The sequence below is a fragment of the Oculina patagonica genome, chromosome 8 (assembly GCF_052425735.1).
Source record: "Oculina patagonica isolate OP01 chromosome 8, crgOcupat, whole genome shotgun sequence".
In the NCBI taxonomy this organism is placed as follows: Eukaryota; Metazoa; Cnidaria; class Anthozoa; order Scleractinia; family Oculinidae; genus Oculina; species Oculina patagonica.
Window position 1 is genome coordinate 13,395,878 of NC_135765.1, and position 71,623 is coordinate 13,467,500.

Below are 71,623 nucleotides of genomic sequence, written 5' to 3' on the forward strand. Positions count from 1 at the left end.
TGTTTGCTCACTTTCCGAATTGGCACAGCTGATTACTGGGACCTGTTGGGAAGCTGTAGTGGGCAACTGAGCAGTTTTGGTATTTCCTGAAAACAGATTTAAAATAGAAGTGCTAATGTATGGCAACATTTAACAAAATAAAATAAAAAAAGCCTTGACTGTGCTTTGTTCATGTTATAAAGCACACAAAGAAGTATACTAATTTTATATACAGTTGAACCTCTCTGTGACGGACACCTCTTTAATAAGGCCACCTCTCTATTACGGACAATCTCTGATGTCCCAACAAAATTTTCGTAAATTTTCTTTAGATAAAACCTCTTTAATACGGACCCTCTCTTATATGGACAACGTACACTAAATCTTAGCCCCACGGAACAAATTCATATTTGCGAGACTCCTGTGATCAGGCAAAGATATTTTGTGTTTGTAATGCAATTTCCTGTTTGTGGTTACAAAAACAACAATGCACACTTTATTCATCATACCGTAATGATTCGATTTAGCGCCCTCCTTCCAATAAGCGCCCCTTCCGAATAAGCGCCCCCCTTCGAATGTGTTTTTGTAAATAAGCGCCCCTATTCCAATAAGCGCCCCCATTTTAATTAGCGCCCCCATTCTTATAAGGACCCCTATTCTAATAAGTGCCCCTATTGTGGATAACTGGCCCTACTGAAGTCATTGACGTCAACGTTTAACTAGATAAACTCCTGACCGTTCACCGTACAGTTCATGTATATATTTACTGCTAAAATGAACAATTATTTTAAAAGTAACTGAACTTTTAACAGTTTCTAACTGTTACAGTTTCTGTTATTGTTAGATACATTTGTTTTTTTTCTCAAAAAATTAAATAAGCGCCCTGTCCCGAATAAGCGCCCTCCCTCGAGGTGCCAAAAGTAAATAAGCGCCCGGGCGCTAAATCGAATCATTATGGTAGTTGTATTTGGATTTGTGCTTACAATAATTTATAATAGTGTTATTTTTTACCTGTGCAAAGCATTGCGTGCATTGCGCAGAACATGTTGAGTACCTAAGTACTTTAATCTGTCAATGAAGTCAATTAAAGTGACATCATAGTGGTGACCTCTTTAATACAGACGTACACCACTCTAATACGGACACTTTGCTCTGTCCCTTTGTTGTCTGTGTTAGAGCTCCAGGTTCAACAAAATTTAGCAAATTAGGTACCTTTTCCTGAGGCAGATCCTGATGATCTTCTTCGTTTCTTTGGAGGTTCCTCAGCAGCCACTGGAGGAAACACAGCTTGAATTTCAACACTGTTCATTTTTACCTCAGGTTCCACAACTGGAAGAGGGAGCATGTCAACTGCAAGGTGAGAGATCAATATGAACACTAAAATCATTTTACATTATAATAAGATTTAACAATATAATTGTGTACGAACAGCTACATGTACTGTAACAGCTACAGTGTACACATGTACATGTAGATTGCCTTTATGTAATGCATATATTAATTGTCATGCATTTTACATAAAATTAATAGCCTCTGGCTTGTGGGATGAGGGCAGCCTCACCCCTCGTCATGACCTCAATAAATTGACTGACTACATGTAACTGACTGACTGACCAGCCTTGGCTAGGCCTACAACCTGGATGCTTGTTCAGAGTCTTATGCAAACCAATAAACCACCCACCTCTCTAACCTGAGTTTAGCCATAGTTATGATAATTTTTCCATAAAGTACCAACCTTCAGAAGCAGTTTGAACACTGGTGATTTCTATTCTGAGATTCTCCTCTGAGAAAAGAATCAAATAGACGAGGTGAATAAACATAAAAATTAATTGTAAAATTATGTTCAAGACAAACAAAATAGATTATTTACTATGTAAACTGTATTTACCAATACATTATTATACCTTAACACATGAAAATTTTCGCGACACGTTAGTTTCGCGATTCCAAAAAATTCGCAAAATTAAAGTGATCAATGCGAACAATAAGTGTCGCTAACATAACATGAAACAAAAATTAAGTGACTCACATGATGCCAATAATCAAGAAAGAATAAGTTAAGTACCACTGAACGAAGGAATTTAAATGTAAATGGATGTTGTCGTCAATTGACTCAAGGACTTTAACTCAATCAGGAACAAGCATGACCTTCTTCTAGGCTTGAGAGACCTGCTCTATTGTTGCTATTGGCGAGATTTAGTCCAACCCTTACGTTTTTGTTAATTTTGATGTTACTGTTCCTTTAATGAACCCGTTTGTTTAAGTCAAGGGCATGTTACTACGCACCTCAAAATCGGGAAATTAACTTGTCGCGAAAATTTCATGTTATAAGGTAGTTTGAGCCGATAGTTTAAGCTGATCAACAGTCCAGCAATGTTTTTTGCCAGATTCTTAATTTACAATCTAAAGACTAATGATTTATTAATAATAAAACCCATGTACATTTATTTAACATCAATGGTCTATTTACAAAGGAGGTCATCAGCCCTTTTTTTTTTCATTAATGTTCAGTCCAGTTCCATCATTTTTCTTTGCAACTTCAAACAGTAATATCTGGTACAGTAACATGGATATCAGAAGGCGTGACTGCACAAATTAAAACTCAAAACAGAAGCCCCCCTTAAAAAACAGTCCTAGTGTAAAGCACCCTTCAAAAGTAAGTTGCTACCCTACAGATAGTGAGACTGTCAAAATGCTGGTCTCTAAATATGAGAGTCTTGTCTCAAGAGATGAGACATTTGACAAGACAAGATGCTTATAAAACTGCAAGTACACGTACATGTAATTGGCTGTACAATGTATATTCTCTTGAAATTTAAATAGCGGTACTGTACATTGTACAGTTAGGTTTTGGCAAGTTTTTTTTAGGTTTTTGAGTAACCACTGGAAGTCAGTTTTAACTCATAATTGATTTATACACATAACTCACCATTTAAAACTACAAGCACAGAAAGCATCTGGTCTAACTCTCCATTACCAAGACCTTGATCTTTTAGAATGCTTTGAAAAGTAGTCAACTATAAACAAAACCAGAAAAAATTAAATGTAACCTGACTAAGATCATGTATCTAATTGTCCACAACAGCCTACTGCTATGACAGGTTCAGGGGCGGACCAAGGGGGAAGGTGCCGGGTGTGCGCACCTCTCCCTGAGATGTCCTGCAGCTTTGTATTCGCTTTGAAAATTTGTTTACATCACCAGTTAGTTATGCCAATGTTGCTTAGTGGTCAACCCCCAGGGGGGTACTCGAGTATAAATGTCGGAGGGGTCCGACGGAACTTCAATTGCAAACCCCCAAAAAATACACAAGCCTAAAATTTTAGACCCAAAAAAATACCTGGCATCAAAATTTCCAAACCAAAAAATTCAAGACTTAAATACCTCAATACTGATTTATTCAATAAGCAGAACTTTCTAATGCACGCGCTGAAAAAAGTTCAAATGAATTTCGATCGAGCAAGACCGAACGAAAAGGCCGGAGAAAGACCCAAAAAAATACACGTAAGACCTAAAAAGTACGTGACAGATCCGACCCAAAAAAATACGAGCGTATAAATCCCAAAAAAAGGGACGCCCCCGTCAGACTTCGAGTACCCCCCTGGGGGTCAACCCCTCCTAAGAAAAATCCTGGATCCACCCCTGGGGTTATTCCTGCCACAGTGACTTTTCATTTTGTGGTAGTGGCGTTTTTCTTTTTATTGTATAAAGCTGTCATTTCACTTCAGTGATCTCAGTTCTACGAAAAGGCACATTCCACAGTTTTCAGGAACAAGTGTATTTTAAAAAATACACTTGGCACACATACTCTGGCAAGCAATATTATTTGATAATGATAATCATAAAAATTGAGCTCTTATTTTGGATCCTTCCCAAATTTAATCATTAGTTAAATTAATGAATTTACTGTGACAGTCTTGATTAATTCTGTCTATGTTTTATTAGACACACTTGACGATGCACTTGACACCTAAAAGTATTATAATGAGCTGTAAGTTACTTAGTGAATAATCTGATTATTTACCTCAGTACCATTGAAGACAACCACATAACCAGAAAGTTCCCTCTCTAGTTTTTCTTCTAATAGCTTTTTAATGTCTTCTGCAGAACTTGAAGCGCTGCACTGCAATTGCAGAGTGACATTCCCCTGGGTACCACCCTCAGGCGCCATATCATCACCAGGTGCTGCCATTATAAGACTTAACCTTGACAAAATAAATGAAAAGAAACATGTACCTTTAAGTTAGTTTATAGAAAACAAGTTTATGCCAACTTTTAGCATTAAACACATGTCTCTCGATTCACTGAATGCCCTCATAAATCTACGTCAATGAAATCACAGAGTTAAAAAATCACATAAACCAATCAACTTAGATTTGTTCCAGCCACTGCAGTTATGCTGGGTTTATTACGTACTAGGTTTTTTCCTATAAATTTACTGGTAATAAAGCACGTTGTGGAAATAAGTACCGGTAAATAAGCCTCTTTCTTGCTTGCTGGTACACTGTATATTGAAGGATAATGCCATTGGCTGAAAGATTGCCCTCAAAATTTCTAACTGTTCATTTGTCGACAATCTTTCAGTCTCGGAGCAGGTAGCTGTATGTGAATTTCATGGATTATGAGAAAGCGTTTGACAGCATTCACAGGGACAGTCTTTGGCAGATATTGAGAGCGTATGGCATTCCTCAACGCATTGTTAATATCAATATTATTACACACATATTATACGCATTATTACAACCCACCCATTTATTTTTGCGCGCGTTTGGGTGTTAGTTTTTTTTTTTTTTATTATTATCATCAAATGCTTCTATTCGAACTTCACATGCTGTGTTGATCGGGGAGATGTACCGGAAAACCGGTGTACGCCAGGGATGTGTCATGCCATCTGTGCTATTCAACATTGCTATTGACTGGGTTCTTCGTCGCACTGTGGAAGATCAGCGTAGAGGCATACGATGGACCCCTTTCTCTACACTCGAGGACCTTGACTTTGCGGACGATATAGCCTTGTTGTCACACACTCGTCAGCACATTCAGGAAAAGACCGACCGGCTCAGCATGTTCAGTGCCCAGGTTGGCCTGAAGAAGACCAAAGCTATGTGTGTGAATGCCTCCTCCCCGTCAAAGATCAGGGTAGTAGGTCAGGATATTTCTTATACCGTTCGACAAGTTCACATACCTTGGAAGTATGCTTTGCCAGGACGGCGGTACTGGTGTGGACTTACAAAACAGGCTAAACAAAGCAAGGGGCACCTTTATGAGCTTACGACCAGTGTGGAGATTGGCAAGTTATAGCACAAAGACAAAGCTTAGGATCTACCAGAGCTGTGTGTTGTCAACCCTTCTTTACGGTCGCGAATGCTGGCGAATGACTGAACATGACTTGTCAAAACTAGCGTCCTTCCACACAACTAGCCTCAGGAAGATCCTGAGAATTTTCTGGCCACAGAAAATCTCCAACAACCAGCTCCTGAAGCAAACCAAGCAGGAGGATATTTGCACGATTGACACCCGGAGAAGATGGAGCTACAGCTGTAAGACTGCAATGCACTGGACACCTGAAGGCAAACGCAGAAGAGGGTGCCCAAAAACAACATGGTGCAGAATAGTAAAAAACGGAGTTAAGGGAGCTCAATTACAGCTGGAGCACCATTGAAAAACTGACTAGAGATAGGCAGGGTTGGAGAAACTTCGTTGCTGCCCTATGTGCCACACAGGCATGATGGGCAGTAAGTATTTTTAAGTAAGTTTCAGTCTCGGGCATTATCCTCCAATATACCAGCTGCCTAAAGGAGTTTATTTACTAAATACCAGTTCAATGCTAGTCTTCCAATTTTGGACCAAGTGAAGCAAATCCCAGTAAAACAACTTTTGGTTGGAGTTATTGTGAGGTTCCATAAATTAAAGGTCTAATAAATCAGGGCTGTAGCTAGCAAGAGGCAGGACGAGGCACTTGCCTCGTCTAGATTTTAACCCAAAATTAAAAACAAAACACGAATACTTGGGAAAATAATCCCCAGTTGAACGAGACTAATTTTTCTGAAGAAATATCTTATAAAAAAATGCTGAAAATAGCGCTTTCAAGCTTCTAGATTTCAAAAAAATTCTGGGACTGTGCCCGCAGACCCCTCTACCAGCGATGCACCTTTGGTGATCATAAATCTTGCCTCTCTAGATGACAAAACTCTGGCTACCGCCCTGGAAATTGAAAGTCGGAGTTCTAAATCAGTACTCCACTGTATTGTTCAACACTGAACTGGGAGGGAAAAAAATTACATTCAAAAAGCATTGTTACAAAGAATAGAAAAATTGGTCCAAATTTTAAATATTGGCCAGGACTGCAAATTGAATTTTGACATCAATTGCTCCTAATATATGTGTTTTTTTTTGGGGGGGTTTGACAAAATATGTGGGAGTCTACTGATAAAAATCTGACAGTAATTAGTAAGCAGGGCAGGATTATGTCTAATTTATTATAAAAAGAATATTGTTTTGATTTTATATTGTTTCCTACAGCGTTTGCTTATGAAAGGTACATGTAAGACTTACATGTAATTACTCTTTTGAGTAATTATAAAATAAATACAATATTTTTAATAATATTATTATGAAAAACGGGGGCATCACTCACTGGCTAAAATACATGTACAGCCTTCATATAAAGTAATTAAAAAGTACCTTGAAAATTCCCTCATTCGGATTTATATTTTTAATAGAAGATTCTGCCAAATTGTGTCAGGTCTTGTGTCAACAAGTCAAATTAACTTCAAAGATTTATAGTTAAAAATATAAAAACTACGATTGATTTTATGCCAGCATTACTAGGCAATTCTGTTGTAACGAGGAAGTAGCTACATTGATTCAAAGCAACTCTAAAATATAAACTTATGTTTAATAATTTTTCGACAACCAAAATCGTGCATAAACCCACGAGCCAAAGAAACTCGATCGAAAATCGAAGTTGTATACATACATGCATATGTGTATGTTGTTGAATCCTCTCTTTTACTGCAACACATTGCTAAAGTCATCCATTAAAATAACACGACTGAATGCTACTTTTACTGCACGAAAAAAAGGACAATGCAATGACGAATGTGAAAGCAGATTTCCCGCCAATAACATGGTTCGAACTTCAAATTTTCCGAAACCGAACCGTCTGTTGACTTCCTCTGTATAATTGCCTTAGTAAATAATAGTGGCAGCTAAATGAAACGACTGTATTTATAAACGAAAAAGAAATTCGAACATGCTGAACACATAAACCTTGGCTTGTTACAGTAATCAGTATAAAATAATACCTGCAACTTTATCAATCAACTGGTCGCCCCGGCAAGACGCCTACCGCCTTTCCTGTTTATTTCGCGAACCCGAAGGATCGATCACTTCCTTTGTTGCTAGGAGTCGCTTCAAAAACGCTGCAAAAGCACAACAGATCGTTGAGAACGATGCAGGTCAACGCCACATTTTGCTTCCATTCGCCAACTTGGCGTTTGATTTTCAAAAACAGATAAAAAATCGGCAGAGAAGGCAATTTCCGCTCGACGAAATGCGACGCGTTGCCTCGCGATCTTACCTGAATCATGGATCTAATCTTCCGCCGGAAACACTATTGCTGCCTCGAATTTTCGTCCAAACCGACCCTTTTCTTCGACCCAGAGGCCACAAAATGAACTTTTCATATGACTAACGTGTTATTTCATACACAAGAACAAAGTATTTGCTGATATTTCTGAAGATTTCCTTCCCACGTAAAGAGTTTGAAGAGCAACGTGCTACACCTGGCGGTAAACTGGATGTGACGTCACACCAACTTCCTCTTCACAAGAACACTGTCGCCCAGTACCCCGCAGCCGTAAGACGGCGATATAGCTGCTGTTGGGTGGGGGAGGGGAGGGACACTATGCTGTCCCATCAGGATTTTTAATGGGAAAAGACTGAAAAATCGCAACTTCTGGATGCACGTTCTAATAAGTTCTACATTGAAATCCACCTTGTACAGTCAGATCTTTTGATCACAAGTTACCACAAATCCCAAAAATAAATCTAGCTATTTGGCTATTAAATATGCTAAGGATTTTCTTTTTATGTTTTCATTATCTAAAATAATTTATGTAATGATATGATATCATGGTGCAGGTAATACCGGAATGATTCCAACTTCTGAATTTACCACTTTTGTGGAGGAAATTTATTTGCCACTTTCCAGACTTGTAACTGAGATTCAGAGCTAAAGAAAATTGCAATTTCCAGGAGCCCAGCAATTTTAATTTATTGCCAGGGCCTGCATAACTAGCAAGAGGCAAGACGAGGCACTTGTCTCGTCGGAGATTTTGACCCAAGAACCCTAAACGAAAAAAATGTGTTTGTGGAACAAGATTGATTTTTACCCCTAAAAAAAAAAATCCTAAAGAAGGAGTTATATCTGACTCAGAGATTAGATCTTCTATGCCCCCATAACCCAAACCAGGCCAAGGCCTCGTAAAGGTGGGGGGTTGGGGTTACTGGTCTTTTGCGAGCTAGTCCTCTCTCTGGAAAATAATATAAGTTTTAGGGCAAAACAATCATGGCTGATATTCCCTGAAAGTGCATGCTTTGACTTTCGGATCTTCTTTTGTGGGTGAGAATTATCCTAATTTTACAGGAGTTCGCTTTTTCAAGTGAATTCAATTTTAACCCCCTGGAAAAAAAAATCGAAATTCTAAGGGCATATATAGGAGGCGAGCTACATAGTCAGTTGATTCGAATTCAATAGTGACTCCAGCTAACACAAGTTCATTTGCGTTTTAAATAGTCTTTATTCTTTACAACCTTAAACTTTGCATATTTTACAACTGTATGTTTATAATATATTTGACAATTACTTGAGCTACCCAGTAGCAATATGGGGAGGGGCTGGGGGTACTTGTTAATCAATATGAATAACACAAAAAACGTACAAACTTCAACTTATAAACATCTGAACCTTTTCTCGACAGTGGAAGAAACACTTATTTCTTCCACTCCTAAAAAATCCTATTTACAATACTTTACAAATTAAGAGCAAAATGTGCAATACTAGCACTGGAATACTCACTTACTTAGAATTAACGTCTCATTATTTCTTTTAAAACATTTCTTAGAAACAGAAGCAACACTTATCACTTCTGCCAACTGAGAAACTTTGTAGCTTAATTAACATTTTTTTTTAAATTTTCTTTGTATTTTTTGACCTGTACTTTTTTGGTTTCTAACTTTAGAAACACCTACATCAATGTAACTGCCAAAAAAGCTCTTCACAACTGCAACTGAAGGTTTTTATGTACATGTTACCTTCGTGAACTGAAATACCTTTAAAATCTCTTTAGCTTAGCTTTTGGTTTTGAAATGGTTGGAGCATACACAGTATGCATAATAAGAAAATCTTGACAAGCTTATTATACAAACCCTACAAAGTTCTGTTTCAGTGACTAAGACTGTAGCTTCGTAGGCGATTGTACAATTTGCTGTTCAAAATTCTCATAGGGGGACGAATCACTACGATTCATAAAAACAGGCTAATACTGCCTATTTACTGCTTGATACAAGCTACAAAAAACATTACCGAAGTAATACGATGGGGTTATCAACAAAAACAAAGGGAGAACTAGAATTGAAGTAAGCTATTGAAGTCGAGAGATCCAGCAAGTTTCACATCTTCGACTGAAGAGGAAACAAGCAGATCTTCAACCTCAGGCGACATCACTGGTTCTCCACAAACGGAATCCTCCACGAAATCTTCACACTTGTTAGCCATGGGGTCATAGCCAAGGATCTTGGGAATGTCACACTGGAACTGGTAGACATATCTTTTGCCATGGACCTTTTCGATGACGCTCTTACCATAGTAGTAGCGCAGGCCACGGCTCAGTTTCTCGTAGTTCATGGTTGGCTTGTTCTTCTTCTTTCCCCACATCTTAGCGACTGTCGTGGGCTGCAGGATTTTGAACTCATAGTCCTCTTCTTGAGTCCATTTGATCAGGTTGGCACATTCAGGGGCAATGAGCAACTCAAGAAGAAACTGCCACAGCTGTATTGGACCATCACCTGATAAAAGATAAATGAGAAACAAATTAAAATTGATGTACATGAAGCAAAATCCAAACAACAAATTCTTGTTGGGCATGTGCTTGATCTGACTTACAACTGAAGAAACAAACACCATTAGGTTCTGTTATACATACCTCGATATTTGACTGGCGGTTTGGGACCACGCTTTCTTCTTCCCTTTGGTGGAACAACAGGGAGTGTTGATTCTGAGAGAAAAAATAATAAAGTACATTTAAGTATAAGAAAATATTATGAGCCTTGTAGTACACAAGTACTATACAAAAAATGCATCACAAAATTGGATCAAAATAACACAATTCTTACCTTCTTTCACATCAGTTAATGGCTCTTTTTCAATTTCTTCATGTACTGACCGCGGAGAACCTGAATTACTCATGCTTTCCAAGAATTCTATAAATAAAAGAAAATAACCGCAATTTAGAAGGAATGAAACAAACTCACAAAGTAAGCAAGCACAGTGATCAAAGTAAATTCTCCTTACATCACTATTTGCCAGAAGGAAATATTTTAAATGTTTCCTCACCTTCAAGGTCACTGATGTCTTCCACGATCCCCTCGTCAGTGCTATACGCACTTGAGCCAACTTCACTTACAGATGGACTGTGGGGTGGGCTGGCTGAGGAATAACTGTACTCTGAGTCGCAAGAACTCGGAGATCTTGCCTCTATCTTCATGTAGGCTGGGGTTATGGTGGGCGGCTGGCACCGTTCTTTGGGCATGTCATTGGGCACTTCATCCAACTGCTCAAAGACTGACAGGTCTGGCGGTTGATCAATATCTGCAAAAATGGAGAAAAATAAGAGATGCAAATTAGATACAATGTTTTGATGTACAGTGTTATATCCTACCAAATATATACAAGGAACAAAAAAAATTTTAAATGAAAAGGTTTTTTTTTTGGCTTTAGGGCGTGCAATTATCTCCCACGCTAACACATAAAACTTAACAATGACCTCTGTTTGACAGGTGTCAATCACTGCAAGTCACGAGATGGGTTTCGAAACCAAATCTGCATAATGGCATTCAATTGATGACGCGGGGGTTTTACACTTCAACGGCGGGGTGCCAAAAGAGCGCTTTCAGGAAAATACAACAAGAAATTAATGTGCGCTTACCGTTTTCCAGATCAAGGTTTAAAACTGTGTAGTCTGTAAGGTCTGGCGCGCCGTTGAAAATATCATATTCTTCTTCTTCGTTGGTCAAATGGTCCATGAAAGACATTTGAGTCATGTAGTCCCCAGCTGAAACAAAACAACAGAGATATGTTAGCATTTTTCCGCTTTCGAAATGACCACGGTCAACAGCTTCGGGTGTGTCGAAAATGAAAGTTTTCTCGACACATGAACATTTTTTTCGTGTTTGGGTGAAATCATGTCACATATTTAGTGGCCTTACCAGCTTGCGCGTTTGATGTGGGAACTTGTTGATCCGTTTGCTGAGCAACCATGAATCGTTCGAACCCGGGAGCTGGGGTAGCTTCAGGCACGCCAGGCTGATTTGCGTGAAGCAAGTTCCACTGATTTATCTGGCTCATCTGGTTGAGTTGGAACGTTCGGAGATACTGAAACACCTGAAAGAAACCGAAAACAAAACCAGGGCGTTAGAACAACTGAATAGTTAGGCAATGTTTTTCCGCGAACGTGGGTGTACCTTCGCGTCGGGCACGCGATCGGAACTGGAGTTTTCTGTTCAAAACAACTAGAAATTTTCAATTTGTGCGATCTATGAAAACCGTAGAAACAACGTTCGCACGCCTTTGCGAATCGTGATGTGAAAGAGAGTGCTTTTAGACACCTTAGGTGACAAAAATTTCACAGCGCTGAAGCGAAGGATCTAAGCGAAGTAATTGCGTTTTCACTCACCTCCATTTGATCAAGCAGGGAAAATCCAGGTACATTAGCCATGTTTGATCGATCGTTCTAGAAGGAAAACAGCAAAATAACCATTAAATAACCGTCCTTCGACGAGCAAAACCTTTGAAATCGACAAACTGCGTGCCTGTCGAAGCACGTTTTCGAAAGAGGAAGTCGTAAGACGCTTTCTGAATAATGGCCGCGAAACAACGGCAAAATTCGGCAAATGTTCGTCTGCGAGAGACCTAACGTACCTTTTAACTTCGAAGCAATGAAAATTTGACCGTGTAAAGCGTTCTCTGGTAGAAAATTTTCTCGTGTCTGGGGCACAACAACAAAAGCTTCTATCTCTTCAAAACAACACGATGCACTGAATGAGTTTGAGCTAAGCGAGGGCGTTTTGTGCGCTTTTCAAGCCTTTTGGCAGGGACTTTCCCTTTTCTAAAAATAACAGCAATTGTCGATGTTGATTGGTTAGTTCTTGCGATACGTAATGTAGGTCAGAGATCATTGACGTAAGAGTGGGCGCGGGGGAAATGTTTTTGTATGACTGGCCAATCAAAAGCGGGATATCGGTGTCTTCTTAGGCTCGAAGCACGTATATGCAAAGTTTTCTGAGATATAAAAAATTCCTGGTATCATTACTCACTACGCATGCTTTCGTTTTCAATAATGATTGACAGTTTAAAAGCCCTTTGTGCTCCTTTCTCGGAAAACAGAACTCAGCCCCGTAAAAAAAATATTTTCTACACGAAAATATTATATCAGTCATGCCAAATAAACCACCTTAAACTTGATTTCAGAATTTGAGAGTTATTTTTTAAAAAAAGATTTTAACAATTATGTATGACCCAGCTTGAAATATTGCGAAACCTACTTGGCGCCATCAGGCATGAAACATATGCTCTTGTTTTAGCATTGCAAATTTTGCCCGCTATATTTAGGAAATTGTATTGTGCTCTTTCAGACAGGCGTTTTTAATATTTTATTTATTTTACTTATTTTCTATCCAAGCTGACGATTAAAACTGGTCACAATAAAATGTATTCGTTAAGAATTTCAAGATTATTTTATTTATTGGCAATTTCTTTTACCCTTCTCAGAATAGCTAAAAATAGGCTTATGCTTCACAGAAAGTCGAAACCTAAAACTTCTCATGTACTCTTTCAGACAGCACAATGCTTCTTTATTTTGTTTTATTTATTTTCTTTTTTCTGTCCAAAGCTGATTTAAACTGCTCAAATAAAATGAATTCACTAAGAATTTTAAGATTTTTGGGGGTATTATCTGTTATCCTTCTCAAAACAGCTAAAAATAGGTTAATGCTTCATAGAAAGACGAAACCGAAAACTTCTATTGAAATATTAATGCGAGACAAACAACTTCCTTTTCCAAGAACGCACAGTACGTGCTCCGAATAATAAACAGTCTTTCTAAGAACTCGGTCATTGCATTTATAAACTCTGACATCTGTCAGTAAATGGGCCACTATAAGCTTAAACATTTGTAAATATTATTGACCGGCTGTCAATCTTGTGTCATGTGGTCATAACAATACACTTTCAACGCAGACCTCCATTGACGTACAACTGGGGTAAGGCGGTCATCCGACTCGAAATGTACTTGTGGATAAAAACGTCCTGAGTTTCATCCCGGAGATGAACAATATTTAGCGCGCAGCCAAGAAAATCAAGTGACAAGACAAGTCTTCAGAGAAAATAATAGCTTAGGCATCGTGAAACGTAGAAGCTCTGAGTGCTAAAAGAACCGTGGCCGGGGTGCCTCGAAGAAGGATTGGGGGAGGGGGGGGGGGGAGAGTGAAAAAGCCAATTAGAAGGAGCGCGGGGAACGCAAAAGGGGAGCCCGCAGACTTATCATGACCACATCAGCGGCACGTCCTCGGTAGGGCCTGCAGAGCTTCCAAAAGCAAAATTTTCAAAGTGGTTTGGCAATTCTTTAAACTCCCTTACCGATTTGTTTGCGGTACTTTTTTGTTATGCAAGATGAAACAACGCTGAGTCGTCGCATTAACCGGTATAAAAGAGGAGTTGGAATTAAAAGACTAATGTTTACATTCAAACATAAATAGTAGCGAGACATGTCACCTCGAGACGTGAATCCAACAACATCCGTCGTACACTGAACGCTGCATTCACTTTCCTTGTACCAGGTTTATAGGCAATGGACTGTCGAAGGGCAAAATATTTTCTCAGAATAATTTCTCAACGAACTAACAGCTAGATTTTGTTTTTTACGCTGAATAAAAAAATTGCATAAAAACTTTGCGGCCAGCATAGCAGCTGAGTCTTCCGAAAGTGAAACAAGTATTCCACAGGATTCTGTCATACAGGTTTTCTTAGGCTGAGCTTCGATATCAGTGAACGAGCGACGGAAAAACGAATAAAGCGGATAAATTTGTTCTTGAACTATCAAAAACATGTCGAATTTGAACGGGTGCCCGTAGTAGCGACAGTAGCTCTAAGCCGGAAAACTGGTTGAATCAATTGAATCATCTGTTGAACGGATATGGCTGGAAAAAAATAGCAGGTCTAGCGCGCAGTCAGGTTTTTCGCCCGCTCTTCCTTAGCTATAGTTATTGCTAGTATTATACGCTACTTTATTTTCCGAAACAAGATTTATAATCCACACACCCTAAAGGAACTACAGTAGTCAGATCAATGCATGGCGAGGGTATTTGCCGCGATTGGCGCGACTGCCTCGCTATCATCGTCCGCGTCTCGCGCGTGACACACGCGCTGGTCGTGAGCAGGCAGATATTTTCAAGGAGTCAATCAATAAATGATTTGATGCCGAGAAGGAAATGCTCCAGACAAATATCGACAGATTAGTGGTATACTATTTTTAAACAACATTAAAGCACGTCTCACATCGGAACTGCTGTGGCGTGATCGACGATCACTGATGAGTGATATTGAATCTCTCAAGTGACTCATGATTTAAAGTTTTCGTTGGTGCCAGACGTAGGATTCAATTTTACTTCAACACAAGATTAGTATTTTTTTTTTCTTTTTGGCTGCTGATCATCAAATATTGGGGACGTTCTGCCATTTTTAAATTTGCTATTTTGACAAACATCTATAGTTTTCATAAACCTGATGCAACTAAGTATCTGACAAAAAATAGATCGACCTTTCTCGGGCATCTCTTGTTTTTTTTGTTCATGCTAATCTGACCCCCCCGCCAAGCCTCGTTAGCATGAGTAAAGAACAAGAGATGCTGGAGCGAGGCTAGCTTGGCGGTCAGATTAGCATAAATACAAAAAAGTATAACAAAAGGCTGAGAAAGCTCTATTGAACAAGTGGAAAAAACTCATCAAAACACAGTCAAATATGTTTCTCAAAGTGTGTTGCATTGACTACATACTTTTAGGAACGATATAAGGAGATCGAAAAAGCTCGCTAGAACTGCTTTGAAACGGCCCCATAACGCTCTACAGCTATACAGGGACACAAGTAACACAAAGAACAGGAGAATCAAGTAGTTTTAATTAAATTTCTTTTCCATATTTCGAACTCTGATCCTGTGTACGATGGTTGCATGCCTTACAAACTCATATGTTTACGGGCTGTTAATTAGCGCAATGCCATTTACTCAGTAATTTCTGCCGGCTTTTTTTTAATATCTCGTTCGCTTTTTAAGCAATACAAAAACCCTATGCTCATCCCATAAATCTATGTTTGGGGGTGTTGTGTAAATATTTGGGTGATTTTTGGGATTTTTTGGAAGTAGATAATTTCTCTTATTTCTCTTAAAGGATTAGTAAAATTTAGAAAAATTAGAAATATATATTTTTAAAAAAATTTATTGGAGATTAATGTGATTTTAAAATTAGAATTAGAAGTTTAAAATTGATAGACGGACACCAGACAGTCCCCTGACAACCTGGAGTGCCCTTGCGTGGGGGCCGGGTCAACTGTCTGTTGGTGTTCCAAAAATAATTTTCTTGCTTTTATTCCTTTTATAAATTACTATACATTTCACTCAAATTAACGTTAAGTTCCCCCCTTTAAGCTTCGGCTACCTGCGATGGCCTCAACGTTCCTAGTGTCAGCACTAGACTGTCCATACTACCCGTTTCGTTTAAAAACGGAATTTGCCTATCAAAAATGCATAGACAGTGCTCTGTCCATACTATATATCGTTTCCCGGCCTTGTCGATTTTGCTTTGCACGCATTCTCGACCCCAGAGCTTTTCTCTTTTGCGCATGACTGACGGCGAGAAGTCACGTGCAAAAGACAAGAGCTCTGGGGTCGAGAATGCTTTACACACTAAAAGCACGGATTGAGCATGCAAAGAGCACTGGATGAATGACTGTGGGTGAGTGAATCAAAGGTAAAATTCAAATCATTTAGTATCACCATAAAAAGTCACACGTCCTTTTTATTTCTTACAATTCGTGACAACTGAAGAGAATGGTAGTGTATCTGAACGTCACCTTGCCAGGTTTTGGCGTTTTATAATATTCGAATACTAAATTATAACAGAAACAATTGTCCAAAGATTACTGCAAGGACTGACATTAAACAACGTGTACTGCTGTAGATGTAGATACAATATTTCGGCAGGTCACTGCCAGCCTTCATCAGGTTATGGGCAAGAGTCGATTCTTTCGATAAACCTGATGAAGGCTGATAGCTGGTGGTCACTTGGCTCAATCACATCAGTCATTCAGTAACTTTAAACAGTCAATTTTTTTTCTTTTATTTTTTTTTTCTCTTAACATTTCATTTTCACTGTCACGATCTGTCAGTGATCCAAAGAGTTACGTTTAGTAAGTTTGACCGCACGCGATTTTGCAGTGTTAATTTTTCTAAACAGCAACAACAACTTCATTAGAGAAAGAAGGGCCCCTATAGACTAGGGAAAAGCTACCATGTCCAAAACAGTTTGCTTTATAGGTACTTCGTGTGTCATGCTCTTTGATTTTTCCCGCGTTGTTTTGTCGCTTTAATATGCAATTCGGTATTATAACTCTCCGCATAGATATCTGCATCTGTATATAGTTAAACTCATACTTGAATCTGAAAAACGACCCGGAGGGACACCCATATGAAACAGACGGGAAAGCTCCTCGGAAAATCTGATCAATCTGGGCGTGGCTCAGGATTTAAGTCCTAAAACCAAGGAAAAAGACCCGTGGAAACGAAATTGCTCTTAAATTGCTAAAAATATAATTTGTATTTCTATTTTTCTTTGCATGCAAACCTAAACGTGTCTTGGAGGGAGTATAGAACGTCCAAGAATGTTGCCTTTGAATTCGGCAAGACATGATGACATCACATTATGCGGGTTGGGTAGGCTTTTTTGATTGTGCTCGTAATTTTATGCTACTAACAGTGCTCACTATTTTTCGAAATCATGCCAAAATCACGCCACGCTACTGCTAATAATATTAAGTGAAATCACAACAGTCATGGTGAAATAATGAGAATAAAGATGTTTTGAAGATCATTCTACAAGTGTAGTAATTTACCACAAAGCTTAGTCAACACTAATGTTGTGTCTCAGCAACTCCTTTTGCACCATCTTCCAGGGACGGCGGAGCCGGGGAGGCTGGGGCGTTAAGCGTCCCCCCCCCCCCCCCAAGTATTTCAGTAAAAATAAAGATTTACTTAGAGATCGAAGAGTCTCTTTAGCCCCCCATCCACCACCACTTCAAGGTTCAAGGAGGGAGTGGGGAAGGTTTTCTGAGTACAATTTTTCTAGCATTGCATGGTATTTCCAGGAATTGTCTTTATCTTTACCAACATAGCCCTCTGCAAGATTTTTTTTTTTGTACCACCCATCTTTAGCAGGTGAGGCTTGTTAAAATTATTTTTCCTGTGTTTACTTGTGCACGTTTTTTTTCTACTTTTCCTGTTAATGATTTTTTTTTCGTTATTGCCCAACCCGAATTGATTCATTTATAAAACAGGCTAATACTGCCTAACGTCTGTTTGATAAATGCTACAAAAAACAATACCGAAGTAACGCACGACGGGGTTATCAACAAAAACAAAGGGAGAGCTGGAAACGCAAGCTGTGTAAATCGAGAGATCCAGCAAGTTTACCATCTTCGACTAAATTGAAAACGAACAAATATTCGAATTCAGGCAACATCGATGGAATCCTCCACAAAATCTTCACACACTAAAACATACAGACAGACATACTTTATAGTATAGCTCCCCCTTGCGGGCTCTTCCGCCATATAGAAATAAAAAAAAATCAAGAAAAGTAAACTATTGAAGTCGAGAGATCCAGCAAGTATACCATCTTCGAGGGTCTGAATGGGGTTTAGTGTTATTTGCCGATAATTTTTAAAGTTCGTTGTTACATTGGCCAATTTTGTTTACTTTACTGTTTCCGGCGGGTTTTTTGGAGGGTTTTTCTTTCAGTCTTTTAGCATTGTAAATCCTTCTGCTCTTCGAAAATCATAAAGAAAATCACTCATGAACTTTTCGTATTTCTCCGTGGAAATCTTCGGTAGTCTTCAGACATCTTCGGTTGTCTCCGAACATCTTCGATAATCTTCGGTAGTCTAAGAAAATCTCTCCAAATGATCAGAAATCGAAAGAAAATGACCGAAAACTCCTTGATATACTAAACAAAACAGTATTAGCTTCTTTGGAGCCGTTTTTGTTTCTTAATTTCTGGATATAATTTACTGTTACAGTGAATTTTTTTTTTTACTGGTTAGTTATAAAATGCCTTAAATGTAACTGTTTCATGTTTAATACAGAGCCAAAAAATGAAGTGTTCCGTGTTATCGAGGTACCCCCATTCAGACCCTCATCTTCGACTGAAGAGGTAACGAGCGAATCTTCGACATCAGGCGACATCACTGGTTCTCCACAGACGGAATCCTCCACGAAATCTTCACACTTGTTAGCCATGGGGTCATAGCCAAGGATCTTGGGGATGTCACACATGAACTGGTAGACATATCTTTTGCCATGGACCTTTTCGACGACATTCTTGCCATAGTAGTAGCGCAGAAACGGCTCAGTTTCTCCCAGTCCATGGTGGGCTTGTTCTTCTTCTTTCCCCACATCTTAGCAATTGTCGTGGGCTGCAAGATTTTGAACTCGTAGTCCTCTTCTTGAGTCCATCTGATCAGGTTGGCGCATTCAGGGGTGATGAGCAAGTCAAGAAGAAACTGTCATAGTTAAATAGGACCGTCACCTGAAAAAAGATGAACGCCGAAAAAACAAATTAAAATCGATGTGCATGTGGCAAAAATCAAACAAACTGTTTTTGAGCATTTAATCAAAGAGCTCTTCGAGCCACGACAGAATTTTTTTGCCAAGTTTAAAAGTTTAGTTTTCATTCCTTGAAAATTTATGAGCAGCAGGTGATTCAAACATTTCTTTGACGCACATGATAACACTGGATAAACGGCGGAATGTCTATTACATTGATATAAGATATTTTCGTCTTACGTGACTGAGTATTTCTAATTAGCACACTCGTGTAGGCACTCGGGGGGCAGTAGCTATCGAATGGTTACTAAGGGCACAGTGAATAGCTTGACAAAGTCATTGTCTAGTTCGCATGTCTTGGTCTTGACCGTGCACAAAACACAATAGCTATTTGCATTTTGTTTGTTCTTTTGAAGTTTGCCGGACATCACAACAACAAACGGTGATATCGGTGTCCATTCTGGCAAAAGTAGGACTTGCGAATTATACACGCATGAAGTCAGTTTTAATCTTTTTTTAGCTTGTGAATTTAAATTTTAAATTTTTAGTTTTTTTTAACTATATTGTAATGTGCAGTTGAAAATTTTTAAATTGATAATTGCGCAATATAAGTAAATTATTATTATTATTATTATTGATATTTAAATCTTTCTGAGAAAACAAAACTTTGGGTGATGTCTTTCTTAGCAACGGCTTGATTGATATAGACTCGCACCGTTTCCAGGCACTGCTATGTCTCCAAAGAAAAGTGCCGACTTTCTTCTCTCCCCCCCCCCCCCCCCCCTTTGTGGCAGCGAGAGGTCGCGAGTTCAAATCCCAGAGGGGACATTTTTTTTCTTTTTTTCCTTCTTTTTTTTCTTTTTTTAACCCGTAGCACTAAAATGGTTTGTTTATTATATCGCTCCGTAGGTATGCATTGCAGAATAATTTACATGTAAGCCGTTAAGTAGTAACGCTGTAAAAAAATATATATGAACATATATTGAAAATAGCAAAAAATTGTTTTCACTGACTAAAAAATAAAAAAGCGGACGTTTTAGGTTTTCTGTAATCTTCTTCAGCGTAAGTTAAAATGGCGTCCAGATGTTAATTAGATTTTTTCAAAAAGGCGAGAAACCACTAAAGGTATTGGCCAGGATTTTGTACATCTCAGGAAGGTATACGTGTTCGTTGATTAAGTTCGGTTCACGGATGGAATGCCATTCTTCTAAAAACTGTCTGCATGACCTCTGAGAACAGCGGCCCACAATCTCGACGTCGTCGAAATTTTAAAAATCCGTGATTAGCAACAACAGATATAGTCAAGAGGAAAGTACGACATTTTATCCCAGTCGATACGCCCGAGCTTCAGGCGTGTCAAAATTAAAAGTGTTTCATCGGGATATCCAAACACCGAGAAGAGAGTTGAAATAACACTGTCTTGAGTGTTTGATATATCTTCTCAATCGAAACAAAACTGCAGAGTAATCAGCGGAGAAAAAATCGCAAAAATCTATTCTAATGAAGACCGGGTATCTAAACTTCCTTCGCGGTTATGATTAACTTTGCTTTAACTTGATGAATTATTAATGAGTTGGAGAAGAAATCATGTCATACCTGGCGCGTTTAATTGATGAGCTTCTTGAGAAACCATGAATCGTTCGAACCCGGGAGCTGGGGTACCTTCAGGCACGCAAGGCTGATTTGCGTGAATCAAGTTCCACTGATTAATCTGGCTCATCTGGTTGAGTGGCAGGTTTTGAGATACTGAAACACCTGAAAAGAACCGGAAACAAAACCAGGGCGTTAGAACTACTGTGATGTTGGCCATTGTTTTTCCGGTTTTACGTGCATGGTCGCATCGGGCAGGCGATCGAAAACCTGAAGTTTTCTATAGCAAAGCGGTCCATGAAAGCCGTAGAAACAACGTTCAAACGCCTTGGCAAATCGTGCTGTGAAAACGAATGCATTTAAGGAGTGCTCTTCGGTAACCGGGCTGACCCAGTTAGCGGGAAGGTTTTTTTCTCGTTCATATGATGGGAAATTTTAGCCCAGTCACCGAGATGAAAAGTTGTGACAAAATCATTCTGGCGTAAAATGTTACGGACAAGCATTTCGCCTACTGAAATGAAAGTGTCACTCGTATTTCTTGAGCTCGTTGCTGAATAAAGACTGAAAACATATGAACGACTGATAGAATCACACAAGTCCTAGAAAATCGTCGAAGCATTTAATATCATTAAAGTATGTGGCCCTTGGTCCGAGAGTTAAAATTACTTACCTGCAGAGTAAACCGGGAAAAACTCGTAAATATCTAGACTAATGAAGACCTGGTATCCAAACCTCCTTCACGGTTATGATTAGTTTTGCTTTAACTTGATGAATTATTAATGAGTTTGAGAAGAAATCATGTCATACCTGGCGCGTTTAATTGATGAGCTTCTTGAGAAACCACGGATCGTCCAAACCCGAGCGCTGGGGTAGCTTCAGGCAGAGGAGCAGGGGTAGCTTGATTTGCGTAAGGCAAGTTCCACTGATTAATCGGGCTCATCTGGTTGAGTGGCAGGTTTTGAGATACTGAAACACCTGAAAAGAAACGAAAACAAAACCAGGGCGTTAGAACTACTGTAATGTTGGCCATTGTTTTTCGGGTTTTACGTCCATGGTCGCATCGGGCAGGCGATCGAAAACCTGAAGTTTTCTATAGTAAAGCGGTCCATGAAAGCCGTAGAAACAACGTTCAAACGCCTTGGCAAATCGTGCTGTGAAAACGAATGCATTTAGGCACTGCTCTTCGGTAACCGGACTGTCCCAGTTAGCGGGAATGTTATTTTCTCACTGATAGAATCATACAAATCATCATGTTCTAGAAAACCGTCGAAGCATTAAATTATCATTGTGGCCCTTTGTCCGTGGCTTTGTATGTGGCCCTTTGTCCGCAAGTAAAAACTACTTGGGCTAAAATTGTCCCTGAGGACAATAGCAATAATTTCCAAAAAAAGAAACAACATCTTTAGCAATGTTTTAAATATTTAACGCAGCACACTCCCATTTACTATGTAAAACTTTTTATCTGTTCAAATGAGAAGGCGGGCCAGCCCGGTTACCGATGTCTTGGTTTCTGCAACCAAGGGTCTCTTCACATGAGCCCGTTTTACGGGCTGTCTCGATTACCAGGACGGATTTTGACGTCAGTTCATATGGAAAATTTTAGCCCGGTTGACGGGAATAGAATTAAAAAAATGAAACCAAAATGGCGACACATAAAGTTCACATCTTTCGCGACTATCGTAGCTTTATCGACCCTTGTAAATTATCTTATAAAGCTAATTCGCATATTTCCAAATTGGAAATAGATACAAGGCAAAATTATGCTATTTTTACCACCCAGTTACGAAAGCAAAGGTATTTTCTCAAAAAAAAAAAAACGTTTCGTCACGGCGACCGGGCTAGAGTGTTCATATGGGAACATTTTCTTCTCGGTTACAGAAACCGAGATCTCGGTAACTGGGCTAGCCCGGTCAACCGGGATCATATGAAGAGGCCCCGACGAGATATCGGCAACCAGGAAGAAAACTTTCCCATACATGCTTGTTAATACTTACAGTTAGCCAAGGAACCCATCACTTCCACGAGATCGTTGCACTGCTTCTCCCAGCTGTACTTCTCAGCATAGCGTGTCCGTAGTTCTTGGCACTCCTGAACTGCTGTCTCGATGCCTTTTTCTCGCACACCTTTGATGGCCTCAGCCCATTGCTTTGGATCCTCGGAATCTACAATCCAAGATAAGCCTGAAGGGATTCCTTGTAGGGCTTCTCCAAAACCACTGTTTTGACTGACAAGGAATGGTAGACCTGCTGATAAGGCTTCTAGGGCTGTCAAACCAAATCCTTCGGTTCTTGATGGTATAATTGCAAGATTCGCTGTAGATAACAGGGTAGCAAGGTCATCACGATCTTTAATATATCCTTTTACGGTCAGTTGACTTCGCCTTAAGCCTTGCTCCAGTAACTTATCTGCCACTTGCTTTTCGTTTCCAGAAGGTGCACCTACAAAGACGAGATGGTAACTTCTGTCATTTAATTCAGCGACCGATTTAGCAGCGATGTCAAAGCCTTTGAGTTCGAAATCTTCAGAGTCACCACGTCCAAATACCAGAACCCAAAAATCCTTACTTCCTTGAGTGGACTGCTTTAAATCAGATAGTTCAGTGAAGATACCTGGTGTAAGATTAAAGACATTTTTGCCACTGCGGCTGAGGTATCTTGAGTAGACCCCATACAATTTGGGACCAACTGCCACGACAAGATCAGCAATCGTACACAGCTTTAATTCAGTCCATTGTTTTTCATCACCTTTAGAGATTGCATCAGAGTAAGTTTTGAACATTGCAAGTTTTTCAGGGGCTGTATGCACAACTTGCACCCATGTAGAATGATGACTTTTCCTTATCACTTGAGCTTGTTTGCCAAGCTTTACACCATGACCGACGATAATATCAATATCGTGATTTTCCGGTGGGAAACTCAACCAATCAAGCGGTTCAAAGCCAGGCAGCGTGTTTGCTTCCACAATATTAACATTATGCCGTTTAGCTTCTTCCTTGTCGTCTTCTGTGCATTTTGGAACAAAGAAAGTAACTTCCGCAATGGGGCTTCTAGCAAACTGTATAGCCAACTCTCTGTTCATGGTCGACAGACCACCTTTGGAAGACTTCCATTCGTCTGCCAGGAGGGTAATTCGTAGTTTTCTACTGGACATGACGCTGGAAAAGTTCATGTAGTCATTAAACCTCCTACAAAAACAGATAGGTAATTAGTAAAATGTGACTTTAGAGGTCTTACATTCGGGGCAAGACAAATATAGACTCAGCGACACTGCACAGCAAAACATCTGAGAGATTTATTATCCAACTGCTCTATTTTGTTTGTCTATTTTTATGTGTGAGTGTATCGAAACCTCTATGCGCCTTAACGCAAAAAATGTGGCTCTCGTTCGATTGCTACACGGTTAAATTTTAACTTCATCGGTCTCTGGTCGCATTCATTTTCCGTAACCGTAAAACGAGAAATTGACTTTATGGTCCTTTATCTTCTATCAACTGGATGATGTGGACGTTTCAGTTAGATCTAAACGAAGTTATGATTTGAAAACGCGGGAAAATTTGTTGCGCGGTGTTCACTGTGTAGGCTGAATGAAATCGCTAGTAAAACGATAACTTTCTCACCTAAATATTTCTCCCACGATAACCTAAAAAGTCATCTACAGTATATTTCATGAAATTGTGGAAAACGAAAAAGGTTTATGAGGAGACTCGAAATAATTGCGAATGATATTCCTAATGCAAGTCCAGTTTGCTTGTTTCTGTTGTTTGCGGTTGAATCTGCGTCTGTCATGCATCATCAAGAAGAGACAAACTAACTCCCGAGTTAGGATTTCGAGTTGGATTTTCGAGTTGGATTTTCGAGTTAGGATTTCGAGTTGGATTTTCGAGTTGGATTTTCGAGTTAGGATTTCGAGTTGGATTTTTGAGTTGGATTTTCGAGTTAGGATTTCGAGTTGGATTTTCGAGTTAGGATTTCGAGTTGGATTTTCGAGTTAGGATTTTTCGAGTCAAAACCCATTACAATTATTGAAAGCTAACCGTAAACAGGCTAACCGGAGTGCATAGTAGGCTAACCGAAGTGAATAGTAGGCTAACAGGAGTGCATAGTAGGCTAACCGGAGTGCATATAGTAGGCTAACCGGAGTGTATAGTAGACTAACCGGAGTGCATAAGAGGCTACACGGAGTGAAAAGTACGGTAAGTGGCGGAAACCTTACAGTTGATTTCAGTTTACTTTGGCCGCCCGCTTTGCAAATTTCGTTGGTTAATTGTACTAAGTAAACTTCGTTACGAAGTTGCCAATTTCGTTGAACTTCGTTGCGAGTTTGCGAATCAAATTGCGAACTTCGATACAAAGTTCCCAACTTCGGTTCGATTAAACTTTACAAGCTTGCTAGTTGAGGAGAAACAAGACATTCTGCAAGGAAGTCATGGCAATCTGAACTCTATAATTTTAAAGGAAACAAGGTAACGGTGTGAATATCCAAGCGACTCTTGCAGCTCAACTTTAATAAAGTTGCAAAATACTTGTTTGAACAAATATACCAACATCAATAGAAACCTTACATTGTTTTAAACTGGTCATATTAAAATCTTCTGTAATTATGTTACTAAAGAGGATTTTGCTACGCTAAACTGTTGAAAACAAATGTCATAAAAATAAAATATAAAAACATATAAAAGGTTCAAAACATTTGATGTTCAGCGAGCCGTGAACATGTTGTCTTCACAAATTTTCCCTGTCGCGTCGCGTCGGCTTCGATTAAAATCAATTTTACATATACAGTTTCATCCGGCTTACAAAGGCAGAAGACTTGAAATTGAAGATTATGCCTCACAAAAATCGTAAAATATGTATTTTCATGCGGAAAATTTAAAATTAGACCAATTTTGCATGCAAAAAATATATTTATCGGCAAATCACTTGCGTGATCGTTCATGCATGCGAAACGTTGTCTTAGGGCCTGTTTACATGGAAGGCGGGTGCCCCGGCTAACCGAGTTACCCGGCTAACCGAGCTACCCTGGGCGAGCCAACTTTTCATACGTTTCTTAAGAAAACGTATTGAAGCCTTTACATGCTAGAAGGGTAACCCGCCTTGCCGGGGCACTCGGTCTACTTGCCCGGGGCACCCTTCTAGGCGGGATAGCTTTTTTCCATGTAAACGGTTATGGCCGAGCTATCCCGGCTTGCCGGGATAAGTTTTCGCGTGTGTTTTAAACTAAATTTGAAGTTAATGGCATAAAATGTATACATTCTGGACCCAAACAGTGCTATTTGATCAAAATTAGTTTTATCGGTCGGCTGGAAACATTTCTTTGAGCAAATTCGAAATTTTCGTGGGAATGATTATCCTAATTCACGACACAACAAATTTAATTTTAATTTGGCAGCCAAATACTGTTGAATTTCGATTGAATTTCGCCAAAAATGAACGCAATAAATTTCTGAGAACTTGCACATGAAATTAAAATAGGTTTGAAGACGAAAAGCCTTGATTATTCAGTAAAAAGTCATATTTTTCTTCAATCATTTGGAGCTACATTGTTTTCCCACGCCGTGACACGCTTCAATGACGCTGTCATATCTCGGGTAGAAGGGCTGTGAATTCTGCATGTAAAGGCGGGCTAGGTTTTATCCCTTCTAGCCGGGTAACTCGGTTAGCCGGGGCACCCTCCCTCCATGTAAACAGGCCCTTACACTTCAACTTTTCTTAACCAGTTCTATAATCATTGAGTTCAGATGGCCGACTTTCAAGCAGCAAGTCTTGTGTCTCGTTAACTAGCAAACTTGTGAAGTTTAATCGAGCTGAAGTTGGGAACTTTGTATCGAAGTTCGCAATTTTTCGCAACGAAATTGGCAACTTCGTAACGAACTGTAACAAAGTTTACAATTTCCCAACGAACTTCGCAAAGTGGGCGGCCAAAGAAAACTGAAATCAACTGTAAAGTTTTGCTTGTTTCGGCGATTTCGTTTCATCCTGACTCGAAAATCCTAACTCAAAAATCCAACTCGAAATCCTAACTCGAAAATCCAACTCGAAAATCCAACTCGAAATCCTAACTCGAAAATCCAACTCGAAATCCTAACTCGAAAATCCAACTCGAAAATCCAACTCGAAATCCTAACTCGAAATCCAACTCGAAATCCTAACTCGGTAAATAGGCAACCTCCATCAAGAATAGCTTTTAATAAATGTTTGTGTTCGGAAACGAAGCTAACTACTGCATGGATCATGTCCGCTGAAGAAAGAAACAGGACTCTGATGCAAGGTAACAACCTGTACTGAATTGCTGAGCCTGATTTTATGAGAGAAAATGTTTTTACTTTCTGAACGCAATTTCGAGAGATTCCGCCAGTGTCGGCAAGTTTAGATCTTTCCGTGAATACTTTTCCGCTATCAGTCGCTTTAAGGTGGCTCGATCGGATTTTTGAGTGACGATACCTCTCAACTTTGAGCAACTTGTATGCCACCGTAAACAATCCGACTGAAAATCGATCAATACAGCTGTACAAAAGAAAGATGAAAGTTTCGAATGAGATAAGTTTCATCGAAATCGGAGTAACCATAGCAACATAATGACGTCACCACCCATTTTACACGAGACCGATTTTCTTGTAATAGAGGGATATTTTTGAAAAAAGGCTTCTAGATCTTGGACTTGACATAGTTTTCTCAAGGTCTGCAAAATTTGAAGAATTTCTATGAGAGCGTTTTCGAGAAAATTTTAGATGAAGTTTTCAGGTGCTAAAATACAACAAAAACAAAGCAGTCTTAAAACATTATTGAGAAAACGTTCACAAGGCCCGATCAAGTAACATTTTGGCCTTAAGTGAATCTTGTACTATCTAATTACCTTGGGAGAAAATCTCAGAGAAATCGTTTTATTTGATTTCTTGAAACATCGGCTTGAATATGAACTGGTATGAAGTGTTATTTCGCTCTTTTGTCGAAAAAGGGCCTTCGCTTACTAAAATGATCGCAAAATAAAAAGCGCTCGATAGAATTTTTTTAAACTTGGCAGTCAAAAAGAAGAATAAGTTTGTAATGAAATGTCTAATTTTCAAGATAATTGAAACATTTTAAGGCAGTTAATTCAAAGCCTTAATTCAGGTAAACATTGCGCTGTTTTTCACCCTACATCGGAATCGCTGCCTCATTATCTGTATCCATTGTCTCAAGCCGCGTGCATTTGTAAATTCCAGTAGATCATGAACCACTAATTATTTATTACTGGAGATGTTTGTGACAATTCTGCCTTGGCCTTGAAACTGTTAGGAGACTGAAGATAATACAAGTACTTTACTAGCCTATTCCTCGTTGTTATTGCATTTTGGCTTGTTAAATTAGCTTGTTTCTGTTCAGTTTTCGGAAAAAAGCGGCTGTTTTACATATTCAAGATGTGCTGAAATTTGCAAATGCACGGGACACGACACAATAGAGACTTATAATGAGGCAGCGATCCGATGTAGAGTGAAAAACAGCGCAATGTTTACCTGAGTTAAGGCTTTAAATTAACTGCCTTAGAATGTTTCAATTATTTTGAAAATTGGACATTTCATTACAAACTTATTCTTCTTTTTGACTGCCAAGTTTAAAAAAATTCTATCGAGCGCTTTTTATTTTGCGATCATTTTAGTAAGCGAAGGCCCTTTTTTGATAAAAAGAGCGAAATAACACTTCATACCAGTTCATATTCAAGCCGATGTTTCAAGAAATCAAATGAAAGGATTTCTCTGAGATTTTCTTCCAAGGTAATTAGATAGTACAAGATTCACTTAAGGCCAAAATGTTACTTGATCGGGCCTTGTGAACGTTTTCTCAATAATGTTTTAAGACTGCTTTGTTTTTGTTGTATTTTAGCACCTGAAAACTTCATCTAAAATTTTCTCGAAAACGCTCTCATAGAAATTCTTCAAATTTTGCAGACCTTGAGAAAACTATGTCAAGTCCAAGATCTAGAAGCCTTTTTTTCAAAATTATCCCTCTATTACAAGAAAATCGGTCTCGTATAAAATGGGTGGTGACGTCATTATGTTGCTATGGTTACTCCGATTTCGATGAAACTTATCTCATTCGAAACTTTCATCTTTCTTTAGTACAGCTGTACTAATCGATTTTCAGTCGGATTGTTTACGGTGGCGTACAAGTTGCTCAAAGTTGAAAGGTATCTCGCTCAAAAATCCGATCGAGCCACCTTAATATGCAATACATTTAAGGTCGCGCGGGACCCTTGCTCATTAATAAATTCATAAGCCAAATTTCTTGACGGAGTGCTATCTTGTAAAGCTTTAATTCACTACATTTTGAACATCGATTTCTCTAAAATTTAACAAGGATATTCGGGGATTATGGAATTACATCATGATTGTCCTTTTACCGAGAGATGACCTTTGTCTGTGATGTTACAAGCCCTTAAAAGTTTAACTGCAGATAATGCGATTTTGTGTCCAAGTTTTCAGCTAAAACAGCGCACCAAATTAAATGATTATATAGCCTCGTGATAAATCTTAACCTCTTTTGTGCTATGGCTAGAACGAAATTTTCGATTTCAAAAACTGCAACAAGTTAATGGCTTCTAAGAGAGCAAAAATGTGAAATTTAAACTTTGAAACGTGCAATCTTCATTTTGAGAAGGAAATTTAAAAATTCGCTCTAGTCATAGCACAATAGAGTACACCAAGTTTATGTTCCTCGCGAATCAACTCTTGAAATTCTATATCGGCGGAGAAAGCTTGGACACAAAATTGCAGGTTTTGAGGCTTCCGAAGACCTTCCGAATCAATGTTTACAACAACGTGTGATATATTCAAAGCTGTGAATCTAATTATGATAATTTCCTATGTTCCAGCGCACGTGGCACAAAGCTGAGAACAATTACTAGTAATTACTTGTACAAAACCACAAAAGAGTTTAAAAACAAACATTCTCATGAATATTTCGTTTGTTGTCGGCTTCAGTCGTCCGGCCGTTCGTGCATACTCTTTAAATAAATACATACTAATGATTGCAAGGGTCCTGCGCGACCTTAAGGTGGCTCGACCCAGTTTTTTTCTAGCGATACCTAACAACTTTGAAACCCTCATACTTAAAGGGATTGATGTCAATGGCAAAACTACTACATCACATGCATTACACATAGACTGAACTTCAATATGATATAATTTTTTTGGCGATCAGAATGAATATCACGTGGCAATGACGTCACACAGGGTTTTGCTCTGAATCGATTTTTAGGTGGTAACCGCATTTTCTCTCGAGATCCTCCACGCTACGTATACCTTGGGTGTTTGCCTTCATCTCAGTGGCGTTTCATCGAAATCTACAAGAGGAATTTTGAAATATCTTGGAATTTCTTTTTAGATAGTATAATTTATGCGTAAATAAAGTCAAGACTTCATATAAAGAAATTTGCTTCTTTTTTTATGTTTAATGAGAGGATTTAGCCCCCATTCCTTTTAGAAATGTCCCATATACTACATCCAAACCTTTAGAAGAAAGTAGACTTGCGTGATTTCGAAATATATGAAATATATGAATCATAGTGAAGCTCAATGTTTACCTCTATTTACAAATTTTCCGCCTACTTTCGCAAAAAAGCGATTATTTCAAAAACACGTCGATGAATTTTTTCCAAGTTTTTTCAGGGTGACAAATAATCAGTACACCACACAATCCCTAAATTTCATGCTCATTGAAAATATCTAAGGTTGTCTAAACTAAAAGCAAAATTGAGTAAACATTGAAGCGATGTCGAAGTTTTAAATAATTTTGTGCTCTGGGATTTCCTATTGTTTTAATTTAAACACAACATCGAATTCCTGTGCACCACGCGTGTAATGACCACGCTTGGTTACCCTCCGAAAGCTTTCCGAAATAGTTCGGAACATGGTAATCTCGCATCGAGTTCAAGTAAACAATAATGGATGAATGAATACATTTCCAACTGAAGAAAGCAGTTACTCAACACCAAACTCAAAGCCGGTTAACTTTTATCTCAGCCAAGACGTCGACCCAACAAGAAAAGCTAATGCGTGACAATTTCTTTTTCATTGTTCCATATTTCGGAAAGATTTCGGAAAGCTTTCGGAAGGTAGCCAAGCGTAGTCATTTCACGCGTGGTGCACAGGAATTCGATGTTGTGCTTACCTCGAAACAAAAGGAAATCCCAGAGCACAAAATTATCTCAAACTTCGACATCGCTTCAATGTTTACTCAATTTTGCGTTTAGTTTAGACAACCTTAGAAATTTTCAATGAGCATGAAATTTAGGGATTGTGTGGTGTACTGATTATTTTTTATCCTGAAAAATTTTGGAAAAATTTCATCGACGGGTTTTTGAAATAATCGCTTTTTTGCAAAAGTAGCCGTAAAAATGGTAAATAGAGCTAAACATTGAGCTCTACTCCGATTAAGATATTTTCACATTTTTCGAAATCGCGCAAGTCTACTTTCTTCTAAAGGTTTGGATGTAGTATATGGGACATTTCTAAAAGGAATGGGGGCTAAATCCTCTCATTAAACATTAAAAAGAAGCAAATGTCTTTATATGAAGTCTTGACTTTATTTTACGCATAAATTATACCATCTAAAAAGAAATTCCAAGATATTTCAAAATTCCTCTTGTAGATTTCGATGAAACTCCACTGAGATGAAGGCAAACACCCAAGGTATACGTAGCGTGGAGGATCTCGAGAGAAAATGCGGTTACCGCCTAAAATTCGATTCAGAGTAAAACCCTGTGTGACGTCATTGCCACGTGATATTCATTCTGATCGCCAAAAAAATTATATCATATTGAAGTTCAGTCTATGTGTAATGCATGTGATATAGTAGTTTTGTCATTGACATTAATCCCTTTAAGTATGAGGGTCTCAAAGTTGATAGGTATCGCTAGAAAAAAACTGGGTCGAGCCACCTTAAATGCTTACGTGTCAGCTCATTTTGTTTTTGTTCCCTGAGTTGGTTTTATTTTAGACTTATTTTGCTATGGATTTACCGATTTTCTATTGGAGTAAGTTGATTTTCTTCGGCCGTATAGAGTCGATTTAACTGAAAGACAAGTTTTATTGTACTTTACAACTAGATTGCTTGTATTAAAATTGAGTAACTGTGACATATTCGATGAAAGTTAAGAGTTTGCCGAAACACCTTGGTATAAACGATACAAAAGTCAGTAACAAACATCAACTTTCATCGAATTTGCTTGTTATAACGCTGTTCAGAGCAACTTTAATTCGAAATTGCACAAGTACCATCCAGAATAGAGTGGACTGTTAACTCACGCTGCAGACTTATTCCAAAATTAGCATTCTTCACAAGTTCTACCTCCACTATCCAAATTAACCGTTTTACGGATACGGCGGCCATAATGATTTTGCCCCCTTCGCATCCTATAATGCTCATTAAAAATGATTTATTCTTTTATTGTGATAATTCTGCAATAACCATAATAAAAGAAAAAATATATATTATAGGATACGAAGGGGGCAAAGTCGATATCTGTAAAACGGCCTCCAACGCACATGTCACGCGAGTAAGGTACTACTCACCGAACATAATCGAGGTCTGAGTGCAAAATTACATTATTAATTAAATATTTTAACAAAGTACAAAATGCCTGTAGAGAAGTTTGAGATGGCGAAACAACATCGAAGTTCAATTAGTCAGGGTTCGCATGACACCTGCAGCAAGTCGATATATAATAAACAAGTCAGATTATAAAATCTCTGGTATATGAATAAATTACATTAATGGCGTATTGGTTCTTAACTGCAGTTTAATTTTTATATGGCCTTGATCGATCATACTAACACACTTAATTCATTATCATTGTCTGAGTGTTAAAGGAGGCACTACGGCGGCAGCCTTCGTGTCCACAATACATGCAAAGTTCGACATAACAAACCAACTGAGTTCAGTTCAAGCTAGAACTTATTCCGTATGTCGAACGTTCACAATGATTGTTTAATGAAAGCAGTACGATCGAATAACAACAGATAACTAGCGATTCTTTACATGAATACTGAACAAGGAAATATTCAACGCAGTGAATCGTTGAGGATGCACGAACAAATTAAAGACTTTCCGCTAAAGACTTACCATAATTACCTAACCACGTCAATAGCGGAAGCAGCATTCGATTGAAAAGTAGTTCTCTGTCATCTCACTGAAAGGTAGCAAGCTACACAGATGTTATAGGAATTAGCAGCAGGCCGATGTAGGATCAATTTAAACAGTCCTTGAATCAATCTTGCTCCTATTGAACTCGAAAGCAGTTTGTGTTTAATAACGCCTCGCTTGCACTGCTCGCAGTTTGATGAAAATGCGAAGAAGTTTATGCAAATGTGAAGAAGCAAAGGCTCCTGGGATATAGTAGTGTCACGCGACATTCCTAACTAGTCACGAAATATAACTGATTTTTTTCCTTTCCAGTTTTCCTGAGGCAAAGCGAAGGCCGTCGGGTGTGATATCAATCACCTTTGAGGTTTTCAACGCCAGTGCATTGGATATGGATAGCAATTGACGAGCCATACTGACGGGCCGGCAACTAGGGCTTTCCACAAGTTGCTCGAGATTTCCCAAAAGGTTGCTCTTAATTTGTCAAGAAGTTGCTCAAAAGTTGCTCCAAAAATCCAAAAAAGTTGCTTCTGATTAATAAAAGTTGCTCGAAAGTTGCCCCAAAATATCCAAAACGCTGCTTCTAATCAAAAACATTTCGCTAAATATATGCTAATTTCCCTTTAAAGATGAATTACAGTCCGTACTGCGCAATCTCGGCTGCAATGTTTATGTGAGCCTCACAAACAAAGCAAAACTAAAAATTACGTGACAAACTTACCCGTTTCTTCATTATTAACGCCAGATATCCTTGCAGAATAAATAATAACAAGTAAAAGAACCTTGACGCTATTTCAAACCGACGTTTCAGCTCATCGGAAATTCTTGAACGAAGCGAACTGTAATGGCGGACTAAAAAACTTCATGTATGCTGTCAACGAAGTGTAACGTTTCAACGAATTCAAAACAAAAACGAAAACAAACCCCGAGTCTGCGCAGTACGGACTGGAAATCAGCTTTAAGAATAAGATTTCTAAGCAGTTTTATGCAATTTTACAGCAAAAGAAGTATCTAAATAAGAGGAAAATTTGTTGCCGAAAATTGAAACGTCTTCAGATGTTCCTCGAAAATCCTCGACAAACTTCGTAAATCTTCAGAAACGTTCGTATGGTCTTTGAAAGACACTAGGATAATATTTGGTCTGGAAATTGCTCAAAATACAACAAGTTGCTCGAGAGGAAAAAAGTTGCTCGAAGGGGAAAAAGTTGCTCGAAATATGAAAAGTTGCCAAAAAGTTGCCGAGCAACTTGTGAAAAGCCCTACGGGCAACACGGATCTAGAAATTCAGCCAGTCTCAGTAAAGCGCGATCCTGGTGAAACGGTTTTTGCAAAGATCACGCAACTGAATATCTTTTTTATACTGTGCGTAGCTAGCGATACTTTCGTCACTGAAATGTAGGGGGCGCGCTGAATCCCCAAATTTTTTGTTTGGGGGGAAGGGGGTTACAGCCTCCCTGCTAGGCATGAATAGATTGTGCTTGTAAATTCAGGAAAAGTTGCTTCATAATTTACCCAAAAGTTGCTCTAAAGTTGCTCAAACATCAAAAAGTTGCCACCAAAATTTAGACAAGTTGCTCTCTAGAGTCGTTTTGTTTTAGATAAATACTCAAAACGTGTTTGATTGTTTGATGCCATTTAAACATTTTCGTTAAATATTCTTACAATCATTAAAAGAGGCCAAAAAACCATTGTTATATGAGAAATATAAATACTTTGTTGTAATCAATATACCCTTTTAACTCAACATAACTTAAATAATAGATAAAAAAATTTAAAAAACTTAAAATTAAAAATTAAAAAAAGATAAAAATCCTTCGAAATGAAACGACCTTTTATGGTTTGGATCGGTTTTATATCAATTTGTTGCTCAAAAGTTGCCAAGAAAGGCAAAAGTTGCCCTAGGTTGCTGGTACAACAAAAAGTTGCTCAAAACGCTAAAAGTTGCTCAAAAGTTGCCGAGCACAATCTATTTATGCCTACTCCCTGCCCCCTGCTCCGCCACCTATGGGTGACGAGGATGCTTTTCCAAACATCCATCTTCCTCTCCTTATTGCATGCACCTTAATATCAGTAACTAGTGCGAAAGCTGAGCGGTTCTTTTCGCTCATGAAAAAATCATGACCTGCTCCAGATCAACAATGTCTGAAGAGCGCTTCTCAGATCTCGCTGTTATTGCTATGCATTACTCTGAAAGGTTCGAGTTAGACGAGATATGCGAGGGCTTTGTAAAAGCTCATTCAAGAAGACTCTTTCAGACTACATTGTTCGATTAGCGAAGTATGTAAAAAAACGACTACTGTCGCTTTTAAGACTCTGTATACACAATTGAATAACCGATTTTAAATTAAGAAAGCTCAAATAAATATACTAGAGTGTATTAGAACCCCTAACAGGGCCTCCGGTCCAGTCTCCTCTCGTGAGCAGCGGTCATGATGAGCCGTCAACCGTGTGGTCGTAAACCAGACTCGCGAACCAAACAGCACTGGAGAATGCGTTCGAGTTTGAACGCGAAAAAAAACTGACGTTCATGGTTTGCGTTCTCAAAAATAGGCAAAATTTGGTCATTTCACGTTGTCGTTTTGCAGAGGATCAGGGTTAGGCAGAAGACGCAAGTGCAGAGCTGTTGCTCTCTATTATCCCTTTGTTAAGACAACCTCGTTCCAGAGTCTCACTCTCTCCGACCCCAAGAGTGACAACAGATCAACGTGCAACCTCGTTTCCAGAGTCTCTCTCTCCCCGCCCACCAGAGCATGATTTAATTTTACTACGGTTTATTTGATTGGCTAGATTTTTAACAAAGATAATTTAAATCTAGCCAATCAAATCAACCGTAGTAAAATCCTTTAAAACATATGGATTTTAAAACGGTTCATTAGATTTGCCAAATTTAAATTTCCTTTGTTGGTGAAGATCTAGCCAATCAAATCATGTGTCCCCAGGGCCACGTGTTCCTCGTGCCCCAGGCTCCGCCGGCTAAGCGGGACAAGCGGCTCTGGGGACGACAATGAGTCTCCCTTCTCTCGCTCTTAGGGAAGGGGGGGGGGGAGTGGGGGGGGAGACACCCAGCTGGTTAGGAGTTTTTTTTTAGCGAGGTTCTCGTTGCTGTTGCCCTCGTGGTTTGCTAAAGCTTCCTATTAGATTGCGCGCGCACAATTGGCGTACCATAAACCGCTGGTCACGAAAACAAATTTGCGAATTCTTTTTCGGATTTCCCAAAGAAACACAACAAAGGCAAAACCATAAAATCCAAGAACGCGTTTTTATAGATTTCCTGTTTTATTAGAAAATTTGAAATCCGGATTTAAAAATCAAAATCCGGAAGTCGAAGCTTTCATTGGTTTCAATAATGTGGAGAAAATGTTCTTTGTTTTACCCGGATTGGTGGTTATGGACCTCTGGTTTTAAGCAATTTCGCTGCTTTCATAAAATGAAAACGGCTTCTGCAGTTAACAAGTCAAGTTATCGACTAACTATTACAAATTTAAAATGAAATCATTATTCCATAACTTGGCTCTAAAATGTGATTTAGGCGGAGATACTTCACTATTATAGACAAGTCTATTTTCGCGAGTCGAGAACGACCTTATTTCAATATTTGCCCGCTGCCAGACAACGTGGACTGTTTGCATTATAACATGTAAACCATCTTGGCGACTATCGTGAATATGAACTGTTGTAAAAGCTCTCACTAGTAAGCGATCAGCCATGTGAATTGGTCCCAAACGAAGGCTCGCTCCTGTAAAGTAGACCAGCTCTATTTACGACCAATTTTTCGAATATCCGAGGCTGTCGCTTAAGGCGGGGGTTCACGTGAAAGCCTTTTTTCCACCGTTTAAAGTGAGTTTTAATGCGAATATCTCGCTAGCGTTTCAAGCAATCTCTGAAAAACTCTTTGCTCATTTCACAAATCTATGTTTTTGCGGTGTTTTGTGAATTTCTGGGTGATTGTTGGGAATTTTTTGGGAAAAGATAATTTTTCTCAAAGGATTAGTATAATTTAGAGAAATAAGAAATATTGGAGATTTAATGTGATTTTAAAATTGGCAGACGGACACCAGTTAGTCCCCCCGACAACCTGAAATGCTCTTGCGTGGGTGTCAACTGTCTGATGGTGTTCCAAAAACAATTTCCTTTCTCCTTTCTTTTCTTTAAACCTCCTAAAATTTCACTCAAATTCACATTTACCCCCCGCCTTAACAGAATTTACCATATTCCAGCATAAAAATGGCGTTTATTTTGTATAAATGCAGAGCACGTGTCCCGTGTATACGTATACCCATATGCCAAAAATAGCTCAGAGCGCACGATTAGTAAAGATGTGTCTGTTATTGTCGCTCCAGCTTTGAGTGCGTGTGTATTTGTTCTGATTTGCTTTGTGTGTATTTGTTTCTTGTCCGGCACAAACGTGCTTAGTTCAGGGTGTCCTCTGTTGTGGGTTTCAGTTAATAAATTGTTTACGTCAGAGCTCATTGTGTCTTCTTTGTGAGCACCACATAACGCCAACTGCGTACTGGGCAGATGTTTATATCGCTTACTGATTAGGTCTAACAGACGAGAGGCGGTCATTGGGCATGTAAAGTCTACATAATTATTTAGCAATTTAATTTTTAAACTACTGATACACATTTGTTTTGCTTCCACTCTCGAAGCACTGCGGTTGACCTGTTAAGTTAACAAGTGAACAAAACGGGAAATTAACAATTTAGATCAGTTAAGGCCGGTATCAAAATAGCCAAGCGATCAGGACGATCACTTGTAAACATTACGTACCGTACGATCTATACGACCCGACGATAGAGACGATCCTCTTTTGTTCTCGCTGGCAACTGTTCAACAATTTGGGCGATCTAATTATATTCCAGAGTGCCCTGGGTTATCTCGGGATGAGAATTCATTGCCTATCGTACCGATCAGAACGGATCACTCAAAACTGTTTAACAAGACGATCAGAACAATCCGGACGATTTTATAAAAAGTCAACATTAATTTAAAAAGGAAATTGATAAATTTGGAGTTTTACCTTTTTTTAACTTGCACTATTAAAAAATATATAGAAGTCTTGGTTCAACTCGCTCAATTTGCCTTATATTCAATGATTGCTACTTATGTGACAAACTGTTGGTTTCTTATGATTTAATTCGTTCGCTCTGGTATCGTTTATTAAAAAAATATTACACTTTGCAGTCCTTGGACTGAATTACGTGTAAATGTATAAACGCTATATATATTACAAGATTTAAAAAAAAAATTAAAAGCTATTTACATTAAAATATATTTACATTAAAACATTTACATTACATTAAAAGCTATTTACATTAAAATATATTAAAAACTATTAAAAGAGAGTTTGAGGCAATTTTTTAATTCTTATCGCATTACTTTTTGTGGTTACCAAGTAAGTGTAAGTGTCAGTAAGATTTTCCGAAACACGAAGTAAGAACGACAGCGTACCGAAACGGCACGAGGATTTCTCAAATGCTCCAGGTAGCTTAAGCTTTTTACGATTACAATACTATTCTTTAGAAGGATACGGTGATGAATTGTTAGGTTTCCGATTGAAAAAAGCCACTTTCACAATCATTATGGCGCTTTCGAACTGTCTACGATCGACAATCGACTGCTTTGATGAACCGCTGCCCGAACGTAGTTGGAACATCAGTGATTCTTCGCACGTGGATAAATTGCTTCAAAGTAACACTTTCCGAAGCACGAAGGAAGAACGAAAGCGTACCTGAAACGGCACGAGGATTTACCTAATAACTTCTGGCCATAAAACTCTTTCCCGTACTGCCCTTTAAATGGCAATGAAAAATTACCAAAAAATTATTCTTCGTCCGATCGCTACAAATTTCGGTAGAATGCGTGACAAGTTTATTACCCAACTTCCCCCCCCCCCCCCGCAAATTTAAATGTGGCATACACGACGTGTTATTTATATTTACTTCATGCGTTCTATAAAACCTTGCTTGTTGCTTGGAATCAATGTCTGAATTTTATCTCTGAGTATAAAGAGATCGTTATATTTTGCAGAAAAGGATCTTTGGGACAACATAGGAAAAAAATATATTCGAAATTCTGCGACGCTACTTGGCCAAAAATATATGCTAAGTTATGTAAATTAGATTATTCATGAAGCTTAAATAAATTGTAATAAATTCTATTTTTAATTAGTGCAGACAGTAACCACATGCCCTCTTAGAGTGCTTTCACTGTTATTTTATGCTGTACGGATTTCACCCAACTTGTATATGTTTTGCTATCGTTCATCTTTCAATACCTTTTACTATATATAATACCAGGTTTGTAATCAATGTTCTACGTGCAGGCTGTAACGTACTGTATAATTTCCACCACGTGCACCAGGGTCACTTAAAATCGGTGACCGTGACAAAAAGCCTTTTGTCAATAGACCTCAATATTCACAACACGTGATAAATGGCACTTAAATCCATAAATTATATGCCGACACAAGTTATTTCTGAATTAGCAACGGAACTACTAAGGCCGGGCTAAAAATAGAACGTAAATTACGCCCACCTTAAACAACTCTCAACGCATAAAAGAATGTTCTCGGTCGAAGAAAACAGGTCACGTCAATGACGTTTGTTGACGTCATTTCAACGTGTCCAGTGCACGTATAAAGTCACGCGAAAATCGCGCTGATGAAATTATTTCCGAACGCGTAAGATGACTAATGATGGACTTCTCTAATGTCCGCTTTCCTACGGTAAGTTTGTTATTTTTCTGTGGGGAACACCAAGTCTTAGTTTAAATCCGGAATGTTCACAAGTAATTTTTATTTGCAAACTTTCCGAAATGTCATTGTATACTATTTAACCGGAGTTACGATGCAAACAACGATCACGTACGCACTCAAGTAGGCATATTATCAATTTATTCGGTTAGATCTTGTATCTAGAACACCGTTTATTATTTTAACCAGTAGACTAACTTTGTACCTCTCGATAACTTCACGCGACAACTAAATCAGACCTTCAGGACCTCTCAAAGTGTGCTTTAGATACGGAACTTGTCTGCGTGACATGAATATTAGCAGGGCTAAAATTATTATGCAAATATTAATTTAAAGGACGATTTGCGTTTTAGGACCTATTTTTAAAATCTCTAGACCTTCATTCTTCGTTCTTCTCCTTTCGCAGGTTGAGCTATCGCAATGCTACCCGTACGCACAAGATCCTAGAAACGATTATTCCCAGCCGATATGGGATGCACAAATGGGTTCTCACGAAAGCCCTCCAAATGACACTGAAACAGGTAAATGATTGAATCGCTTCTATGATAAGGACAGAATATTTCGTACGCTTTGTTCGTTTCAGCTAGCATAGCGTATTACTCTTCAAGTTGCACCCGCTAGTGATATCCCATATTTCCATATTTTTCTCTTGTGCAGTAAGCTTACATCAGATGTTTCAATAAAATACCACTCCTCCTAAATAAAAACTATTGACAACAATCTCCTCACACGAGGAGCTAATATTTACTGATGTTATTGTCTTTTTACGGGGCGTACGACACTTAAGTCGAAACGGATCGATAAAGGCTGATGTAATCTTAATATTGTGATATTCTAGAAGAAATTGACAATGGCGTTTGCTTTATTTTTAATCGTTTTTCGGTTTTTTCGCATCGTCATGTCTATTCCCATGAATAGCTGCTTGCGACATAGCCTAATTCAAATTCAACATGTCAAGCGATTTTCATTGAAAGAATTCGAAAGTTGATATATCCAAGCCGCAGGCATTCCAGCTTTGATATTATGTCGATTAGTTCAAATTCTCCCAAAATTCCTGTTGTATCAGCTTCACGTTATGCAAAGAGGAAGCATCTGTGTTTTGACGTTTATGTTATGAAATAGAGCCAAAAAAAGCAAAGATACGTCCGCCATAACCTATGGACGTTTGTGCTTAGACAGTTTTTTATTAAAATAATTCGCTTTAATTCAATTTCAGTTTATAATGGCATGACCTCCTTGAATGAAATTAAAGATCCGGTGAATAACGCAACTAATAATTTTCTGGGTGTCCTCGATTTTGAAACAGGTAAAATATAAAAATAATATATCACAGTAACTGATCATGCATGCAAAAATACGTAATAATATCATTTCTGTTCTCAGAACTTGCAATTGTAAGTTTCAGTAACTACACTCGTTTTTTTTATAAGAATACGGTTTTCCGACCCAGGCTGAATATTCTTATTTTTTTGCCTATTTTAGGCTGAAAATATTCTTATGAACATTCTTAGAAAATACCGTTTGAAATTTCCGTTTTAGCAAGTATTGGGTAATCAATTAGAAGTGTTTGGTGTCCAAATCTGTATCCATTGCTTTTCGTTGCAGCCTGGCCAATTTGGCTTTAAACAAAGCATTCCTCACAGAGATAAAGTGACGGAAATGAAAATACCTGATTTGATTTCAACTAAAAACTATATTCTTATCAAAATCTCAGCCTTGGGTTTATTCTTAAAATATCCTTAAAAATACGCAAATTTCAGCCTCGATATTCTTATAAACTAGATTCTTATAAAATAAAAAGAGTGTATGCAAATTCTCAAAGAAAATTTTTTAGAAAAAAAAAAGTGTAGTTATTACTAAGGATTGTTTTGGTGCTTACTTAGATGAGCTCTTTTATTTTGTTTGTTAGAACTTCTAAACAGGACATGTTCAAGACTGACACGTGACCAAGCACCAGGCGGAGGTATGTCAGGCTATTTCCATTCACTTTTAAACGTGCTTTACATACAGTCAGTTTTGAATTTTCAATAGCGACCCTCAGATGTGGGTACGAGTACGATTTTTCAAACCTACGTTATTATAGGAAATTAACGCTTGTGTTAATTAAGGTGTTGGAAATTAACGCGACTTAAATTAACGCGAATTGAAGGAAAAATTACTTCCCAATAACGGAAATTAACGCGAAAGAGAGGGTAATATTTCAAAATGAAGGAAATTAACGCGACGTACACAACAGGAACAAGTTTATTTAAACACTTGTTGGCGTATAATCTTAAACGCAAACAATGTTCATGGTACTTTTCCCACTTCGAGCGTTCTTTGTAGTATCAGTGATAGCGGCAGATGTCCACCGTGATAAGATAATGATTTTTCCTTTGAGTCAAGAACGGCTGGACTGTAACGAGAAATTGGGGCCAAAATAATGGAAATTAAGGTCATGGAAATTAACGCTCCACTTAATTAACGGTGCGGAAATTAACGTTAACAAAAATTAACGCGACTTAAATTAACGCGAATTTTTGAAATTCGCGTTAATTTCATGACGCGTTTATTTCCTATAATAAGGTAGTACTCATACTTTCGATTATCATAATTTACCCCAATCTCGTACCGATAGTCTCCTTTTAACTGGTCCGCAACAGGGAGGGGTGAAGGCTCTGGACATGAAACTGGATTGTAATTCGAAAGTCGTACTCGTATTCGATCTCGTACTCGTACTCCGCCATAAGGGTCCCTAATATTCGACTACGAGCCCGAGTTTTCTATGAAATGACGAATAGCCAACGAGCTGAGGTGCATCCGAGTTGAATGCACATCGCTCATTATCGGGGTGCGAAATCTGCTCGCGCAAACTTTAAACCGTTAATCATCACCATCATCATCATCATCATCATCATCATCATCATCATCTTCGTTTCAGCAAATTCCACCAAACGTTTTAACTTCATTTGAAATTTATCTACAAAAATCGGCATGACATGTCAATCTTTTAGTTTTGAGCGAGTTTTCATTCAAACCTGTAAGTAAACAATTAAGTTGCGAAAAATCTGAGAGTTAAAAAGATTGTAAAATCATTTTGACGTTAATCGTTTTTTTTTTGTTGTTGTTGTTATAGAATTCACCAGGTGGAAAACCAAGTTTCCGGATTACTTTCTAGATGCAACTTGGAGTAATCAACAAGTTTTACCTACCTTGGAAATAGGCAAGTAGAACCGATATCTTCATTATGTTGTTGAAACTAAACCGATTCTTGACGAATAAATTATTAATAACCCAAACATTTGTATTTTTTCCAGGAGCTACAGAAAATCAGGTTGTGCCGTATACGCCTCCAAGACAAAGACGAAATCGGGGACCCAAACCAAAGATTATGTATGATGGTACGTTATTATTCACTAAAAAAAAAACTGCTGAGTGTGTTGTGTGTGCTGCAAAGGTCGTGGCCAAAGTTCTAAAACGCTTTCCATTTGTACGAAGAAACCTGTCCTTCCCACATGGATTTTTTTGGAAAAAAAAAGGAATTTTTTTAATTTTTTTTTAATTTATCCGAAATGCTCGGAATATCATTGTAACTTTTTTTTTTTGTTTGTTTTGTTTTGTTTTCGCACTAGCACTATATACATTATGCTCCTGGATGAAATTCGCGGGTATCCCGTAGAGAAATTAAATGGAACGGTCCTTTCCACTGGAAAGTATTCAACGGTACACACTCGTCCCGTACCATAGTGTTTGTCAAAAAAAATTATACTGTCCCATTTGCCAGGAAATTTTAACGGGTTTTTCCACACGAATGAAAAGCGTTCTCAGTGTCCAAACACAGAAAAAGGGTGGTTCGCCTGTTCATGATTTCACGCCTGTTATTTCCGGCGGAGCCAAACAACAGGGGAAATTTTGCTCTGCGTTCGCAGGCTGCTGCCATTTTGAACGTGGAGCAAATTAGAGACACTACGGTTACTTGGACGGTAACACGATGTGAAATAATTTCAGTCTTCAAAATTTATGGTTCAAAATTACAGATCGTACTGTGTTGACAAAGGGAAAGCTGGCGAATGATTAATGGGTGAATGAGTTTTCGCAAAATTTGACTTAGGCAGCAAGCAAATTAAGATATTTAAGATAAAGAACTGTGGTTTATAAAGTTTTTGTATCACAAACCGATATCTGTTGTTTTCTTGTTTTGGCTTACTTGTCGACTGAACCTGGTTCGTTTGGATTTTTCTCTAAATTATTATTCATTTCCAAGTAGCTTGTGTCTCTGACTGAATAATATCTTACTCGTTGAATTAACCTTGTATTTAATTTTTAACTTTCAGGCCACGGTCCAATTCAACTATGGCAGTTAATTCTTTCGCTGCTCGTTTCATCCCCCGGCGAGCGCCTTGTGGAATGGACCAGAGACCGAAAATACGAATTTCGGATCTTGCAGCCGGATAAACTAGCGAGGCTGTGGGGAGAACATAAGAAAAAACCAACCATGAATTTCGAAAAACTGGCCCGTGGTCTACGATATTACTACGGGAAATCAATCTTAGAGAAAGTGCGTGGAAAACAATTCACATATGAGTTCGTTATGGATGTTGCGCAAATTCTTGGATATGATCCAGTGGAGGAGATTCCAGAAGGTGTGGAGATGAACACACAGCTTGCTAACTCTGGAATAACATCAGCTGAAGTTCTTAGACAAGATGAGTCCCATGTTCCAGGATCTGCAGGACTAGGGGAGGGATTTAGGGGCATGATGGAGGGATGTGGAGGTGCTGGGGAGGGATCCTGGGGTACAGGGGAGGGTTCTTTGGGTACAGGAGAGGGGTTTGGAGGTACAGGGGAGGGATTCTGGGATATAGGGGAGGGTTTGGTAGACGTAGGGGAGGAACGTTTGGGTACAAGGGAGGGAATAGGAGTATTCGGGGGATTAAAAACACAAGGGAAGGGATAGGAGGCATAAGAGTAGAATTTGGGGGAAGAAGGGAGGGCTTTTCGGGCTGGAGGGAGGGATTTAGAGACATAACGGAGGGAATTGGGGGCACATCGGAGGGACTTTTGAACACAGATAATAAAATTGGGGGTACAGGGGTGGGTTTTTCAGGGATAAAGTCGTTCGATTTCAGCGTGCTCGTTGAATCGGACGAATCAAGTAGCTTCTATGAAGCGTTATAAGTATGTCTTGTATCAAGCATATGAAAAAGTCTTAAAGAGAGTTTTTTTAATGACTGAACTTTCAAATAATGAACATTTACTGGTCTTAAAAATTCACTTTCACAGAGCGAGTTTAGTGTCATGTTTTCGTCGTAATTACTCAGGACTCCGTTAAGGGTCGTGGTTATGGTCGAAATTCTGTGCTTTTCGCAGAAGATTCTCTTGTATTTCTCACTGCCATGCCATTCTTTCGCCTTTTTTCCACTCTCTGATTTAAGTTGATGATTTAAGACCAGTCACTGAAAAACTCTCTGTGTAATATTTACGCGTATCATGTATGATCACTTCTCGTTTCCAATAAGGGAAAAATCGACAAGCGTAGAAACCGATTGGTTAAAATATCAGGCTTTCATATGTGTGTCGAAAAATCAATAACAAAGCATTTACCACTGGCCTTGGCAATAACAAAAACGTACTCAACCCGAAGAGCCAATGGGAACTTCTAGCAAGGACCAATTACCGTGCAGTGCCAAGCCTGGGACAACGCGCGAGACCAAATCACGGTTGATTTGACACGAGCGTACGTTTTGACCAATCAAGAAACGGGTTAACTAATCCCAAAACGGCTACACATTTCTTTCGACACTCAGTTGAAACAGCTTTAAAACATACGAAACATATAAGATCAGATTTTTTCACCTTAGTAATAGTTTTATAGAATGTTTTGTGGTACTCGTTTTATATATTTTATTTTTGGGGAAGGGATCAGCATAAATCCTCTAAGGGATAATGAATATATGGAAACAAGTAATAACAAGAATAAAGATTTTCCAAGATGGAAATTTTATATTTAATATACACTAAGCGTAGAAAGTGTAGATCAAATCCGCGAATTAAATTTATTTACTTAAATTTTGACTTTAATAAAGTGTAAAATAACGTATACCAGGTATACAAGTAGCAATGGTGAATCAAGGTTTAAGTCTAACAAACTACTTTTGTTAGTAATAGTCTGTACGTTTTATCTACTGTGTGGGATATATTGTTGAGCGTACGGGTATTTTAGTACTGAAGCAGCTGTTGTGAGCTTGTACTGAGTTATATAAGTTGTATATATATTTATAAGGTATTATAAAAAGTCGCATTTTGTGAAAGGTAGTTTCTACAAGTGACAGCCTTTTTTAAAAGAATTGTAGTAATTATCTTATTGAAAGAAGATCTGTTTAAAACTTTGATTGTTCTTAAAATACTTTTTTGTTTACTTTTAGTTTTATTCCTCGCAGCAATGATGATTTTTTTTCCTCAATAAAAGTAAATGACTCTGGCTAATAACTTGTCGTTATATATAAGCGATAACAGTGATGTGCTGTATTAAGATGCAAGAGAAAACACAACTTAAGTAAAGCGCGCGTTCTGATTGGTTAATTTAGCGTCTACTATTTGCCCATGGGTGCACGCTGACGTATGCTTCAACCTGAGCGCGCGCGCTGATCTGATGCGACATGGCACGAGAAAGTGAAACTACTTCACGAGTTTTTACTTGTTCTCTCGATTTTCCAATGAATTTGAAAAGCTTAACATAAGAAAAACCATTTCTCCATAATGCTGAAAGACTTAAAGGTGTAATGCAAGTTTGAAATAATTCAAAACTTTGTTTTGTTTGTTTTTTTTTTCTTTTAGGTTTTCGTCAGCGTTTGCTCGCGAGCACTACACGCAATTGTTCAAATAAGTGCGCGCACTTTTACCTCAAAGAAACTTTAATAAATCTCCTAAAAGTTGTGCTATAAAACAAATGGTAAACGTTACAGCGTGCACTATTGAGTTACAGATGCACTTGGAAGGTTTGCTAAGCACTCAAGAAGCTAGAGTACTATCGCCTTGGGCGACTCTTACGCATCTTTCGTGCTTAGCAACCTCCCGCGTGCATCTGTTCGTCAAAATGTGGTAAGAACAAAAAAAGTGGCCCACGAGCCGCTAGGCGAGTGGGTAACTGTTGTTCTTACCACATTTTGACGTCTTCTCTGATCTATAACTGAACAGACCCACGGCAAAATTGAATCTATTTGTTTTATATAATAAAACTCTGATTTGGACTATGAACTGTGATCACGCGCGCGAGTCACACCACCTCGTGACGTCATCTATGCGTCTGTACTCTAATAGATCATAAGTAAGAACCAATCAAAATGCGCGTAGAATTTAGGTTATTATATAAAACTCAATAGTGCACGCTGTGACGTTTACTATTTGTTAATTGTGTCTTGTGTAGACATAGCAGCACAAACACATCCCTTGATCGCGGGGATATTTTTGGCCACCCGGAGGGGGGGGGGGGGTGGGATACTCGAAGTATACATGACGGGGGTGGGCTCTTACCGATAGTGCTCGTAAAAAAAGCATTAAATGCTTAAAGCAGTGCTCGTTTTTTGCCAAAAGGGCTAAAATAATGCTTTTTTTTTTTAAAAAAAGTGCTCGTGGTTTACATAAAAATCCTCACTCTTTTCCGATTTTTTAAACATAGAATATTACATTTTTCAGATTTTCAGTAACATTTTTTCATTTTTTTGCCTTGGCTGGCTGTCGTCCATTGTTCCTCGATGAAAACGTGGATGACGCCATCTTGGAACGAGTGTGATGGACCGGGTTTTTAGAGGGCAACCGCTGACCTATCAAATCTATTCCTCAGGTCTCCTCGGCTCCTGTGACTAAAATGAGGGCAAAATGCATCTGGGAGGCTTTGGACGCCACAAAAAAGTCAGATTGTGCTTTTTAACACAAAATTATAGAAATAATCAGTCGAAAATCCAAAATAATGCTAGCTGTGCTCTTTGGGATAAAATGTAGAAATAAATGCTCGCGAATCCCAAATAATGCCAAAAAAAGGGCTAGCACTATCGGTAAGAGCCTAGACGGTGGGGGGGATCCGACGGAGCTTAATATTGCAAATCCAAAAAAATACACAAGCCTGAAATTTTAGACCCCAAAAGGAAACCTGACATCAAAATTTCCAACCCAAAAAAATACAAGACTTAAATACCTCAATACTGATTTATTCAATTAAGCAGAAGTTTCTAATGCATAATAATAAATGTTCCCGTGGAGGTCACATTCAAGACGAGCAGAATCCGAGCTAATGAAATCAAGCGCGCTCTAAATCAAAAGGGCTTACACGTGCAAGTAATGATGAACCTCGGTAATGAACAGACCTAAAAAATACGTGACAGATCCCTTGACCCAAAAAAATACCGAGAGTGTAAATTTTCAACCCAAAAAAATACGTCTGACCCCACCGTCATGTATGCTTCGAGTACCCCCCCCCCCCTGGGATTTTTGTAAAACTGGTCGTTGTAGGATGATTGTTTTCAGTCTTAAAGGTGATGTAAAATGCTTTTTTGTGCAGTAAGCGCTTGCCAAAGTTACTGATTTAAGTCTCGTCATTACAAACGAATCACAGCAAAGATGGTTAAAAGAGTGATGAAAAGTAGGGAGAAGTTAACTTGAAATCCAACGTGACCACTAAAGTCCACAACGTGCACAGTAAAGTCAGCGGGAGCAGCGAAATCACCATTACATAAGTCCTGTTGCCAGCAAGAGTAAACGCATTCATTTCTCTTTTGTCCAAATTCGGCGCATAAGTCCCTTCGACAATTCGCGTACGGACCACAGGTTCTGACCATAAACTCTCCAAATTTTTTGTTGATCAGTCTCATTTTGATCATATGAAATGTCATGAATGTGTTCATACCTCCAGTGCATGTTTCTATCACTTTTATCTTGTTCGCATTGAGCAGGTGAATATGGTAACCAATCTTTAGGACCACAGTGATGGCAGTGAAGCGAATAACCTGTTTCCAAAACCAAATGTAGACATTTAGAAACATTGCTAATAGCCTGCGAGCAGGTTGGTAATAATAGAACACAAAAATGAATAAGCAAGCAGAAGACTTGATACTATTATTTTAACGTTAGCAATGTGGTATAGGAGGGACATGGGGGTTTGCGGTGTTGCGGTGTTGCGGTGTTGCTTATTTTTTTATGCTGTGTTGCGGTGAATTAAATTAAATCTTGCGGTGTTGCGGTGATCTCAAACCCTGCGGTGTGCGATGTTTGTGTTTTTTAACCTACGGTGTTCGGTGAAACGAAATTATTAGCAGTGTTACGGTTTCTTGTCTAACACTTGCAGAACTACATTTGTCTCTGTTATCTTCGTTAATCCGTCCTTATATGTTGAATTTATGACAAAATACAGCCAAATATTGTCTATTTAATCTTAAACCCAATCCTAATACGTTTTTATGGAAAGGTAACTTGGCCAAATATTGTCTATTTAATCTTAAACCCAATCCTAATACGTTTTTATTGAAAGGTAACTTGATTATATTGCGGTGACGGTGTTTCATCAAATTTTCTTGCGGTAATGCGGTGTTTGTGTATTGTTTTTGCGGTGTTGCGGTGTTCAGGGTCCCCCCATGTTCCCCTCTGGTATTATACTCTGGTGATGACAAAACGTCGAAATCGTTCGGTTCTTTCAATGCTTTTATAGTTTTTTAGCCTTGTTGTAAATCAATATGGTATTACACACATTTTTGGAAAGAAAAACATGCATACAGGGAATCCTATGTTTCTTATAGGATTCGAAACAACTCCATTACCCAGATTATATTAAGGCGATTCAATGACCAATTTCAAAATTTCTGTGCAACCCTTGCCACTCTCGGTACTTTGCAAGAGACCCATTTTTTAGTGGTGACAAGTGGTAAATTCAAGACCACAAGACGTTGAGACTACTATCTTTTTGTGAGCCCGAGACTTTCGATAGCCTTGAAAAAAGTAAAAGATTGATTGACGGGTATCTTTCGAAGGGCCAATTGCCACCCCCGTTTTCCAGCCGGTGTTCGCAATAAAGGGGTGTGAAATAACACTTCTTTAGACAAGTTATTTTTGTGTTGTTAATTGAAGAAATGTAATACATAGGGTTGCTTCCATTAGGAAATCAGGATTTGCCATTCTAGATTACGCAATGATAAGTGGCGGATCATAGACCGCTGTATACTGCGACTAGTCTCTCTTTTGCTCTGAAATCCGTGGAATTAACGCAAAAAATGGAGCTGGTGCTTGCGCTCTTCGCGGCTCGGGGCTTCGCCGCTCAGTGAACATCGCGCTCGTTGTTTTCGCGTTCGTTCAACGGATTTTAGAGCAAAAGAGAGGCTACTCGCGGTGTAAGACCGCTGCTCACGAGAACGGCTTTGCGAATCCTTTTTAGATTTCCCAAAAACCGCAAACTGAAAATAGCAAATCCATGAAAGGTTGGATTTGTTAATTGAAGTCCATCTCAATTTGGTTTGTTGCATTTCGTATTTTATTAGGAAATCCGAAGTCCAGATTTAAACATCCAAATTCGGATTTCTCAATTGAATGCATCCAATATAGTTGTGGTTTCGCATGCGCGTATAGTTATGCTAATTTTGTTGTGTACGTACATAATTAAGGAACACACTACTCAAATGTTTTTATACCGACAGGTAGTAGGAAATAACTGATCATGTCAAGCCGTATTTACCACAGAAAGTATATTTTTATTTTGCCATAACCTTGTGGCACCGGCTTAACGATCAGTGCCAGCGATGTACGATGAGTTGCCTTTCATTTGGAAAGCAATTTCAGTGTTGATACATTCATTTGCAACTTTCAAGTGTTGTTAATTTTGTGGTGTTAGAATAGCTGGCATTACTTCAGTTCCTTGTTGAGGTTAATTCCCTTCACGAATGTATGGTGCTTTAACGAAACTTGTAAAGCCAAGTCACCATTAAAATTCACCACGTGTACGGGGAAGTCACCGGGAGCAGCGGAGTCACCATTACATAGGTTCTCTTGACAGCAAAAGTAGTGGCATTCATAGCCCATTTGTTCAAATTCGGCGCATACGTCCCTTTGACACTCGGGCCGCGTACGGGCCTCAGACTCTGATCATTAACTCTCCAAATGTTCCGTTGTTCATTCTCATTTTGACATAAAATTCCATGCATGCGTTCATACCTCCAGTGCATAATTCTATCCTTTGATCTTGATCGCATTAACCCTATTCAGACCGGGCTTTTTTTTTACCTTCTCAGACCGGGGGGGGGGGGCTTCGGAAGTCCCCCTATGTAACTTCCAGAATATTTAAGCAATCACCATGAAACTTATAGGATGTATTGTACGTCCGAAACTCTTTCTTTTGGTATACGTTACGTGGGATGGTAACGTCACATCACGTGACAATTACATCATGATGTCAAAACAGCCGCCATCTTGGATCCGCCATCTTGGATTTCAAAATTTTTCCAAAATGCCAGAGAACCACCCAAAATCACTGCAAAGTACTCAAAATCAATAAATATGTGCTTCAAACCCGTAAAAATGTAAAACAATCCCATTTAAGTTGATTTTTTATTAACAGAAGCACGCAAAATTACAAATTTGGAAAAACATGCCTGTCAAAATGCCGTTGCCATGGTGATGTCAAGTTCCTGACACATCATACAACCCTACCAAATTGTTGCCAGATAAATTTTAGGAAACTCAGAAAGTTTGGCAGCGTTTGGTTAAATCTTAAAAAAAGTTATAAAAGTTCAAAGTCAGCGCAGGCCTCAAAAGCCCCCCCCCCCCCCCCCCGGTCTGAATAGGGTTAAGCAAGTGAATATAGTAACCAACCTTTAGGAGCACAGAAATAACACTGAAGAGAATAATCTGTTTTCAAAAAACAACTCAGACATTTAAAAACATTGGTAACAATAGAACACAAAAATGAATAAGCAAGCGGAAGACTTGATACTATTATTTTAACGTTAATATACCCTGACGGTGACAGGGTGCCTCTGGACATGCAGGCAGAGACAGGGAATATCATCGACGTACATCCGGTCCTATTTTCTTTTCGATATTCTCTCTAGCGTAGCATACTCATACTCAACTGTGCCAAACAAGGTAAAGATTGAAAACAGCCCTTATTGCAAAAAAAACATATGCAGTTCCCTTCCTTAGGTAAGTGGCAATGTTGCAAACATGAAGATTTCTATTTAATTCTCGATTAAGTGGGTCGGGATATAATTGCGGTCAAAACAGGAAAATCATGACCTCATGCTTCTGAAATCTTGTCTCACTTAGCAACAGCGTCGACGAATTTAGTGCTTTCCGTTACCATGGAAAACATCCTGTCATTTTAAACCCTTATATCTTTTACTACCTTCCTGGTCCAGTATTATTCAGACTCTTTTAAAAGTGTATCGATTAGTACTTAATGGGCATAAATGGCCTTGTTTTGATGAAGGTTTTATTTCCTGGAGTTGCCATAAAATTTGCAGTCTTTTCCTAGTGTCGGGACACTGTTCCGAAAACTTAAAGAAAACTTCACTTAAGCAAGCTTAATTTGCACAGGTTTCTATTAGGTTTTAATGTAAATTGATTGCCTTGCTACACTTGTGAAGTTAGTTCTCGTGCAAGAGGAATATAATTCAATACAGTCTTGACCAATGGCATATTCAGTGTGGTTATTCAACGTCAACTTTTTTTTTGGCTCATCTGTTAAATCTCCTTTATTATAAGTTTTCTTGTTTTATCCCAATTTCAAACGAACTAATCACTCAAACACTACTTTATTTACATATTTCCATTTCATCCAAAGCTGCTGTCATCCATCGTAATGATTAAAATTCCTGCACCTTGAAATCAGACGTTTTTTATTAAGCTTTTGCCTCTAGATCTGCTAAATTTTATAGAGTTTACATAATTATCTTTCCCTTTTGGCTGTAGGCATTAGCGCTAAGGCGACTTTATTTACACAGGCACTAGCCTTAATTGAATGCAAAATTAATGTTTGTACAACAGGAACTAAAGTTAAATACACCTTTCCTAATCGAATGATAGTCACGTTTTGCCAAAAACCCACACGCGACAGAAGCGAGACTATTTAGCTCTTTCATTTATCTTTTTCCTGAGCTGTGGCAATCATGCCAATGTAATAATCCGGGAATAACAAGCTACAAAACCGTTTTAGTAAAGTAGAATTTTAAAACATCAATTTTAAGTCACTTTCCCCTCCCTCTTTCCCTCCCTCTGTTTGGAAAGATAAACGATAACCATTAAAGAGTTAGCTAACCTAAAGCTTTCCTGAAATTTTTAAAAACTAGTACTTTTTTTCCTACTCGAAAAATTTTAAAATGTTGTCCCTTTCGAATAATATTTTTAATTAAATTTTTCTTTTAAAACATATATACTGGTTTTGGTTGCAGGTGCATTAAGCTTAATTGGATGCAAATTTAATGATTGGCAACAGGAATCGAGTTATATTTAAAGGACACTTCAGTATTTGAATTATTCAAAATTGTGCAAAATGAACGCCACTACCGCCACACTATTCAGCTCGCCTGACAACCTTCCCTTTGAATTCTGCTCTAATCACAGGTTCACCGACACAAGATTTGGGTTGGGTTTCTCGCCGTTTGTTTTTTCCACCATGTTTGTGGAGCTTTTTAACGTTTCCTACGAAACATCAAACGCTGTCCGTCATGTGTCAACAACAGCCATGTTGATGACTTCTTCACTGAATCCGTTGCTTTACATCTGGAGATTGAGAGAAATTCGACAAGAGGTAAAACAACTGATCAGAGAAATATTTTGCAGCCGCTGAGAAACACAAGAAAAATAGGCACAATCTTTGGCAATCGTGTTATCTTTGGGATCTTCTTGTCAAGTTTGGAATCTTCGGAGGACCACGGGCTATATGCTCGGAGTAATTTTCCCATCAACGTACGGAAACTTACGCGCCTAAATAAATCAGAATTAAGTAATTTAGCTTTCCTTGTTAGAAGACTGTGGAATATCGGACGAAGTGTACAGTATAAAGTTTGCAGCAACGAAAATTTTAGTAGCAGTATTAATGTGCTTTTTTTCTGGATAAATCAGTGACTGAGGCTTTATACATATGCTTTTACTTACACTGTTACATAAACGAAAATGACCATTTTTCAGTTTGTCAGTGTTTTTTAAACATGGTAGATTAATTTTTGTGCAATGCTATTTCAGTGCATTTAAAATACTAAGAAATTTCAGTTATAATTGATATTGGTGAGCTGCTTCATTTGCGTCTGTGATGAAAATGGTAATACGATAAAAGGTCAAGAAACAGTACAAATTTTTTTATAGAAATAGTCATAATAAAACAAATATATGTGTAAAAGTACCGTACAAAAAAAGATAAAGTAATTTTTATAAGCTGAAAATTTTAAAAACGTGGTTTATTTAAATTTCTGACTTTTACAGTAACAACAATTTATCAAGAAGTTTGATTCTCACAAGCCCTAAAACAAGACCAAAAAAAAAAGAAAGAAAAACGCTGGAGAGTAGAGGAGGATACTGGCATTTCTAGAAATTACTATCTACTTCATATATAGTTTTTGAACGAGGAAAGGCGAAAAAAAGAAAGAAAGAAAAACGCTGGAGAGTAGAGGAGGATACTGGCATTTCTAGAAATTATTATCTACTTCATATATAGTTTTTGAACGAGGAAAAGCGAAAATTAGAGTGAAAATGATAAAATTTGAAACAACAACAACAACAAAACAGCTTTCTATCCATGGTATTAATAATAATTACTGTCTATTAATCTCCATTGCAGTTAAAAACAATACAATACAAAACAATTTTACAAATTAACGCTACTAATAAAAACTACTATACAATTAACACTTATAAGATTAAATTTAGAAATACAGTTAATAATAAATACAAGCGAAAATAACGAACGACGTTTCGGTGACATCCTGGCACCATTTTCAAGTTAAAATTCATGTGCGAAAGAAAGTTATTTATACTAAGATAAAGGTGTGATAATGAATAAATTAAGATAAAAATAACTGTTCACTGTTCATGCTCATTAATGAGAACAATGTCTGTTCAAGCCTAAACAAATACCTTCGCGCGAATTGAGTCCGACTGAGTGTTGGTCAGGACGCCAACTTTATCAATTTGGTGTTCATTTTGAAGGTGTTTTCCAATGGCGGAAAATCGGTGTTCCTCAATGCGCTTATAAAGGTGACGGCTGGTGTAACCGACGTATTCTGCATCGCACAGATCACATATATAAACAACGCACTGTCGATTTATTACAGGTGGGTTTGACTCCTGTAATTTGAGATCATCGCCAATTTTTCGGCTTTTAAAAACCGGCTGCAGTTTGTGGTCAAGTTTGTTACTCAAGTCCGAGAGGTGTTTCTTTACTATGTCCGCTTATTTCTGGTCCTTGAACGGCAGGACAATGCGGTAGATATTCTCTGTTTGAGGCGTCGATCGTGTGTCTTGTGACATCACTGAATTAACAGAATGGGTGATGGTGGAGTTGACAAGAGAACCTGGGTACTTGAAAAGTGGTAACGGGGAACCAGGAACGACCGGGAACCGGGAACCGGGAACGGGAGTCTGGGAACGAGTGTACAGCGGTAATCCGTATAAGAGTTCAAAATGGCGGACAAAAAACACAGAAACGGAGTAAAATGTAGCTTACTGATGAAGGTAAATGCTTAGTGTTACCAGTCCAGATTATCCCAATATATTAGGACAGGGCCATCTGGCCATACAGCCAATGGGAAGGTCCGACGCCGCCTTTTGGTTCACCGATCGTGGCGGACGAACGCAGACATTTGCGAACTTGTGGACGTGCCGAGGTGTATAAGAAGAATTCGAATGTTTATTTCTTTCTAGAAGGAATCTTTCAAGCAAGGCCAGTGTTCGAATCCACATTTACACACAACGCAACGCAAAGGACGGCTGTGGGAGCAAGGAGCTTGCACGCTGATCAATAGCTTCGAAATAGCTCATTTCGAAAATCAAATTATGTTTTATTGAAATGCAGTCGAATAGTAGGGTAAGTCATAATATGCTGTATTTTCCACTACAGTTGCGGGATTGGTTTCATTTGACAGGATGGAACCTATGCGTTGCGTAACATTAGTAGATATGTATTGGCTTGGTTTGTTATCCGATCGATCATACGTTCGTAAATTGTTGCGTGCTAGTCATATTTATATGTATTGTCCCACTCTCGTTAACAAAGTTCCCAAGTACATCTATCTCTTGACTTAAAAACAATTTTTTTTCCTGGCATTTGTAGGTTGTTAGATAGTAATATGAATGGTGACTTTTATTTTGCTTTTGAACCAAACAATTTTTGTAGGCAACACTGAATATTTGTAGCATTTCCAAAATGCTATTCAGTATAAAACAGTGTACATCATTGTCCCTGAAAATCACTTTTTCTTCGTACACATGGTATTTCATAAAAGGAAAAATTTAAATTTAACATGTGCTATTAAAGCTTACTGTAAATTATAATGGTAGTTCTCCAGGGGTGTATAATTACACTGATTTACCTTTTTGCAACATCCACCGAGTGTTAGGATGGACATTGAAATAAAGACAACCTTGCAATGTTGTGAATATTGATTTTCTGTATATGTCATTCCCCAACTGCATGTATTCATTCCGAATTCATATCATTGCGAAAAAAAATAAAACTGGTTGCGTGTCATAAATAACAAACTGCTTACAAATGATGTGTTGTGCTGTCCTACTGATAATTTGTACAAAACACATAGTGTTTGAAATTCATTTACAGATTCACCAAAACAAACCATGACACAGAAATATACCGTAATGCAACACACTGAGCTTTGAACAAGGCTGTCAAGAGGTGTGGGCTGGAAAGAACATCCCCCAGTCACTTGTACAAAACACAAAATGATCAGCAGACAGAATGAGAAGAAAAGAATTTCAATTTTATTTTCATTTTACAGTAGGTAAGCACTGGTCTCTATTTGTTGTCTGTCCTTTAGTCAACTGCCAGACCTGCAAAAATGAAATACAGCTATGATCAGTGTGCTGAAATATAACAGCATACAATAAACGGGTGAACAGCCATCACCAAATAGTTATTTTCTTTTCATAAATGGAACAAATCTTCATGCAAAGTCCAAGATACTATGCCATGTTTGAAAACCAATGATGAAGCACGCAAAAGACACAATCTCTTGTGAGAAGTACATGATCGTTGTGTATCGTGATTGCAATAGTCTCAGTGTGAGCCCAGTGGCCCATCAAGCCTTAGCTTACCTCGGTTTCCATAATCAATTATAGCATTAGCGACTGGTGGTTTGGGGAGGGGTGCTAGAAATTTTCAGAAATTAATGCATGGACTCATTAGGAGTTTTGTCTTTTCTATTACTGGCCACAAGGTAAAAATTGACATTGTAAAAGTATTTCAACAAGCAAATTGGTGATTTCCAAGTGAGGAATTGTGCTTGAACTTTGTGTTAACTAAGCATTCTTTAAGATTCAATGTGGTTCACAATTGCACTTGCCATTGTATAAATAAAAAAAAAACGCACAAATTTTCCCATTGCCAAACTGTCTAAAGAATTTCTTTTACACAGTTGCATGTCCTGCTGACATGAGGTTTACAACCTTTCGACAGAGGTTCTCTATCTCCTTTATCATGAAATAAATACTCAAAAAAATTTCCTGCAATTTTCATAATTATTGTTGCTTAATAACAGCAGCTGATATCAGCATGCATTTTAGATGCACGGCGGATGGAAGTTCGGTTAATCCACCAGAATGGAACATTCCACATTCGATTATTTTCGTAATGAAAGTTAGTCTTCAGCCTTCGGCATTTCGTCGGCGCAAATTGTACACAGTGTGCCACGATGTATCACATGAACAGAGCTTAGCGCAGGAAAAGAAAAGAACCGACTGCCTATAAAGAAATTTTGGTTGTTCGTGGAACAGTTGGTTTGGTACGCGTAGTATATTGCTGCGTCATGATCATCGAACTTCTAAAAAAGTCTACCAAAAATCCAGGTTGTCTACCTTGCCCAGATTGCACACGATGAAACTTTATGGATGTAACAATCGGGGAAAAATATTTACAACTCCAGGAAAATATTAATGATTCTTCACCTACCTTGCAACTCGTCCCAAAATTCCGCCTAAACAGCACCTTCATGAGTCCTTTATAGCGAACAAAAACACACGAAAAGTCGACTTGCTCCGACGATCGAATTCGAACACTAGTTCCCAGTCCCTTTTCTGTGTTTTCGTTCGCCATTTTGAATTCTTTTACGGATTACCGCTGTACACTCGTTCCCAGACTCCGGTTCCCGGTTCCCGGTCGTTCCCGGTTACCGGTTCCCCGTTACCACTTTTAGTAGCATCCCATGCCGCTCGCTACTGTCACCTGCGCCGAGGATTTGGAAAGGAAAGGATAAGGTTAAACGGTTAGCTTTGATTAATTGCATTGAAAATGGAGGGCTTAAGATGCTGGATATAGAATCTATGGTTCTAGCGCAAAGAATAATGTGCGTGAAGAAGTATATTGAGGACTATGTTAGTCCCTGGAAGATCTTCTTAAACCACTATCTGAAAAAACTAGGCGGAAAGTTCATTTTGCAGTGTCATTTTGATTGCCCAAAATTGCCCATATTTTTACCCGAGTTTTACAAAGATTGTCTTGCTGCGTGGTCAACTCTTTCAAGTAAAGAAGTGGTTTCGTACGGGGATGTTATGAACCAATACTTGTGGAATAATAAAAACATTCTATGTGAAGGTAAATCTTTATATCATGCCTTTTTCCGCATAAACTGTGGGATAAGCAAAATCGGAGATTTAGTCTCTAAAGACAATACGTTTCTGGAAAGTGATAAAGTTCTCAGGTCAAAACTATCACCTAGTCAATTTTTCCTTTTAATGGGAGTAGTCAGTGCCATTCCAAAGGAATGGCGCTCCATTATCAAGGGTGAGAGTATATACCGTGAACCATACTCCTGCCCTGCAAATTCTTTTGAAGTGCCAATAAAGGGGGAAATGTTGGATATTTCTAACATTCCCTCCAAAATAGTTTATGAAGAGTTTCTTTCTCGTAAAGTAATTCCTCCTACTGCCCAAAAGAAATTTAAAAATGACTATCCAAATCTCTCCGTCGATTGGAAGAAAATCTATTCTCTAGCGTTTAGTGTTACTTTGGATACAAAGTTAAGAGCTTTTCAGTACAAATTACTAAACCATATTGTGTATACAAATGACAGACTTTATAAATTTAAGATTGTAGACTCGCCATTATGTGCTTTCTGTTACTCTGAAGATGAATCCCTCGAGCATTTATTGTTTCTTTGTAAAGCAAGCGAGGTATTCTGGAAAGAGGTATTGTCGTGGTTGGCCATCCATAAGAATGAAGTTTTAAATTTTTCTCTCACCGATGTTTTGTTTGGTAAGTTTGATATCGATACAGACTCTATGGTAGTTAACCATATTCTTCTTCTTGGAAAATATTTTATTTATAGGTGTAAGCTTGATAAGATTAAACCCTCTTTACCAGTTTTTAAGGCTAAATTAAGAGCTACTCTTAAATTAGAATTTTACATTGCCAGGAAAAAAGGTACACTTGCTCAACATTACAGAAAATGGAATATCTTTATTCCTGTATTAAGTTAGACTATTTCCTTTTTCCACTCTACCTTTTAAAAAAACTCAACCGAAAATATTTTAGGTCACTCTATTTTTTCGAAACCTGCTTTTTGACCTTTTGTTTAGAAAGCTGGTGTTTGCTTTGCATGTCTCTTTTTTCTTCTGCTCTCCATAGCATAATATACCTTGTTTATTTTTTAACGTGCGCTTGTTTGTAGTAAGTAATGTTAAGCTTGTAATAATTTATTGTTGTAGTGTAAGTAAGTATTGTATTAGTGTAAGTAAGTAGCGTTAGGACTGTAAGTAATGTTTAAATTGTAAGTAGTGTTTCTTTTTTCTTTGTAATTTTGTACTGTATGTTTGTATGGCAAGAAATTAAACATATTAAAAAAAAAAAAAAAAAAAAAAAAACCTGCGCCGAGGAATGTCTTTTTCACGGTTTGCGCGTTTTGACACATTTCACGTCTGACGACAAATTTGTACTCATAGATAAACGCATGAATGACTTTTACAACGTAAAACTTTGCTGTGACATGCTTAAAGTCATGATGTATTCAGTGCTTAAAAACGCGCAAACCGTGAAAAAGACATTCCTCGGCGCGGAGGTATGCCAAACCAAATATAGCTACATCAGCATAGAGTCGCTGATATGGCTCTTATTCACTGGCTTGTCGGCCTGCGCGTGCAAATATGTTCCGCTTTTCCACGCACCAGCTATAACATAACTAGAATCATTTGAATTATCATGCAAAGGTCATAAAAAATCTTTACATTCCCCTCTGTTGGAAACAACAGATAAAACACCGAGTTACGCTAACACCTCCAGTTTCAGAAGTCAGCTTCTCGCGGAAACCTCACCGCAGACATCTCTGTGGATGGCAAGTCAGGCCGTGGTCTGTTAGAATAATTTTGCAGAGGAAACCGTCCGTGGCTGCAGACTTCTGTAGCTCGACCTGCCTTATTTTCAGAGCTAGGGTTGACGAGTTTTTGAGTATCGTGCGAGAATTCAGAGACGTAGTTGAGTTTTTGAAGGCATAAATCGAAGAGGCGCACCCGAGTGACGGGTGGGCGTTCAAAGTAAGGTAAGTGTGCATGTATCGACACAGGTAGCCAAAGGTTTAGAAACGAATGAAAATGAATAAAATGATCCTGAACTATCGAATATTTATCGTTTTAGCATACATATTTTAACATTTCCGGGTTAGTTTGTTCTCCGAGCAATTTTAGAAATAATGATATCGATTCTCGCTCGTAGAACAAAGCTAATACAAAAATAGACACTGTATATAACAAATGTACGATAAAACGATCAATATGCGATAATTTAGGATCATTCATTTATTTATTTTCAGTCGTTTCTATAACTTTGGCTACCTGTGGTATCAATACTGCGTGTATTTAACTCTCTACACATGACGATGCGTAACAGAAAACTAGTTTTACAATCCTCGGAGGAACATCAAAAGTCTCTTAAATATAGTATTGGCATACAAAAATCCTTTTATAATAATTTCAACACACTAGCGTTAACAACTTGTATCCAGACTGTTTCGCCCTTCATGGCAACTCGCGACCATGTTTAGTTTGTGATAAAACGATAAATACCAAAAAAATAATAAAATAACTATATAGCTGAAATTTTGTAAACGAGGTCTATGAAATTTTCTGGCTATTACAGTAACTATACACGTAAGGTGTTGTTTTGACCTTAAAAAGCTTTAAAAAGGGGTCATAAATGGTCCATCAAAATTTTGCAGTGCTCGCAAAATAAGGCTTCTGCTCGAAATGCTCGCAAAATTTTTGTGGTGCTCCTTTGCTCGTGGCCGCATATTTTTACAAGTGCCGTCGCATGTTCGGTTTGTAGTGGGGATAGCTTTTGCAAAGTGTTCGTTGCTCGGAAGGCTAAATTTTGCCAGTGCTCGTGCTCCCAAAGAAAAACGCTCTGCTTGCATGTTCACAAATGTTCGCAAAGACCATTCGATACCCCTAAAAAAAAACAGACCTAAACAAAAAAAAAAGAGTATGCACAGCATTAAGTATGTATTAAAAAGTGATAGGTGATTTAACCCGTTAGGTCGCTAAAGAGAGAGGCGAAAGACCTCGTCATCAAGAAGAATGCATTCAATTTTGAACTTCTTAATTTTTTTTTTGGGGGGGGGGGGGGGCGAATATTATGTCGACTCTTCTGGAACGCATGGGCTCTCACGTTGCGCCTTCAGAGGACAACGACGCAGTAACATAATTTTTATAACCTCTCGGAGGACAGGTATCATATCTTGTGTAATTTACAAAAATACTTTGATTTTTCCCGTTAATTTGTTAGTGGGAACTATCATTCTCAACTTCGTTTGCATGATCTCCCAAGCATTCATAAATATTTTCAATTACTCGCGTGGTAAGATGAATGTCGTCACAGAAGATCTTGCAGTAAAGAATAAAAAAAACACATTCGGCATCGAGAACTCGTGATAATAATGAATCGTAAATTACATTTGTACTTTAGTCAACTCTGCTCATTTTAGTGTTATACAGATTGAAAAATTTAAGTCTCTTACCAATCCTTTTTGCTTTCTCCTACATCAGAAAATTATTCAGTTGAATGCCCAGAAGCCACCTAAATTATGGATGAAGTTATTCCTAAAAGACCATCTAGTCTTGAACAGGTTCTGGAGCAGTGTGCCGAAAAATCTTCTTCTACTTTTGAATACAAGATTCGTTCCTACTCGGATAAGCGTCCAGTACAGTGCAGCGAAATCGCCTTGCCTAAAGATGATTTTGGCACTGTCCTATTAATAAAGCAACCCATACAATGCACAGAAATTCCCTCGCCTAAGGAAGATTTCACATCGCTTAATGGACGATCTTCATTCATGTATTTGCGCAAGCTCCAGTTCAGTGCACAGAAATTTCTTCGCCTGAAGATTTACAATCGATTAGTGGACGATCTCTTCATTCCGAAATGCTTCCAGTTCAGTGCACAGAAATGTTCTCGCCTAAGAAAGATTTCGTATTGCTCAGTGGCCGACCCTTGTTTTCGGAAAAGCTCCCAGTACAGTGTACAGAATCACTCAGTGGACGATCTTCTCATTCGGATAAGCTTCCAATACAGTGCACGGAAATTTCCTCGACTGAAGATTTCATCTCGCTCAGTGGGCGTCCCTTGTTTTCGGACAAGCTTCCAATAAAGTGCACAGAAATACCTTCACCAAAAGATTTACAATCGCTCAGTGGGCGATCTTCTCATCTAGATAAGCTTCCAATACAGTGTTCAGAAATGTCCTCGCCAAAAGATTTACAACCGTTCAGTGGAAGATCTTCTCATCTGGATAAGCTTCCAATACAGTGTACAGAAATGTCCTCGCCTAAAGATTTACAATCGCTCAGTGGAAAATCTTCTCATCTGGATAAGCATCCAATACAGTGTACAGAAATATCCTCGCCTAAAGATTTACAATCGCTCAGTGGAAGATCTTCTCATTTGGATAAGCTTCCAATACAGTGTACAGAAATGTCCTCGCCTAAAGATTTACAATCGCTCAGTAGACAATCTTCTCATCTGGATAAGCATCCAATACAGTGTACAGAAATGTTCTCGCCTGAAGAGAATTTCAAATCGTTCATGATCAGTGGACGAGCTTCGTGTTTGGACATATCCAAAGAGAAATTTCCTTGACTAAAGACGATTTCATATCGCTTTAGAACATGTTTTAGAGTGGCGACCTTCGCGAGTTTGAACAAGTTTCCAACGCAGAGCACAGAAATGTTTTCGCCTAATGAAGATTTATGTTGCTTAATGGACGGTCGTCGTATTTGGACAAGTTTAAAGTACAATGTACAGAAATTTTCAATTATTCAAGTGCATGAACGAGGAAAAATTTGCTTGCAAAAACTGAAATGTCTCAGGTTGTTAGTTTTCATGTATTTAGGTTTATTTGTCAAGAAATACTGACAATGAAAAACCCAGACAGTTGTAACTTTTTAAACATATTGGAATCACAGCAAAGATGGTTAAAAGAGTGATGATCAAGCAGGAAAAGTATGGGGAAGTTAACTTCCAAAGCCAAGACACCACTCAAGCTCACAACGTGCACGGTGAAGTCACCTTGACCTGCCAACATTGGCCGAGAAACGAGTATTGCTGGCTCAATTTTTAAAACAGATTTTGCTAGTCATATCTGCAGGACGCATCGAAACCATAGCTAAGTGTAATGACCACATTGAACATTGTATTGTATTGTAAGTCACCGGGAGCAGCGAAGTCACCATTCCATAGGTCCTCTTGAAAGCAAGGGTAAAGGCATTCATTTCTCTTTTGTGTAAATTCAGCGCATAAGTCCCTTTGACACTCCGCGTACGGGCCACAGGCTCTGATCATTAACTCTCCAAACGTTCCGTTGATCATTCTTATTTTGAGATAAAATTTCATAGATGTGTTTATTCCTCCAGTGCCTTTTACTATAACTTGGTCTTCTTCGCATTGAGCAGTTGAATATGCTTCCCAATCTTTAGGAGCACAGTGATTACACTGAAGAGAATGACCTGTTTCCAACAACAAATTCAGACATTTAGATGTATACAGCGATGTAGAATTGCCTTTTCGGACTGATTTGGAAAGTAATTTCAGTGTTGATACATTCATTTGCAACTTTCAAGTGGTGTTAATTTTGTGGGGTTAAAATAGCTGACATTACTTCAGTTCATTGTTGAGGTAAATTCCCCTCACGAATGGTGCTTTGACGAAAAAAGCAGAAACATAAACAAACCACGTGCAAAATGTTAATTCGAATGTTAATGTCCTATTTTCTTTTCAAAAAATTCTCTCAAGTGTAGTATATACCCATATACTTGTTTGCTTAACTGTGGCAAACAAGGTAAAGGGAAAGGTGAAAACAGCGCTCACTGCAAAAAAAAAAAAAAAAAAAAAAAAAAAAAAACATATAAATTCTTTTCCTCAGGCAAGTGACAATGTTGACTACATGAAGTTTTAGTTTTGTCGATTAAGTGGGTCGGCATATAATTGCGGACAAAACAGGAAAATCATGACCTCATAAGCAACAGCCTCGTTCCCAACTCTCAAAGGATAGATAGAAGAAAGAAATCTTCTACTTTAATAGGCATCTTACTTATTATTCTTAACTCAGTCCCAACAGTCTTGTAAAACCTTCTGTGGATTACCTGCGATCAGACGAATTTTTCGGTGCTTTCTATTTACCCCTTGTCTCGTTTATGTGTTTCTAGACTTTTTATGATGATTTATATCGATTGGCATTGCTTCTAAATGGCAAGTCAAAGTTATGTTTGATCTTTCTCGGTATTAGCGTGTTGCAGTCGTTCGGTTATTTAGGGAGCAGTGCGAAAAATAAGATTAGCTCTAAGAACGGCGAGTGGAAAGAGATTTCGCATTCTCCCACATACTCCTCCCCTTATTTTTTTTCGCATCTCGCTTATTTTGCGCATGTCGTGATTATGCGAAGCCGTGGTCATCATTTTAGCTCCGTTATGACCACAAATGTCGGGTGATCAAAACCTCCGTGATAGAGCCCCTTAGGAACCTTTTACTGCTCTATTCTATACGCAGTGCTCTCCAAACTTTGCGAGTAAAATTTCTACAAAAGCAACCCGGGGCAGGTCACGTGTTGAGGAGTATTTGCTGTTTTCGGAGCTCGAAATTTTGATAAAGGAGGGCCTTTTTAATGTTTCTTTCGGTACATTATAGATATCGGTGAGTTATTCTGTGACAAATAATTTCCGAAAAAAAAAGTGAAATGTTTATCATGTTTACCTTGGGTCCTAATGACGCCATTTCATCAATATCCTTTTCCGTCTTACTTATATATATATATAACGGTTGTCCCAGTGTCACGTCTTAAAAAAGGGATACCCCTCTCACCTATGTAGACCATGGTTGTCCCATTGTCACGGGAGGGATACCCCTCTGGCTTATATGGTTTAATTTTCCCGCGCCACACTCAGATTTGTTCTTATTTTTTACGTCATCGAGGAAAGTGGGGAAAACCCTCTCCCACCCTTAACAGCATTGAGATCTATATCGGTAGGAGAGTGGTGGTAGGAGACGGGTGGCGAGAGGAAACGGTCGCGTGGTGACGCAATGTATCAAGGTTATGTCACGACCTAACTCGGTCACGCACAAGAATACGAATCACTCAAAAACAATATACTTTTTTAATCGAATTTACAGTGCGGGAGGGGTGGTGTTGTAGTGGTTAGTTTATTGGTAATAGTTCTATTTATCCGATTAGCATCCCCCGCCTGATGAAAAATTATTTCCTTGTTTTTAAGAGGGAGAAGAGGAAACAAAATTTTCACATGCGTTTCGAAGCTACATATAAAACTTTCACGCCTCAATTAATAGAGCAATTACGAGCGGTCATCTCAATTTTTCACCTTACGTATTTTGGACCCCCAAAATGAATTTCCTCAAACTTGCTCAGAATAAAGGTCCTGATGAGTGATTCACATAAATATAATTTTGAGCTCCATCCGATTTATATTTTAGCAACAGTGGATGAATTTCGGTTTGGGGGGGTCTCAGAAGGGTTTCACTGGCAATTTTTCGACACTTTTTAAACAACTCGTCGCGAAAAGAAAACCTAGTGAGACCCAATATTCAGTCATTATTCGGTAGAAGGGAATTTTCGCTATTTACTACTGGGTTGGTTTTGGATTTTGAAAAAATTTGAATTTTTTACAATGTTTTTTTTTCCCCCATTTGAAGCTAAGTTCGAAGGTTCGAAAATATGGCAAAGTTTGAACGAAAATACCGCCAATGATACATGATTTGACTTCACAAACTTACACTCCAGCAAAAGAGCAATGTCTCAGCTTCAAATATATGTAATAAAATTTTGGGGCAGTTAAAAGTACGAATTGTGAGAAGTAAAAATTCAAACAGTACTTTTGTAAACAAACGCCGCCTTCGCGAAATAACTCAACCAACGGACAAATTAACGCAGAGAGAAAAATTAATACAGTCCACCTACCTCCCAGATTATTAATGAGTGTAGGTAGCTAAACACTTCAAGTTCCATTCTCGGCAGTACAGAAGCAGATTTTCGAGGAATTAGTACGGAATTTTCACTTTCAGCTCCGAGTCAGACATGAAGCCTTTGGAAATATCACTGCGAAAATTGAATTGTCGGCTGTCGAATACAAGTAAATCGCCGTTTGTTAGAAATTAAAAACCTAATTGTTAACTGAAAGGTCAAGAATGCAATCAATATTCACCAAACACTTACCTTCAAAGCAGGGTTAACGACAAGAATCTGTAGAATTCGTTGAAGAGTTCGAAAGAGTTTGTTTACGTTCCGCCATAACTAGATTGCGTTACTCAAACACGCAAGGCATGCCGGTTTATGAAAGCGATTTTTTGGGGGGTCTGGTGGGGGGGGGGGGGGGGCGGTGGTGGCAGGGTTTGCCTGTTTAATTTAATATATATTATCCGATCCAGATATGTATATAAATATTTTTATACAAATTTTTATTTAGGACTGTGTCTCAAAGACAACTACTACTAGACTTTTTTGAGACTCTTCGACGGCAGAGGAAGAATGACACTAGACCCACAATGCATTGCGATTGAAAGTATATTATCGAAAATTTCGTGACGTCATCATTACGCTCAGAGAGTCGATCCAGTAACATCAAAATGGCGTCCTTTGTGGAGGTGCTTGGCGAATGCGCGACTGTATTTCAAAATACGCCGCTTTTGTATGTGTACTGCATTTGTAAAGAAGATTTCCCTGTCTGTCCACTTGGTTTGCCTTGTGTTGAGCTTGTTTGCCGTCAAGTGCACGTTAGTTTCGTTGATAAAATGACAGAAAGAAGGATTTCAATGGTTCCTTTAAACAATGGCCGCGTTCAAATGGAAGACGTTTTCAACAACGCACGCAGCTTTGCCTTAATTTCTCTGCGAACAAGTTGCAACTTGAAGGTAAGTTGAAAGTATAGTTAAGAAATATAGCTGTCGCTTCGGTGGAAATGGTACCGAAATCTACTTTATTTTGTTTTGCATTTCGATGTGCAATTTTCGATGTAGCGAAGGTAATTCATGCCGAAGATTCTAAAGCTCATCTCTTTGTATTCATTTTTATCCAGTTCACAGATCCAAGAGAGCAAGACAGCCCAAACTACGAATGTGCACTTATTTGGGATTTTGATGTCGTCCCAGCTTCAGCAACAGCAGTGATTCGACCACGAGAAATTTCAAATGACGAAGAACGTTACGACACTTTGCCGCCTGTAGACCTTAAAACACGAGGCCACTGCAATTGTTTTGTTTATGATCGTCAGCGTTGCATAGTCGACTTTGCTCAGCCTCGACAAGAAGCAGATGCAGTGATTCCCCTGCTCGAAGAGCTGTTGGTTGGCGAAGACTCTGAAGAAAGCGATGACAACGATGATGAATACTCTCAACAAGATGAAGAGGAAACAGATGAGCACGAACAAACCGAACCACAACAAACGGTGGAATATTTTCCCATTGTTGGCTCTAATTGGGAAATGCGATATCAAGAAGGTCTAAAAAAGTGCTATAATATGCAAGTCAAAAAGCAGAAGGTGCAATTGAGAGTGGAACATGAACCTGACAACATTTCAGACTGCAATGCCCTCAAATTTGAGGTACTTTCAGATGGTCAGTCGTACATCTTAGGATACTGTGGCAAAAAGAAGATTCCAAAATTAAAAAGAGCCCTTTATCATCATCAAGTAGTGTCTTTGGAACTGTGTAATTTGCGCAGAATTTATTATCCTGTGATATCTGACTTCAGATTTACTGCTGGAATTAATATAGTGAAAATGGGTACATGGGAAAGAGATGATTATAACAACAGATACAATTCTTCCATTGCCATGTAAGAAAAGATTATGACAATGAGTATTAAGTAAATGGCCATGCAGGAATAATCTATTGTCAGTGGCCATCTGATTTCCCATAATTTTTCAAACAAAGTTTTCAAGTTCATTTTTAGCCCTGAGAGTGGAGGGATTCTTCCCAGTTATAGTGTTAGGGTTCCAAAAAATAAACTGGGTATTTTTTTTTTAACTTTTCCTGGAATAGTTAACTATTATTACCCAAAGTGGAGGTAAATAGTGGTGGATATTTTCCTTGCCACTAATAATAATTGGGGGGAACTAGTAAATATTGACAGAGACACAAACTACCAAGGTTGATATTCACAGTTTGAGGGCAAAACCTTGTACACTAGACATCACTGTTGTTTTTGTAGAGATGAATAACAAAAGCTACATAATTAGTGTATGCCAAATGTGAGTAGCCAATCGGAGCCAGTGTACGGGGCAACATACTTGTGTTAGTTTATAAAACATATCCCAGAGTGGTGTTTTTAAAAGAAAAATTTTTTTATGACATTGCATAGTTCACTTTTTCAAGCTCATGTTGTTGTCACTGGACATACATGCATGGTCTTTGCTATTGTTAAGTATTTGTGAATAAAAGCCTCAAGTTTGAAATATGTAAAATGGTGTTTATTGGACTAATACATTCGATGGCAAAGGTTCTTTCAATTGCTATCACATCTGAACTGTAACACTGGTGTTTCAGAGTCTTACAGTTTAATACTATTATTTGCCTTATTTATTTCATTCAATCAATACTATTTTTTATGACTTCCCATGATCCACACTTAAATTCCATGAATTTCCAGGCCAGGAAAATGAAATGTTCTTATTTCTTGACTTTCATGGTTTTCCATGACCCATACCCCTAAATAATGAAGGTCATGAGAATCTAACTAAAGAATGATCACAAAAGACCAAATTGTTCTGCTCCAAAACAAATTCTCCCAACTATAGGAAAATGTAAGAAGTGAAAATGTAACAAGATTTTGGATGTTAAGCGTAAGCTCTTATGGAATGGCAATCACAACAGAAAGGGGACTAAACTATAGAGATTGTGGGGTTTATTACCCGGAGCCTCGTTGCGATGTCTGTCGATTAAGACTGAATTTTAAAATATCGAAATTGGGCTATTGAAATAATAATTATGTAATATTGGCTAGTTTTACTAAAGTGGTTTCCTCGTCGGGTGAATCACAACTAGCAAGTCAAATACAAATGTGTCTGCATGAAACAACGAAATGGAAAGCCAACTTATTTGCTAATGGCACTGTCATATTACACCAGGCTATAAATGTTTGTTAACAATTGCACGTTTAGACAATGCCACCATGCACATTAGCCATATCTTCTATTAATGTTCATGTTATAATAATATTAAGAAGCCCGGTCGATAGGGTCTGGAAGCTGGGCTACTGGTCGATGATTCTGCTGGCGGATGCTGGGCTGGTTGCGTGGTGGTAGAAAAGCACGACCATAACAGGGGAGTGAGGAATCTTCTCTTCGATTGATGCACAGACGATGGAGGCGCAGCGGATGACAGGCGGGATCCTGGTCATCTGGTACATCAGGCCCAACATCAAATGACTCATAATATTCATCATCAGCTTGATACCTCTCATTAAGAGTCCAGTAGTAAAATGGCAGGTCTGTCGACATACGCTTGCTGAACTCTCTAAAAGGGGATATAAAGGAAATTATTGTAAAGATGAAACATGGCTTGCCTTGCATAAATAAAGTATTTTTTTCTAATGCCCCATTTGTCACATTGGCTATTAACCATCATCAGGTCCTTATTCCCATGTGAGGGGAACTGGGCAGAAAATCAGACATGTATCTTTATACTCTACCCTGTCTAGTTTTACAATAGTGGCAACAATTAACAATTACATGCACTGGACATTAAGTCTATAGTAGGCTGAAAAAAAAGTTTAAGGTATCTGTGCATACTGACCTGACAACTTGTTTCCAGCCAGCTTATAACTGTTTAAGTGTAAATATAGCCCCAAGCATCCTGTGAAGGAAGGCAATGATTGCCTCAACGTCGTCCGTGGTTCCGGCTCTTGGATGTTCTTCGTAACCAATTTCTTCATTCTGTCGTCTGCGGAATTCCATACTTTCAATGTTGGTTGTCACTGCAATAACGGTTTCACGAGAAAACCCACAGATATCCTTCACTGGCCTTTAAAAGATAAAATGGGATATACAGCTACTTAGGGACAGACCATTATTTTTAGACTGTGGTGAATTGTTTGCAGACAATTGCCATGAAAGCTTTTGTTTTCCCATCCCCACAAACTCCACCAAGGCTCTCTCTTCCTCAAATGTCCATTTATGCTGCTTAACAGGTGACTTTTTTATAGGTGACTTGAGAGGGGATTTTCTAATACTGCGACACAAGACTTGAAATTTTATGTAAATGAAAAAATTAAAAGTTGCATACCAAGCAAAATAAAGGGGCTCAAGACATTTGACATGAACATATTGATAGGAAAGCATATATGTCTGAATTTATCAAAACCAGGTCAAGGACATTCGCACCGTTTTAAGCGCAAATCGCTGTAAACGCGTTTTTTTTCTCGCCAGAAACTATCTCCAAACTCCATGATATAAAAACTAAAGGGAATGTCAGTCTTTTTTTCTCTTCTCCTCTCTCTTCTCTACCTTTCAGCGCTGTATTTCTTTTTTTTTTCCCCTTTCTTGTAGCGTTTTGAGCCAATTCGCGCAGTAACGTACTTGTTCAAGAATACTGACGTCACTTTTCTTTGACCCGGTTTTGATAAATTCAGACATATATATATTTACACTTAACTTACTGAGATTTGAATATATACAATAAAACCTCTCAGTTGTTTTTAGCATGAAAAACATCAAATACTGAACATCAACCAAACAAAAAGAACACACAACTGATGTTGGGCTGGTTGTACCACCCACAGAAATATATAAATTTGCCACAGAGAAATCCACTACAACAAATACAATAAAAACCATTAATAAACATACAAATACTAGACATCAACGTAACAAGAAGGGACACACAAAATTAATGTGGTAACAACAAAGTTACCTTATAACTTGGGCTGGTTTCACTGCCCACAGAAGTATTTAAATTTGCCCCAGAGAAATCTAGCGGTTTTCTGACACGGCTTCTACCCTCTCTTGATCGCTTTTCCACTTGTTTATGCGGGGTTGAGCCGGTAACAACGTGACAACGTTTAGAGGAAGATGGCTCCTCCATTATAGTCTGTGAAACAAAATTCAAAAACACCTTCAATGAGATAAAATACCCATCCCAAACATAAAGCTGAGACGTATGCGATCCAAAATTTCTTAGAAAATAAACAGATTGAACAAATAAAACGATATCCTTGATAAAAACCGCGTTTACCCCTACTTTCTAAACGGCCCAGCATAAAATCTGCATAAATCCTAAATCGCTGTCAAATGTGAGAAATCACATAAATTTGTGAAATTTTGGTCAACTTCAAGCTAAGAAAAATCATGAAAAACCTGGGTCCTTTTG

General features: G+C 38.4%; 4 protein-coding genes and 1 pseudogene across 7 annotated transcripts in view; 1 reads left to right on the forward strand and 4 right to left on the reverse strand.

Annotated features, from left to right (window-relative positions):
* LOC144663879 (uncharacterized) overlaps positions 1–7,764 on the reverse strand; it is a 17,379-nt gene extending 9,615 nt beyond the window's left edge. The window contains exons 1-7 of one of the 2 annotated variants that reach the window (XM_078524962.1): positions 7,560–7,764; positions 7,285–7,401; positions 4,002–4,182; positions 2,909–2,996; positions 1,715–1,762; positions 1,192–1,329; positions 12–86 (exon numbers count right to left, since the gene is read on the reverse strand). In XM_078524962.1, the coding sequence (XP_078381088.1) occupies positions 12–86; positions 1,192–1,329; positions 1,715–1,762; positions 2,909–2,996; positions 4,002–4,169 (517 nt within the window). In that variant the 5' untranslated portion in view covers positions 4,170–4,182; positions 7,285–7,401; positions 7,560–7,764. The remainder of the gene's footprint in view (positions 1–11; positions 87–1,191; positions 1,330–1,714; positions 1,763–2,908; positions 2,997–4,001; positions 4,183–7,284; positions 7,402–7,559) is intronic. The other variant, XM_078524963.1, reaches the window with a different exon arrangement.
* Positions 7,765–8,761: 997 nt separating this feature from the next.
* LOC144663986 (uncharacterized) lies at positions 8,762–12,330 on the reverse strand. Of its 2 annotated transcripts, none has more exons than XM_078525082.1 (8): positions 12,180–12,330; positions 11,935–11,991; positions 11,468–11,642; positions 11,188–11,313; positions 10,596–10,850; positions 10,376–10,462; positions 10,186–10,257; positions 8,762–10,048 (listed from the first exon to the last, which is right to left on the reverse strand). In XM_078525082.1, exons 2-8 carry the CDS (start codon positions 11,974–11,976, stop codon positions 9,609–9,611), a joined length of 1,197 nt encoding a protein of 398 aa, XP_078381208.1. In that variant the 5' UTR covers positions 11,977–11,991; positions 12,180–12,330; the 3' UTR covers positions 8,762–9,608. The 2 variants fall into 2 exon arrangements, with proteins under 2 accessions (XP_078381208.1, XP_078381209.1); XM_078525083.1 differs by having other exon boundaries at positions 11,188–11,309; positions 11,467–11,642.
* Positions 12,331–18,084: 5,754 nt separating this feature from the next.
* LOC144663868 (D-inositol 3-phosphate glycosyltransferase-like) lies at positions 18,085–33,069 on the reverse strand. Its single transcript, XM_078524949.1, has 5 exons — positions 32,817–33,069; positions 22,713–23,902; positions 21,526–21,693; positions 20,725–20,883; positions 18,085–19,111 (listed from the first exon to the last, which is right to left on the reverse strand). Exons 2-5 carry the CDS (start codon positions 23,884–23,886, stop codon positions 19,095–19,097), a joined length of 1,518 nt encoding a protein of 505 aa, XP_078381075.1. The 5' UTR covers positions 23,887–23,902; positions 32,817–33,069; the 3' UTR covers positions 18,085–19,094.
* Positions 33,070–38,274: 5,205 nt separating this feature from the next.
* On the forward strand, positions 38,275–44,524 carry LOC144664158 (uncharacterized). Its single transcript, XM_078525272.1, has 7 exons — positions 38,275–39,561; positions 39,995–40,109; positions 40,805–40,894; positions 41,498–41,551; positions 42,704–42,790; positions 42,885–42,968; positions 43,902–44,524. The coding sequence occupies exons 1-7, from the start codon at positions 39,529–39,531 to the stop codon at positions 44,522–44,524; spliced, it is 1,086 nt and encodes a 361-aa protein (XP_078381398.1). The 5' UTR covers positions 38,275–39,528.
* Positions 44,525–68,712: 24,188 nt separating this feature from the next.
* On the reverse strand, positions 68,713–71,338 carry LOC144664159 (uncharacterized; annotated as a pseudogene). Its single transcript, XR_013572757.1, has 4 exons — positions 71,168–71,338; positions 71,005–71,066; positions 70,052–70,279; positions 68,713–69,772 (listed from the first exon to the last, which is right to left on the reverse strand). The product of XR_013572757.1 is annotated as an uncharacterized LOC144664159 (transcript).
* Positions 71,339–71,623: the final 285 nt, after the last annotated feature.

Bases quoted from the DNA above. Each gene is read 5' to 3' on its own strand.
- LOC144663986 (XM_078525082.1), bottom strand. From the start codon at position 11,976: ATGGCTAATGTACCTGGATTTTCCCTGCTTGATCAAATGGAG. The intron at 10,258-10,375 runs GTAAGAATTGTG...TTTTTCTCTCAG, and splicing joins ATTAACTGATGTGAAAGAAG to AATCAACACTCCCTGTTGTT. The intron at 10,049-10,185 runs GTATGTATAACA...ATCTTTTATCAG, and splicing joins ACCGCCAGTCAAATATCGAG to GTGATGGTCCAATACAGCTG.
- LOC144663868 (XM_078524949.1), bottom strand. From the start codon at position 23,886: ATGAACTTTTCCAGCGTCATGTCCAGTAGAAAACTACGAATTACCCTC. The intron at 21,694-22,712 runs GTAAGTATTAAC...GTTTCTTTTCAG, and splicing joins GATGGGTTCCTTGGCTAACT to GTGTTTCAGTATCTCAAAAC. The intron at 20,884-21,525 runs GTATGACATGAT...GGTTCTTTTCAG, and splicing joins TCATCAATTAAACGCGCCAG to GTGTTTCAGTATCTCAAAAC.
- LOC144664158 (XM_078525272.1), top strand. From the start codon at position 39,529: ATGATGGACTTCTCTAATGTCCGCTTTCCTACG. The intron at 40,895-41,497 runs GTAAAATATAAA...TTTGTTTGTTAG, and splicing joins TGTCCTCGATTTTGAAACAG to AACTTCTAAACAGGACATGT. The intron at 41,552-42,703 runs GTATGTCAGGCT...TTGTTGTTATAG, and splicing joins TGACCAAGCACCAGGCGGAG to AATTCACCAGGTGGAAAACC.